Source organism: Callospermophilus lateralis, chromosome 2 (genome assembly GCF_048772815.1).
Source record: "Callospermophilus lateralis isolate mCalLat2 chromosome 2, mCalLat2.hap1, whole genome shotgun sequence".
NCBI classification, from domain to species: Eukaryota; Metazoa; Chordata; class Mammalia; order Rodentia; family Sciuridae; genus Callospermophilus; species Callospermophilus lateralis.
Window position 1 is genome coordinate 201593159 of NC_135306.1, and position 72089 is coordinate 201665247.

Genomic DNA, 72089 nt, shown 5'->3' on the forward strand with positions numbered 1-72089 from the left:
GCTATAGAAGTCATTTGAGAAGCCAGGAGACAGGACAGTCACAAGTTCAAAGCCACCTTTAGCAAGGCCCTGAGCAACCTAGAAAGAGCTTGTCTCACAATAAAAAAATAAAAAGGGATGGGCATATGTCTCAGTGGTTAAGCACTCCTGGGTTCAATCCCCGGTAAAAAAAAAAGAAAAAGAGGCAGGAGAAGGAGGAAGAGGAGGAGAAGGAGGAAGAGGAGGAGGAGTGGGAGGAATAAGAGAATTTGAGACTTGAGGCTTGGCAGGGTGTGAACCATCACACCAGCTGATTACATTATCTTACAGACATTTCATTATCTTGCTCCAAAATTGATCTTGTCGTAATCTCTTAATTTTTATTCCTTTTTTTCTCCATGTGTTTGTGGCTTTCCTTCCTTACCCTCCAATGGAAGGAGGAAGGTGAATCCCAGTTATAGCTGAGGATCTTCCCTTTCCTGGATCACTGGAGTCTTCAGAATGCTATTCCATCTTTAAACCCAGGAAAGCACTCTGATCCTTAGGATGCTAAAATGACTCTGGCCTGTGCCTTGTACAAATGAGAAGAATCATCCGAGGGTATGTTTTCCCACGTGGGGGAAGATGCTGGATAAATCAACTATATTAAGAGGAGACAGCAGGACCTTTAGAATCTCACTGCAAGTCACCCCACCCTTGGAGGTGAGGAAGCAGATACTATTCCTCCCTGGCAGGCCTCCAACAGCTGATAGTTATTTGTCCCTAAGATACAAGTGTCTTCTTTTTAAACAGCTACTAATTCCAGACTTCATGAATTTCTCATGGCTTCTTAATGACCAAACGCAGAAACTCCCAGGATTGACATTGTACCATGTGCAATGCTTCCCCTGACTTCTCAGCTGCAGCCCTGTTATTTTCCCCCACAAGGATGACTCCGTATGGATATCTGAGCAAATCATGGCTTTTCTGCTCCGGCTACAGAGAGCACTTATGTCACGCAGACTTCATGTCATCCATCCTCCCCATGCAGGGTGGATCTCACCACCTACGCAGAATTCAAGGCGATTTCCCACTCTTGATTCCCTTGGCTGGAGCCCCATGCCCTTCCCAGGGGTCCCTTCACGGGCTGACAGTTCCTCAAATGCAGGACAGTCAGTTCTAGCTCTCATTCTCCTTGTGAAGATCTGAAAATTGACTGTTACTGTAACCCAGATACTTTCTTTCTGTCGTCGTTTTGCCGCCACAAATCCTCTCAATGCCCAGATGGGTTTAGTGGGCCATTTGCCAGAGAGATCTTTGCATCATTTTAGTAATTGAAGCCTTAAACAGGAATGGGATTATAAGAGGATGCATTTCTGAAACTGGATTTTGAACCTCAAGGTGGCACCTTTCGTGCAGCACCTGGGATCTCTGATCACAACACATCGCCACTCACTGTTGGAGCAGGGGACACAGGTTCCACTCCTGGAAGCCATGTGCAAAGGGGAAAAAGCAGAACGAGTTTCACACCTTTTTTGCTTTAGCCCAAAAAGTTTGACCAGAGCTTCTTTATTGATTTTATTTATCTTTTTATTTTGAGAAAAATTAAAAAAAAAAAAATTTTGACTTTGCTACACTGCACCATTATGGCCATGTTCCCTGAGCCTCTCTCTTCATATTTCAGACCACAGAGCAGGAGAGATGAGATAGAGGGCCACATAGCTGACAAAACCGAGAGACAGAAACTGAGCAGAGACTCGGGGTTGGCCTTTGTAGGCAGGGGAAGGAGGGCAGCTGCGAGCGCGTTGAGGTTTTTCAGAAGGTAAAGGAAGACAGGATGAAGCTGCCTCCCCAGGAGAGGAACGAGGCTGAGCGTGGCCCATGTTCCAGGGACCACGGGAACAAAGCACAGCGCTGAGTGCTCTACACACGTGATTATTAATTTCTGGAAATTCCATGGAAAGAATGTGTTGCCTAAATCTACTGAGACACAGAAAGACTAAGGGTTTCCTCCAAGATTAGGCAGTCCATTTAACCCAGAGATGGAAAACTTCATCCAGATACCAAATCCTTATCTTGCAGATGGTCAGCCTCTTCCTTACTGACGTGAGAGGGAAAAACTCTGAACGGGTTTAAGAGGGTTGGACTTGTTCCCTCCTATAAACAGAATAAACCTGGACATCTTTCCCTTCTGTGCCATAACTGCCTTCCACAAAATTATGTTCCTCTGTCTTTACAAACTCTAAGAAGATCAGCGTTTCTGTGTACAGAGGCCAACGGCAAAAGGAGGTTTAGAGAAAGTGACATTTGCTTAGAAAGCAAAAAAACTGCCCTTTGCCACCACATGCTTATGAGCATCACAGTTTCTGTCAATCAAAGCAAGTGAACACAATGAAAATCTGGATATTAAGTGCATAACCCAAGGTGGCATCAAGAACAGGGTGGCATGAGGTTGATCTGTGTTCCTCCTCCTCTGAAAACTCCAAAAATAACAAAACTGAAATTTAAACAACAGCACCAAATACTTGACTTTTATGTATTTTACAAAAATCAGGTGACATTAGATATTTCAACTACACCTTACGGGTATCTGTGGCATCATAGAAACTAGGTGTTTGGTTTTCACCCTGATAGCTCTGACAATGTAACTATTACCCTGAAAGATTTACATCCCCAAATGGAGGCCTTGTCCTCACCAGCCTTGTCATGGAAACAGCTTCTTGGCTCTTGCACCTCCTGGTGGGAAAATTGCCCATCTCTGTTGTCATGGTCACTGTCGTTGATTTTGTATGAATCTCATTTCAGTTCTCACATCTTCTTGTTTGTCTCATAGAAGCACCCACCTCCAGATGACGTTACCACCTGTTCTTTCTACCAGACTTTGCCACAAACCTCTCAATTGACCCAAAACAGCCAGAGTGGTCATTGCCCATTTCCCCTTACAGCAGTAGGGTTCCCTAAATTAGAAGGGGGCATGAGACAGGGACAAAGGACAGGTAGCACTTAACAAAAGGAAACAGGGAGAGAGCATTCCCCATCACCAATCCTTTGGCACAAAATACTTCAAGAGCCCTCCGAGGTTCGGAGGCTATTGATAATAAACTTGAAGCCTAAGTTGAATGCCTGAGAGGCTACTGTCATGGGCTTGAGTGATCAGATACGGAGTCTTCATGTCAGACAACAATTACAATGCCATGTCCCTTGTCAGCTTATTTGTGTAACACGGTTCCACATGTGAAGGACAAGAGTCGGGACACCTGAGGAATTTTTAGGAAGCAGGTTTATTGACTGCAGGGTTCAGAGAGGGTTATCGTCTAAACTTCTCTAAACAAAGATTTTGGGAATTCTTTGAAGTTTATACTCAATGGGGGTGGGTTAGAAATTCCCAAGACAAGCGCCTTCTGTCCCATCCTCTAGGCCAGATACAGGTTCCACAAGTTTCTACCGAGAACACAGAGATAATATCTTCTTGTATAATGAGCTTGCAGACAACTCTGTCACACCTTTGATGGACAAACCTGGCATTTACAAGAAAGAAGCTTCAAACTCTTGCCCACATTTCATGCAGGTGATGGAATTGGGGTCCCTCTATGTGGAGTGGGCTGACTACGGAATAAAAGATAAGAAAGAGAAAACGGTGAAAAACCCCACAATACACGGGAAGTAATTTTAAGAAAGTGGGGGTAGGAAGGCTCTCTGATCTTAGGGGTCGAGCTTTCCACACTGGAAAGAGAGCAATGGAGCCGACACTTGCTTTATTTATAGGGGGGAACATCAAAGGTTTTCCATGGAATGTTGTTTGCCAAATAAGGTAGGAGGTGGGCTGTCCAGTTCCCAATGGGTTATGCCCAACTCCAGAGCTAGAGAGTGCCTCACTAGCAGAGGAAAGACAGAGATCTCATGTGTGGGCGTTCTGATGCTCATGGGAATCTGGGATAGTTCCCAAGGAAAAAAACTAAGTCTTGAGGTGCTATACCGAGTAAAGACCCCTCAAGTAGCTCATGGTTGACTCCCCACATCAAACCACAAGACATCCTGCTGATCTGACAAGAGGAGAAGTATAATTATGGCAAGGGTCTTGTGAGTGGGGGTCTCTGGCCTGCTTTAATACAATAGCTCCCAATGGGATTGGGAAAAGATAAAGATGCATCTATTAGGAATTTGGAATTACAACATAGTTTAGATCTCTTGCAACTCCACCATTATATCCAAGTTATGCAGGAAAGCTGGATTCCCATGTTCTCTTGCCAATTTAGCAGAAAAGCTGTTAGATGACCCGAATGGTTTCAATCCTTGAAATATGCTAAAACATACACTGCATTGAGGCTGTAAGACTTATTTCCTTAGTCTTGATTCTGTGTTGTTTTCTCAACGGTTAGCTACAGGCTCATCTGATCTCAGTTTAAGCACTTTAGAATAGACATCCATGAGTTGCATTTAAAAAATATAAAAGAGGGAGATATGGAGATCAATGACTTGGATCATGGTCTTTGAATTCCTTGGGGGCTGTGGCTGTGCTTTGCCCTGGGAACTTTCTGTGCAAAGGTGCAGAATGAGATTGCCCAGGAGCTATGGTAATGTCCTGCCTGAGGAAGTTCTGTGCAGAAGCTAATTTGGCTTCTTTTGTATAAATACCAAGGAGTAGAATCACTGAGTCCAGTGGTGGTGCCTTCCTAGTCCATATATATATATACACACGCATATAGACACACACACACACACACACACACACACACACACACATATATATATATATATTATTTATTTATTTATTTATTTTTATGTGGTGCTGAGGATCGAACTCTGGGCCTCACACATGCTAGGTGAGTGCTCTACCACTGAGCCACAACTCCAGCCCCCATTCCTTGTCTTTTGAGCAATCTCCATTCTGATTTCTACAGAAGTTACGCCAATTGGCAATCCTACCAACAGAGTATAAGTGTTTCTTTCTACATTCTAACCAACTTTTATTATTATTTATATTCTTCATGATCATCACCTTAGCTGGGGTGAGATGAAATCTCAATGTTGCATTTTGTGTCTCCTACACATTCCCTACATTAATCCTCCATCACAGTGTAACTGGCAAAGATCTCAGAGAGTCTTTTATTGTTTTAATCACCAATGCCAAGCATGGGGACTGGCATGAAATAAGAAGTATGTGACAAGTATTTCTTAAATTGCACAGAGTTTAACCTCAGAGTGGCATGACCTGTGTGGAATCTGGAATTTCTGTTGAACATTCACCTTGTACCAGCAGACATTGTTGGGTGTGGGGCTCAAGTTCCATTCCTGGAACACGTGCTCAAAGTGACAGAACTGAAGTGAGCTTCACTCCCTTTTGCTTTAGTTAAAAAGAGGGCTCTGCCTCGCCATGGCCTGTGTCTATACAGGGTGTCTTTTCCAGTTAGGAGCCCATGATGCGGGAGAGAAGAAATCAAGGTCAACAGAGCTGATGAGTCTAAGAGACAGAACAGAGAGTACATTAAAGACTGGCCATTGAGGCAGGGAATGAAGGGGAATGATACGGTCCAATTGGTGTTTGGGGTTTCTGTTTCTGTTTTGTTTTGGAAGGTAAAGGAAGAATAGAAGGGTGAAGCTGGAGAGGAGGTGATAGTGACTCAAGGTTGCTTTGGCTGGAGAGGAACAAGACTCCTGAATAGTTCATGTTGAAGGGACCATCTGAACACTGCACAGGGCTGAGTGTTTTGCACATGTTATTAGGTGGTTCCTAGGACTGTCGTATAAAGAGCGTGTCATCTACATTTACTGAGATGTCCATGGACTGGTGGTGCCTCCAAGGTACAGTCCATGTAATCCAGACCTCAAAACCCTGATTTTCCTGGATGGTCTAGCTGCTCTTCTCAACTGACTTGGGAGGACGTTGGGGCATCCAACCAGTGGTGACCTACAGGTAAACAAATTCTGCACTGGATTGTGTAGAAGTGGACTGATTTCCTCCTCTAAATAAAACTGGAAGAGCTGTTCCTGCTGGGGCTACAACTTCATTCCTGGAATTACCTTCCTCTATCTCACCAAAAATTTAAGAAGATTCGTATCCTATGCACACAAGAAAATATCAAGGGGAGATTTAGAAGGAGCGACATTTTTAAAAAGGGGTATAAACTATCTTTTGCCACCATAAGCCAACCCAGCCTGCCCTGATCACAGTTATCTGTCAGTCAGGGAATGTCAACATAAGACATGTCATCTGAGACAGCATCAGTCACACAGAAGGAACATGAGGTTCATCTCTGTTGATATTTCTTTGATGACTCTAAAAATCACAGAAATTAAATCTAAAAAACCCACAGAAGGACAAAGCAGTCAACTAGAGTGTGGTGGAAAAATCAGCTGCCAACATTTGATTATCAGTGTTGAAGTTGTCCAGCCTGATGAGAGCAGGTAGAAGGAGAGCCATAAAGAAGAAAGTGTAGAATGCAAAGTCCAGTCGTGTGCTGGCGGAAAATTTCGGTCATAGGCAGCAGTTGTTGCAGAAAGGAAGAAACGAGGATTAGCACAGTTGGAAAATGATTGAAGCTGCAAACCAGATTAGGTGTGAATTGAAACACCAACCAGATGTGGACAGCAATCTCAATTCCCCTGTGCTTCCTCAATAGGTGGCTTTCCACATAGCACATTTATTGTCCCCTTCAGGGCAAAGGACTGTTAGGGTGAAAGGACTCTATAGTAAGTAAATGGTATTGAGGACCTCAAGTGATTCTTAGCCTATCAGTTTTCTGGACCATCTTATTGATTCTGAGGTTATTTGGCCTGTGTTTCTCAGCACTCTTTACAGAATTTTTTAAAAGTTTCATTCATCTTCTTGTGGGCACCAAAGTGTACCCCTTTTGTCTCTTGAATAAACATGAAATTATCTGTGGATTTATTATCCCAAGTGTCTCCTGTTTTTGCAGAAGACTCAACTCGCCCTCCCTGGGAGGGTCCCTTAACTGTTGTGGCTTGATGTTCTCAGGTCTCTGGTTCACAGCATGAGGTAGACTTATCATGAGCTGCATGTCCCCCAAGCGAGGCCCAGCAACCTGGGGGATGTGGGTGGGTCACGAAGAGCTGATAGCACTGTGTGGCACTTCTCCTTGTCAATCCATTTAAGATCATTCCTCTGGAAAATGGTATTCTCATAAATTGATGGTGGGCTTGTAAGTTCATACAACCACTCTGCAAAGCAGTATAGAGATTCCTTAGAAAACTTGGAACAGAAGCACCAATTTGACCCATATATATATATTATTTATTTATTTATTTTTATGTGGTGCTGAGGATCGAACTCTGGGCCTCACACATGCTAGGTGAGTGCTCTACCACTGAGCCACAACTCCAGCCCCCATTCCTTGTCTTTTGAGCAATCTCCATACTGATTTCTACAGAAGTTACACCAATTGGCAATCCTACCAACAGAGTATAAGTGTTTCTTTCTACATTCTAACCAACTTTTATTATTATTTGTATTCTTCATGATCATCACCTTAGCTAGGGTGAGATGAAATCTCAATGTTGCATTTTGTGTCTCCTACACATTCCCTACATGAATCCTCCATCACAGTGTAACTGGCAAAGATCTCAGAGAGTCTCTTGAATAAACATGCATATAGCCAAAGGACTTAAAATCAGCACACTACAGTGACACAGCCACATCAATGTTTATAGCAGCTCAATTCACAATAGCTAAACTATGGAACCAACCTATGTGTCCTTCAACAGATGAATGGATAAAGCAAGTGTGGTATACATACACAATGAAATATACTCAACCATAGAAAAGAATGAAATTATGATATTTGCTGGTAAATGGATGGAACTGGAGACTATCATGCTATGTGAAATAAGCCATACCAAATAAACCAAAGGCTGAATGTTCTCTCTGATATGCAGATGCTGACACACAATTGGGGGTTGGGGAGGGAAGAATAGAAGTTCACTGGATTAGACAAAGTGCAATGAAGAGAAGGGGGGAATGGGAATAGGGAAGACAATAGAATGAATCAGACATAACTTTCCTATGTTCATATATGAATAACAACCACAAAACTCCACACCGTGTACAACCACAAGAATGAGATTCTAATTAGAATAAGGTCTACTCCATGTATGCATAATATGTCAAAAAACACTCTACTATTACGTATATCTAAAAAGAACAAATATAAAAGTGAAAAGAGGAAATTCTTCCTAAGGTAGAACAGATGCAGTGGAAGAGTTATATTTTTTTTTTTCATTTTTCTGCATTCAACTCTGAGAGTTCCTGCCATATGAATGAACAGGTGGGAAAAGAACTACCCTGATGTCACAGTGCACTTGATACTTTGAATTCCTCTGAGCTGTAGGCTAAAAATGACAGTTATCTTCAGCACGAAGTTGCTCAGTGATACATCAATGCTGCCCGGCTGACTTCCATATGGCAATCTTGTATTTAGCTAGCCGGATGAACTCTTATCTGTCTTAATCATCTTCTAAATTGTCTTAAATTTCTCAGACAACTGAGTAAATATCTAGAAATTATAACCAGATCATTCATTTGTTATTTTTATTATGGATATTCCTCTCTGATGAGAATATTATGAATATTTCTCTTCATTGAAGAAGTATTTATTTCAGTTGAAAAAGAATAATTATATATATTTATGGTGTAGTAGGTAATGCTTGATCTGTGTTTACACTATGGAATGATTAAATCAGGCTGATTAACAAATCCTCTATCTTACATTTTGATGATCATTTTGCAGTGAGAATATTAAAAGTCACTCTTTTAGGCTTTTTAATATATACAATGTGTTATCATTCATTCAATCAGCACTGTGTGCCATGGATCACTCCCATTTAACAGAAAATTTATTTTCCTGTGCTTATTGATTTCCCGCCTATTTGTTCTTTAAGATAAACTTTTTTTAAAAAATGCAGAATAATGTGAGGCTTCTGGCAATATGCAGTCTGAACTGACTGCTGACTTTTTTTGGGGGGGGGGGTACTGGGGATTGAACCCTGGCCCTGGGGTGCTTCATCACTGAGACACATTGCTATCACTTTTCAGTTCTTATTTTGAAATATTCAAATCACAGGGAAACAACTCATTAAGTTGCTTAGGGCTTGGCAAAGTTGCTGAGGCTTACCTGGAACTTGTGATCCTCCTGCCTCAGCCTCCCAATTTGCTGGGATTACAGGTATGCACCAGCATGCCCAGATAAAACAGGCTATTTTTAAAAGCAGACATAAGTTCACAGAAAAAATAAGCAGAAAATACAGTGTATCTTTATCAATCCTACTGCACACACCCAGAGCCTCCCCTGGTACCAACACCCCACCTCAAAGGAGCACACTGACCACAAGGATGAGCCTGTGTTGAAACATCGCTATCACCATGGTCCATAGTGTCCGTTAGGGCTCACGGGACACTGCACATTCTGTGGGTTTGGCCAATCATGAGACACTTACCCACCTTGCTAGGATCCTACACAGAGGTCTCACTTCTAAATACCCTCCATGTGCTGCCCATTCATCTCTCCTTCCCGGGTAACCTGGCGAGCACTCATCTTTTACTGTCCCCATACTTCAGCTGTCTCCAGGGTGGTACAGTGTTGAAGTTATACAGTGTGTGGCCACTTGAGATCTATCTCTTTCCCTTAGTCATTGGCACTTAAGTGTTCTCCATGTGTTTTCATAGCTTGAGCGCTCACCTACTTTTACCAGTGGGTCCAATTTCATCACCTGATTGCACATTTTATTCATTCACCTAATGAGCACATTCTGGTTGCTTCCAAGTCTTGGCAGTTTCAACTAAAACTTTGCAAACATCCTTGTGTAGGTTTTGAGTGGACATCCGCGCTGAAGTCATTTGTCAAATGCCAAGGAGTGTGCTTTCTGGATTGCATGGCAAAAAATGTGAACTTTGCAAGGAACTGCCAAACTGCCTTCCACTGTGGCTGTGCCATTATGATTTCCCACCTGCCTTAAATGAGTCTTTCTGTGGCTCTGAATCCTCTACACCATGTGGTGCAGTCAGTACTTGATCTATTTTTAAAAATAAAAAAACAAAAAGGAAAATGAGAGGGTCAATAAAGAACGAGGGTGGGCAGTCAGTGGCCAGAAGAGTTCATGCAGAACAGAACCTGAAACAGGACCAGCTCCACAGACCCCAGTGCCCCCAGCTCTGGGCCATCTCACAAGTCATCACTAGCAGAGGTTCTGATTGAGCACATGACATCAGAGCCTAAGCCACATCTCTGGCTTCCACACTGTGCAGTTTGAGGGATGTTATTACTGTCTGTGAGTCAGGTGCCTCCCCTCTAAAATGGACAATGTAAAGGCCGTGTATATATATATATATATATATATATATATATATATATATATATATATATATATCTTACAATATCTGTACAAGGGTCATTGATGAAAAAAAAAGATGTAACACAATGCCGGACACTCTACTAATGGGACCAGTTGCAACCTTGTTTATTGACACAAAGTTTTACAATCCATAAACCTGTGCTAAAGAAGACAGCAGTTTGTTTCCAGATATAATCAGTTAAGTTTTATTTGTATTGACTTCATCTAAATGTTTCTTTTTTAAGAGTACAAATTAGAAATAGTCTAGAGATGTATTTTAATAAACCTCAGTGAATTTCACCTTCATGTGCACCTATAAAGTATCAACTTAAAAAACTAAAAGTTAAAAAAGAATAAAGAATGAGATACTAATGAACAAATATACTGATAACTGTGCCTCTCCTCAGGTAGAGTTTCTCAGCAGCCTATACAGAGACTCTGCACGAAGCCCTCCATATTACTTATATCTGTAGGATTCCACTCTGTGAGGAATTTTCCAGAACCTTGAAACTACTGTTTACAATTGACAATGTTCCTGTGTTTTCCCCTTTCACAGGGTTTTGATCCAGTGTGCCTTTTCACCTGTGGGTTAGGTGAAGTCACTTTCTATATTTCCGGTTGCCCTCCAGTGTGATTCTTTTGTGTTTGTGAAAGGACCTGAGAAGACTGAAGTTTTGTCACAATGCTTGTGCACCTGGGCTGGGCTTCAGGTGTGAATTTTTTTCCTTTTTTTTTTCCCTCTGGATTTTTTGGATGCTTTACATTTATACAAAATAGTGGAATCATTGTTACATCCTCGTAGGTTAACTCCACACAACAGTACAATTTAGTGTCTCCTCCCCTCCTCCCTCCCTTCCCTTCCCTTCCACCCCTCCCTCCCTCTGGTATTCTTCATCTACAGGTCTCCCTTCTTTATTTCATGAGATTCCACCCACAGTTTTTTCTTTCTGGCTTCCACATGTCAGAGGAAACATATGACCATTGAATGTCTTAGTTTGGATACTTCCCTTAACATAATGTCCTCAAGTTCTGTCCATTTTCCTGCGTATGCCAAACTACAGTCTTCAATATGCCTGAAAAAGCTCCATTGTGTGTGTGTTTGTGTGTGTGTGTGAGTGTGTGTGTGTGTGTGTGTGTGTGTGTGTGTATGCTGTAGTTTCTATATTTAATCATCTGTTGGTGGACACCTAGGTTGGTTCCATAATTGAGCCATTGTGAATCATGCTGATATAAACATGGCTATGCATATATCACTAGAGCATGCTGAGTTTAATTCTTTGGAGTAAATACCAAGAAGCGGTATCAATGTTATGAACTCTTATAAGTATTTGAATGTATTGGAAAGAATTACATTGTTCCCCATGTTCCTTATATACCTAGTTACTTTCCAGAGTGGATTTTTTTCTTGTTTTAAGTCACTGGGACTGCAGCAGGGTCTCCCACATTGCTTACATATAGCATTTCTTTCCACCGTGAGTTCACTGATTTTTTTCCAAAACCACCATATGAAAATTCAGAATATCAGGGGCTGGGGTTGTGGTTGAGGCTGGGGTTGTAGCTCAGCGATAGAGCACTCGCCTAGCACATGCAGGGGCCCTGGGTTTGATCCTCAGCACCACATAAAAATAAATAATAGGACTGTGTCCAGCTACAACTAAAAAAATTTTTAGAAATTAAAAATTAAAAAAAAGAAAGTTCAGAATATCAACCTTTCTGACACAAAAGTCGCTTCATTCTGCTTAAAAGCACTGGTTCTGGACCCATGCACTGAAAACAGAAGGGAAAAATAAAGTTGGTCCCAAGAAAAGATTTCTCATTCATAAAAGAATTTGAGAAAAAGGGTAATTGATTTCAGCTTGAATTTGTTCCCAGTGGGTACAGGAATCTGACTGAAGGTTTCTCTGTGTCGATGACCATAGTTCTGTTCTCAGAGGTCCTCTACCACTTGCCTTCTTAGCTTTATCCAGGCATTTATTTTATTCGTCTTGTTCTGGTCTTAGTGACCAGGTTCCTCTAGAACTTTCTTTTCACATTCCTCTCCTCCAGGCTGAGGTTTACAGCCACCTCTGTGAAGGCCTGGATTCCATTTATACTTCCAGGTCCCCCAGTGTCCTGCTAGGCTCCCCAAGTCAACGGAGTTCAGAGGACAGCAGAGCCTGGGCCAGATGAGGCTGTTCTCAGAGAGACGCTCGGGGTTATTGGACGACGTGATCTCATTGTGTATCCCGGGCTTCCCTGCCCCTCCCTGGACGTTACCCCTCGGCTTCCTGTTTCTACGTGTTGGAGCGCTACAGCTGCCTCTCCTATGTGCAATCAACCTGTGCTTTCCTCACTGTGACTGGCTTATTGCGCTTTGCAAAATGTCTCAGGACTCATTCCTATTGCAGTCTGTGACAGGAATACTCTCTTTCCTGAGGCCGAAGAATATCGCACACAGTGTGTTGCCCTTCATCTGTTAGTGGACACAGAGGTCGCTCTCCATCTTTCTCACTGTGAACTGTACTTTTGTGAACATGAGTCTGCATGTACCCCTTCAAGGTCTGTTTTTAATTCCTCGGGATGTACATCTAGAAGTGGACTTACCTGGCCACGTGGTAATTCTGTTGTTCATCTTGAAGGGACGTCCACGCCCTCTCTCTTAAGAGCTGCCATAGTTTATGTTTGCACAGCAATGCACACGTTTTCTCTCTTCAAGTTCCCAACGTGGAATTCCATTTCTTGGATGGAAGCCATGTTCCTAGATGTGAATGGTTCCTGGATGTTAGACCTGAAGCCCAGTCAGAAAACACGGAAACAGGTCACCTCACCCATCCATGCTGCCGTCACTGCCTGCAGACCCAAATGGAGGCTGTCCTTCCCCCGACCCGTCCAGTTCTCTGCACACAGAGCCTTCCCTATTCGTCCACTTACTGAGGTCTTCCCAGTGCGCCTGGCCACCTGGTGTGTCCCTCAACAGCAGTGTGGCCGTGCTGTCATGCCTGCCCTCACACTCTCCTTCCTCCCTCTCAGGCAGGTGTCCCGTATGTGGATGTTGTGTGGACGTTGGTGGCTCCCATGTGATCTGCTGCACCTGATGTCACTCCCAAAGCTGGGCTCAGCATCTCACTGCCTCCAGGTTGGGCCCTGTTCTCGTGGCCGTGGCGTGGGAGGGTGAGCCCTTGGGAGGCCCTACTGCTCCGACCTTGAGACAGGTGTGGTCCTTGCAGTGTGTGTGTGTCCAATTAAAAAGCAGCTTTGGACTCTCTTTATTTTTCAGAAGGCTTCGTGCACTAGGAACTTGGTGCTGCAGTGGTGGAGGGAAGTCATCCTCTTCCCCCACGACAGGAACAGAAACGACCGCGGATTTCTCTGACAGTTGTCACCCTGCTGCGTCCATCCCCCCTCAGGTGCACAAAGGGGAGCCTGGCCCAGGAAGCCTGCAGCCTTCAACACTGACATGAGCCCTCAGCAAGCCGAGCTGGGCTGAGCCAGGGAGCATTGGACTCTGCCCTTGGCGCTGTGCATCCTGCGTCCAGAGGGAGCGCACCAGCTCACTGAGGGCTCCTAGAAGAACTGCAACCTCTGCGACGGGTACAGAGCTGAGGTCTACATTGCCAGTAGAGCCGACAAAATGGGACAGTGACGGAGGGCTTGGAGTCACCCACAACCCTCACAGATGAGGAGATTTTCTGTCAGCAAGGCACAACCCACAGCAGTGAAGAAATGTTCACAGTAGGGAAACTCCAAACCAAACCAGGTGAGTCCCTGAGCGGTTTTAGGAACTGGAGGAACAATAAACACATGCAAAGAATCTTCTCTGAGTGGTCACTGTCCTCCCTCCTGGAATCCACTGCTGAGACCAGTCCTGGGCCTGGTGGACACTGGGGAGAGCTCCTCCCAGCTCAGCCACCCTAAGGCAGATGTGCCCACCTAAACCCACGTCCACGTGTCCACGGTCTCCGAACACCAAAAGGCTTTCCTCTCCCCTTGCAGCAGAGACGTGGGGTGTACCCTGTTTCTTTTTAATTCTGGAAATCTGTGAGGCCTTGGGTTTTCCATCAATGTGAACTCAAAAATAGTGGCCACCTAAGACATGTTTGAGAAAGAGGATGAGAAAACCTTAGATATATTTACTGCATTGAACAGGTGTCACATCCACGTAAATGTTTAACTCACTCTCATGCATACCTACGTGTGCACATATGCTTAACCATCACGTCGACCCTATGATACAGGTATTATCATTATCTCAATTTTACAGCTATGAAAACTGTATTTACATAAAGAGACTAATTTTTCTAAGACAAAATAAGCCATAGTCATGGATCTTTTCCCAAAGAGCCTGGGCCTCCCCATGTTACAGTTCATCCCTTGGTGTCTGGGCAGCTGGGGTGCCAAAGTGCCCACATTATTTTTGTGCAGGATGTAAGTGGAACTTGAGAACATGTCACTGTGTCACCAATAACACAGCTCATACAATCTCCTTACTACTAAAGGGCTTCTCGGTGGTTCTCAGATGAGCTCCCCAACAGAACCATGAGGAATGTTTTAAATAATACAGTTGTTTAGGCTTCAGCCCAGAACCACTGAACAAAAATCTCCAGAGAGGGGACCCTGGGAAATCAATCACTTCAAAAACTCCCTGGGGATTTTATTGTACCTCTGAAACCGGAATCTTCCATCCTGAGCTGTGACTCCTCTGTAATGTACCATCACACAAACAGCTCATTTCTAATGAGAGAAAATACTTCCCACACACAGGGAGCAGGATGAAATGCTGAAGTAGCAGGTGGGGACTGTGTGGTTGTGGCTGGGGCCTCCCTCACCTTCCATTGGAACTGAGATTGGCCCAGGCAGCGACACTCAGGTTGCAATGACCAGGAACCCTTGAGGTAGGCAGCAGTGGGCACCCTCTGGGTACATCTGTCTCTCCGTTGCCATCTTCTTCCCCAGGAGAAGCCATGAACAGAGAAGCTCTCCACACCCCACACATTCACCTGGCTCCCGACTCCCAGGAGCTTTGTGGGAGAAAACAGCTGGGGGGTGTCATCTTCCTCTCAGCCCCACAGTGAAGTAAAGGTGCCTCACTGTCACAGGAGGCTTGCTGTTGATGCCGGGAACACTGGAAACCTGGCTCTGTGGGTAACTGAACCCCAAAGTAAATGTTGCCTGCAGAGAGAGGCCCCCTGGAGAACGGGTGGAGCAGATGTCTCCCCCAGGGAGATGCATGAAAGGAGGGATGTGCTCAGCCATGTTTGGGGTGCCTAGGTGGTAAAAATGTGGGGTGGCAGGGGCAGAGAGAGAGGAAAGGTCTTGTTCAGATGTGACCAATGTGTGACTGAAACGAGTCTGTCCCCCTTAGACACGGAGAGGACTTCCACACAAATTCTTCTTAGGCACCTGCTCTCCTGTGGCCAGAGCCCACACTCCCAGCTTCCCAGGTGCCTGTGACCGCCCTCCTGCCACAGCACCCCTGCTCTTCTGAGGCAAGACAGACACAACTTCAAAGGCTGAGAAGCAAATTGAAGTCCCGGGAGTCCTTCCTAGAGGCACCTATTGACCATATGGGGGGCAGGGCAGCATCCCCAAAGGGCCGCTGTCTCGGGCTCTTTCCCACTTGGAATGGGGAAGTGGGGGATTGACACTGAGGGAGGGTATCAGCTCTCACAGGAAACAGGGCTCTGAGCCAGGCCTCTGACCTGCCACATACTCCTGTGGGCGGAACCAGGAGGCTGACTGTACTAATAGCCTGGTCTCCAGGGCTCCTCCACTCTGCAGGCTCCGGGTGAATGCAAATCCCTCCTCCTTCCCTGAAGCTCAGAAAGCATCATGAGGCTGTCTGTGCCTCCTGCTGGTCACTCTGGCCCTTGGCTGCCCTGAAGGTGAGTATCCATTGTGATGAGACTCCACCAGGCCCTGGCAAGCACCCATCCATCGCGCCGACCAAGGGGGCCGCCATCTTTATTTTACTGGAGCAGAATAGTTTCCGTACAAACCCCTAATGATTTTCAAGGCTTTTAAGAGATATTAATTGGCTGAAGCCATCCTTAAAACTAACTACTTCTGAGTTAAGTCCTTTATTTCAGATATTACAAGGAAATCCTTCTCCAACCTCTTCACGTCAGCTAACCTTAGAAGCTAAAACAGCTTTAAAAAGAGTTGGAAATGCCATTAAAAATGCACAGCTTACTAGAGTTGATCCTAAAGAAATAGTGTATTTATTAATATTTCCAACTGAGCATACCCCAACAGGAGCCTTATGGCAAAGATTAGGAGTTATTGAGTGGATTTATTTATCCCACTCCCCTCAAAAAACATTAATTCCTTTTCATGACTTTATAGCTCAATTAGTAATTAAAGGTAGAACTAGGATTTTACAATTAATTGGATCTGAGCCTGATATCATAATTATTCAATTTTCTGTTCAACAGATTAATTGGCTTTTTCAAACTTCTAATTTATGGCAGATAGCTTTTGCTGATTTTCCTGGTCAGATAGATAGCCATTACCCTCATGATAAGATTATCCAATTTGCATCATTAACGTCACTTATTTTTCCAAAGATTGTATGTGCTCGTCCTATAGATGAAGCTTTATCGATGTTCACTGATGGTTCAAGCTCAGGTAAAGCAGGTTTTATAGTCATGTTCACACAGAGGTAATTCAAACTTCTTATACTTCTGCCCAAAGAGCAGAGCTTCAAGCTCTGATTTGTGCCTTAAATTACTTTTCAAATGAGCCTATTAATATTTATTCTGACAGTTTATATGCAGTCGGAGTTACCAAAAATATTGAAACTTCAGTTATTGGGTATACTTCATCACAAGAGTTATCTGAATTATTTCATAATTTATAAAAGGCAGTGCTAATGCGAAAGTACCCATGTTTCATAGGACACATACGAGCTCATACTAATCTTCCAGGACCCTTAGTTTCAGGTAATGACAGAATTGATAAATTAGTAGCTTTTTGTCAATAGATGTCTTCATATGACTGTGCACTAGCTTCCCATTCCTTACATCATCAAAATGCTTCTAGATTATGTAAAAAATTTAATATTACCAGAGAACAAGCTCGTCAAATTGTAAGCCAATGCCCTAAGTGTGTTATTCACACTCCATCTCCACCATCAGGGGTAAATGCCCGTGGATTAAAACCAAATCAAATATGGCAAATGGATGTAACTCATATTCCTCAATTTGGTAAGCAATGTTGTGTGCATGTCATAGTGGACACTTATTCCAGATTTATTTTTGCCACAGCACGTACTAAGGAAAATACTCAACATGTAATTTCTCATTGCCTAGCAGCTTTTTCTGTGTTAGGGTGCCCTATGCAGATTAAAACAGATAATGCTCCAGCTTATGTAAGCTCTTCTTTTCAACAATTTTGCCAAGAGTTTCAAATTAATCATAAAACAGGAATTCCTTATAACCCCCAAGGTCAAGCCATTGTGGAACGAGCTCATTTATCTATTAAGCTTCAATTACAAAAATTAAAAAGGGGGGATAGGCTTATGACTCCCCAAAATAGCCTCAATCATGCCTTGTTTGTTTTAAATTTTTTAAACTGTGACGCAGAAGTCACACTGCTGCTGAGAGGCAAACGTCTCCCTCAGTAACAGGCCCTTTAGGCAGAGTTTTGTGGAAAGATTTACAGACCGGTCAGTGGAAAGGCCCAGACCCAGTGATTATGTGGGGCAGAGGTCATGCTTGTATCTTTCCAGAAGGTGCTTTTCATCCTATCTGGGTTCCTGAACGCGCAATCAGACATGGAAGAGATAGAACCCAGATTCAAGCGACTGAAGATAGACCCGGAGGAGCCCCCATCCAAAAGGAAGAGACATCGGAAAAAGATGAAGAAAAACCAGATTGACCCAGCCAAAAAGCTGATTTCATGGGAAGACGTGAAGAAGCTAACAACCCAGGCTTCCCGAATACTTCGACTCCTAGGAAAGAACAGGACCCCAGTGATGATGGTAGCGACAGTAATTGTCCTGCTGGGCTGTCAGATAAAGGGGAATCAGATAGACACTTATTGGACATATTTCCCAAATCCACCCCTGGTACACCCAGCTGTGTGGACTGGAGAATCTATTCCAGTATTTACTAAGGACTCATTCATGATGGGAGGATTTACAGATACTCATATTACTCCCAATCATGTGACTAGATTTAATTATTCTGGCTATAATGCCCAATTACCCTTGTGTTGGTTCCATGATAAACATGCTGGCTGACTGAAAATATCATTCGAGGAAAAGACAGCGATTGGTAGACCTAAACTGACTAATTATTCTATTTATGAAGACTTAAAACCTTATACTAGATCAGTAATTAAGATGGGACTTTCCCATAACAAACCAGTCATTTCTGCAAAACCTCCACGGATACCCCACTGTCCAAAGAGTTCTACAATTGAGATTGGCACCTTTCCTAGATGGATGCATTGTGTAAATACTTTTCCTGTAAAACACAAGGTGTCTAAAGATAGTGGGTATATTTTAGACTGGTCTCCAAAAATTGATAAGAGACAATTACGAAGAAATTCTGCTATGACACCTGCAGAATTTGTTAGTAATATTTTGACTTATAGTGAAGGTGGTATTCAAAAGGATGTTTGGCGTTTAATTACTGCCTCAGAATTCTTACATTTTACAGACAAACCCTTACCAAATTTGTTGGCAAGAACTGTAAGGAGGGATCTTGCTATGGCTTACGAGCCTGTGTCCAATCTCCTTATGTTTTAATTATTGGAAATGTAAAAGTTAAATGGATAGATGACAGATATATTGTTACTTGTAACAAATGTAACCTAACCAATTGTATTACTAGGTATAATGGAGGAAAAGGAGTGCTGATACTTCATCAGCCCTCTTTTGTTTTATTACCTGCTAATATTTCAGAGCCATGGTATGCTGATACTGGTTTACAAGTCTTGCAGCAAATTCATGCACAGCTAGCAAGACCCAAATATGCTATTGGAATTATAATTGTTGGTGTTTTGGCGCTAGTCTCTTTTATTGCCTCCACTGTTTCTGCATCTCTGACATTGTCTCAAAATATTCAGCATGCAAAACTTCTTAATAATCTAGCTCAAAATACTTCCAAGGCTCTGCGTAATCAAGTAAATATTGATGAAAGGATTGAGACTAAATTAAACACCTTAGAGGCGACTGTTATAGACATAGGTAATGAACTTTCAGCCTTAAAATTTAAAGAAAGGCTTAAATGCCATGCTAATTATAAGTATGTGTGTGTTACAGCTGCCAAGTACAATGCTTCTCTCTGGGATTGGGAGAAGGTTAAAAACCATTTGTTAGGTATTTGGCAAAAATAGTAATAATAGCTTGAATATTCTGGAACTTCATCACCATATCCAAGACATTCAAAATAATAGAGCTGATTTTTCGGATCCTTCTTCTTTGGCTAACCAAATATTGAAGGAGTTAAATGGATTTAACCCTGGAAATATACTTAAACATTCGGCCTGGTACATTATTGGATTATTCTCTTTGCTGTTAATTCTCTTTTGTGTTATAATTATAGGATGGCGAGGCTTCAGAACAAGAATACAGAAACTCCAAAGAGTAAACCATCGCCTCATTTTTAAGAAAAGAAAGGGGGAATATGTGGGGATCCATTCTCACACGTGACTAGGCAACTCCCGGTTTGGGTGTGAGGCGCTTTGGCTAAACTGTGTCCGAGCTTTCCCGACCCTCTCCTGGTGCGAGAGCCTGTCCGTGTGGGGGTGTGACTGACCACTGACCCAGGGGCCAATCATTGACCCTGACCTTGGAGTGCTGCCCCACCCCAACCTTCATTGGATGGAATTCTCCCCTGAATTTCTTGTTCCCCAATAAAAGGCTACTCCCTGGCGTGCTCTCTCTCTCTCTCTCCTGCTAGCCCTGAGTAATCCCTGCTGCCCTACTGGGTGATTCAAAGTGTGAGCCAGAGGGGGAGCCGTCTCAGACCTGGTCATAGAAAAAGGTAACTGAGTCTGTGTGTTTATTTCGATCTCACTAGCTAACTTTTATGCCAAGAACCTCTTTAATGAAACCAGTGCTCTGGTCGCATGGTGGACACTAGGTAAAGCTATTTGGGCAAAGCAGAGGGAGCGCCCATCAGGTCACCGATGGTTCCTTGTAGAACTGCGACAAGGGGCCTGGTAGGAGCTGAAACAGACTAACATCCAAACTTCTTCCTGTGTTTTCAAATTAGACCTAAATTGTACAAGGTTCACTTTGTCAAATTTTCAACATCTGTTGAAATGTGCTGTCTCACAGAGGGTCATCCTGGAGCCTGGCAGGTGCCTCCTGAGCACAGGTGGTTTCAAAGGTCTTGGGGGTATGTGGAATCCAGGTCAGAAAAACGGGTTCCTCCAGTTCTTCCAACATTCCTGTAGGGTTGGAAAGAGCTCTACTCCCTCTAGTCATGCTCTCTAAGGATCCGGACATCCCTGCAGAACAAATGGTTAATTGCAGGTTTGTGTACCAGCTTCTAATGTTAAAATGAATTTATCATCTTAATTTCAGCTTTCTAGCATGAGCTATGTCCAATAAGATAATCAAATTTCTTCAACTTAATCTCAAAATATCACCTCTCCACATATTAGCAAATTTACTTGCTCTTCTCCAAATTCAGTCTCATTTCCTTCATCTCTTGTAAGAATCTGACTCTGCTCCTCACTTCAAAATGGATCATCCAAGAAACTCTCCATCTGCAAAACCCAAGAATAATAAGTTTCCACGTGACTGTCTAGAAAAGTGAATTTCAGTGGTGCACGCTTATAACTCAGCAGCTCAGGAGGCCGAGGGGAGAGGATCACATGTTCAAGGTCAGCCTCAGCAACCTAGCAAGGCCTAAAGAAATTTAGTGAGACCCTGTCTCAAAATTGAAAAGGAAAAAAAGGGCTTTGAATGTTGCTCAGTGATTAAGCACCTCTAAGCTCAATTCCTGGTGCCAAAAAAAGGAAGGAAGGAAGAAAGGAAAAAAGGAAGGAAGGAAGGAAGGAGAAAGAAAGAGAAAGAAAGAAAGAAAGAAAGAAAGAAAGAAAGAAAGAAAGAAAGAAAGAAAGAAAGAAAGAAAGAAAACATGAAAAGGGAGTTTCAGAAAATTAGGACAACATTGGAGAGAAGTGGATGTGCCTTAAAGAAATAAACAACAACAAAAATACCTTATAAAACAGGATGATTCAACCAAGAAATTGGTGGGTCAGTCCCAGCGCTGCTCTTGCTGTGTGTGGTCTTAGGTCTTCCACCGTCATCAGCTCCTTTACGGGATGGAAACATAAAGTCCTGGGGATCCTCTGCAGCAAGCCTCCGGGAGTCCTGAGACAACACCCATCTCCTTGTCTAAATTTTATTGTTTCTCTCTCATGTTCCAGCCCATGCAGTGCCGTGCCTAAGCCTCGTTGGTGAGATCAAAGCCTTCTTGTTTGGCCCTAAACGTTCATACCAAGACTTCACTGCAAATTCAGTTCATCTCCAGAAGTTGTGGCTTCCAGGTTAAAAGGGAAGGAATGTGTGCGGATCAGCTATCCTTGGAAATAAGGATCCGGACATCCTTGGAAATGGAGTGCTAATTGAGTCACCACTGATAATGTCACTCTCCTTTATTCCTAATGGCTTTTAATCCGCCACGCAGCCTGATTTACAGGAGGCCGGTGTGGAGGGTGCGCATCTACCTTGCTGATCTCCTCTTGATACAACGACCTGGACCACAGGGAGGAAGCTACCAGCACAACCAATGCACAAACTCAGCTGCACACAGCCCTCTGCGCAGTTCCCTGCCCTCAGGACGCCTCCTCTGATGTCCTAAGAAGGAGGAACCAGGCCCCACAGGGGAGTTTCCAAGCCACACTGCTGCCTCCTGCCTTAGCTCTCCTGAGGGTGAGCTCCACTCAGCCCGTGGGTCGCAGTCACTGTGCAATGTCATGTGGAGTTTTGGGGTGTTTAAAGCAGGCAGATGGGAGGAAGGGAGCCGGAGCTGGCCTCTGCTAGAGCTCAGTGGCAGAGGCTGAGTTTCTGTGCTCGCTTTGCAGATCAGCCATCTGGCAGTCTGGAGTCTCATGACAGTGGTGCTGCCCTGAGTCCCCACCCAGCCCCTTTCCTGGGTCTCAGCCAGGGGCCCACATTGGACAGGAAGGTAGAGATCAAAGTCCTGAGACAGCAAAGAAAATAATTCCTGGGCTGCTTTTCTCCAGGCTTCCCCATACTCTTCCATCAAGTCCTGAGCCACATTCCTGGGCCAGCTCGGAGTTTATTTGCTGACTGTGGAAAGGTCGTTCCTCAATGTGCAGACGTTGCTGTGACTCCACTGGACTGCACACCTAGTTTCCCAAACAATCTCTTCTTGTTGCCTCGGAGCTTCTGGTGGTTTTGTTGATGACATATTGTCTCCAGGAGTGGCACGGCTGACTTCACATCTCTTTTCCCCCTCTTTTTGTTCAATTTCAGGGAGGAATTGTGGTGGAATATCTTCATGAGGCATACAATATATTTCTTCCTGGGTGCGCTGACTTTCAAGGATACTCTGATTGTCACTGCAAAATGAAAGGTTTCGGCACTTGCTTAAAGAAGTCACCTGCCCTGTGCTTCTCTGCCACACTCGGGGCTCTTGCATTGAGGGCGTGTTAATAAGGAATCTGCCTGTAAGTATCAGATTCCATCCATGGACCAATGGCTGCCTGAGCACCGGGTCACACAAAAGAAGACATTTGTCAGGAATTATCCTGCATCACCTTGAAGAATTCCTAGTCCTGTGGTCACAAGAAAGGATTATGATTAAGGGTCATAAACAATGTACTCCTATCATCAATGTGCTCAGTAGATGATCTCAGTTTTCTTGTGGACAAACCTTATCAATGTCTGCATAGGTTCCTCTCAAAATATGTCTTCTCGTGCAATCCATCATAAAACCTGAGACAATGACAATCTTCTGAAACCAAAGCTCTTGTGTTTTCATGAGCTCCATCCATAAAAGTAGGCCATCGACGGTTCTTCAGTTTTCCCCCAAAATAGCTCAATTCTTTAATTCAGAAATTAGGAAATTCAAACATTATCATAACCCAAGATATACATTGTTGCAAAATTAATGTTCATCTTTATTTCCATCCCTATACTTCCAGACTTAACCTCCCAGATAACCAACATGTTTCTTATAGAGTTTAGGCCTAGGAAAAGAGTAGAAAGGGAGAAAGAGGAGGCTCCTCATTGACTCCTACTATTAGTTTACAGATCTAGGTTCTCTGGGCCTGACAGTTGATTGGTTTCCTGTGAATTTTTTTTGAGAGTTTCCAAAAGCCCAAATTACTAAGATGCCACATCTTCATATGCATGACCAGTAATGAAAGTAAAAGAAGAGGCTTCAAGAAACAGATATGCCAACTAGAAACAACATGGAAAGAGTTCAAAGAAAAATTGAAACAGTGCCAAAGAAGTACTAGAAAATAAAACCTGTAAGTGAACAGAAGCAATGATAAATGGTGAGCCCATTATGTTCCATAAGTAGAATTGCAAATTGAAGGAAACTATGGAGGAAACAAATCACCAAGAAAATAATACAAGAAAACTTCCCAGTTAAACCATATGAGACTGAAAATCCACAGAACCTCACTCTGCCCACCTCTAATTGTTGGATGATATTTGGAACATCAGTATAAATGAAAAGCCTTCCAGGACAAAAAACACTAACTCATGTGCAAAGACAGGGAATAAAAATGAAATTATCCTGAAGCAGTCAGAGACACCCATGAATAAAAGGACCCTTTAGGTTTAAAGAATATAACTTCTCAGGGGAAATGAGGTACCCTAGTCTTGGGGGATGGGTAGTTGCAGACCAACCAGAAAATTAGGAGTCAAAAAGTGAACCAAAGCTATGGAAGTAGAATAACACACCAGCAGAAGTGAGGCAGAGCCACCCTCCCAACCAAGACCATGAGTCAGGAGAAAAATCAAGAGGATGAAGCCAGACCAATGAGCAACTAAAACATCCCACTGAGACGAATCAAGAGTCTGCCCTAGTCTGCAAAATGTCAGAGACTTTCTTAGATGGTAAGGGGCCAATTCCAAGTGGCGAGGGGCTAAATCGTCCACAGAACAATCACTGAATAACCCTCACTTCCCTGTGCATTGTTAGTAGAGTGGAGACTCAAGATAGCATGAGACAAACATTGCAAGAAGAGGCATGATGGAGAAGAGGGACGGTGCACTTAGAATCCCACCTAAGGGAGGTGACACCAAGAGGCTGAGGTGCTACTTTCCCTGGCTCTGCCATGGAACCTGCCCCTGTGTCCTTTGCTTGATCCAGCCTGACACCTGCAGTCCAGGCTGCGTTCTCTTTGTGCTCCAGCAGAGCCCCAGTGAAGCCTCTTGAGTGCTTCAATTTTGGGGGATCCAGGTTTCATTTCTACCAACTCTGAAAATGGGAGGTCGACATAGTATGTGACCAGCATTTGCCTCCCCTTCTGATTGGTGTGACATTGTTGGTCACCTTGTGATCTGGTTGCCTAGATAACCATAGACAGTAGCCCTGATCTTTAGGGTGCAAGCGACTGTCTTTGTGCATGGGCGTGCCTTCCTACATCCCCAGGGGTGGAGCTACACTCACCTGTTCCTTTGTAACATTATCCTTGCCCTGTTTGGGATAGAATGTTCCATGAAGACGCCCTTTGTGTGTCTCCTTCTCTTATTCTGCCCTTGGGTGTGGCCTACCCAGGTGTCAGTCAACCTACTGACTGCCGCAGTCTGGCTGGGCACAAATCACGAGCCACTCACAGCTTTGTAGATTCAAACAGCAATTCTTTATTCCCGATCTCACACCGGCCTTCTACAAACACGTTCTGGGGAAATCCACGTTCTCTGCCCAAATCCACACCTCCACTGGGCTTCTATCTCCCAAAAATACTGTCTGAATCCCGTGAGAACTCAAGAGGAACTCAGGCAGCAGGATACGCCCTATTCCCAGCAGGAATAACCTTCCTAAACCGGGAACGCCCTAAATCCAGATTGTCCTAAACCGGGAACGCCCTAAACCCGGATTCGCCCTGGTCCTAGAGCAAGGTCACCTTACATGCAATGTCACTGCAAAATGTCCTATTTCCACGAGTCCTTCCACTAAGCAACATGGGGTATGCTGGCAAGGAAATTGTCATTCCTACTTGGCTAATGGCTCCCAGCAGCTGACGGTGGACATCATGAAGATAGACTCAGCCCCCTGAAACCTGACCTCTTGACTCATTTGAATGGCTTCTCCTCAACAAAAGGAGTCAGCACACACTCTCGCTCTCTCTTCCTGCGGACCCCTAAGGTCAGAGGAGCCGTCACAGAACCCCCCCACTGCCGAGATAAAAAGTATCTCTGTCTCTTATGTGGTTATTTTGCGCAGCCCAGTTCCCCTGGAGTGACCCCTGAGTGTTTTAGTCGTGTCCAACATGACAAATGGCGTCCCTGGGTAGACGAAAAGGTCTGAGTGTTTAAGTTGCCAGAAATGCGACATCTGAATCCAAGTGCCTGAGGTTGGTGACAATCCCAGGCTGAAGGCAAAGCATCAACATGAAATCCTCAGGACATTTTCAACCTAGGCACAAGTAGAGATCTATTTTGGGGCTACAAATAAAGATAGATGTATTTTCAGACAGGCAGGTCCTCAGAAACCCTCTCCTGTGAACTTGGTTTTCAGAAGAGCTGAAAAGTTGTGCCCCAACAGTCAGGAGTAGAACAAGGAAGAGACACACATGGGACTCAGGGGCACTGGGTTGCCACAGGAATTGATAGACGACTCTGTGGAGAACGGTACTTCAAACTACTGGGAATCAGTAAACGTCAGGAGGCCCAGAGGAGCACGTTGAAGCCCTGGTAGGAGGGGAAGGAAGCAGGGTTTTCATTTTAGGAACTATTTTTTTCTTTTCAAAAAAATGCAATGGTATCACCTTTTAAGGAGTGAGATTGTCAAAAGATAGGAATTTGGAAGACAGCAAAAGATTGAAAGTGGAGTGGGAGCAAGATGGTCCCTGAGAGAGTTACCTTGCCCCCACAGAGACCACCATTTCAATAGCAGTTCACACACCAGACCATCTTCACAAGAGCTGGGGGTCCAGGTGAGAAACCACAGTGTATGGTTTTAGAATGACAACAAGAAAGACACAGGGAAGCTGGCAGTGACGACAGAGCAGCTCATGCTTGCCCCCCACCCAGCACTATGCTCTCAGCTGGGAGAGCCACACCTCCCACCTGGGGAAGGGAGAGACAATGAGGTCTCGGCCTGAGACGTCAAACCTACCCTCAAGCCCCCCAGGTGAAGCCCCGGGCTGGGAAGGACTCTACAACTCTGCCCCTGGGCCAGCTCTTGTTCCATACACGTCTTCCAATGGCATCAAGGACAAGACATCTGCAAATGTGAGATCACTGCAGGAACACACGGGCTTCAAAAAGAAACCGAAATTACTGATTCAGTGGAGAAGACACTTGTGTCGACCTGAAGAAGCACCCAACGCCACGTGTGTACGTAAATAAGGTCTTAACCACACGCTGTGGGAATCAGCAAGCTGAGCAGAGTCCGGGTTCGAGGAAGAAGTCCGGAAACATTAGCCAAGGGCTCCGTCCACCACAGTTCTGCTGCCACGTCAGGCCCCATCATATGACAAAGGTGAGGTGTGGAGGAAAGGGAGAGTGAGGCCTGCTTGGCTGGTTTCCAACGACCTCCTCTCCTCACCTCCCAAATCCCCCTCCCCTACTGACCCCAAGTCCTCATCCAGGAAAGTGCCAACTGTTGGTGCCCAGGATACCACAGTGCGCTCTAGTTAGGTGTTGGATCTCTGCCTTCACTAAAGCTTCAAATTAAATCAGCTCCTCTTCTCAAAGAGTTAGTAAAGAAGCCAAAGGTGTCATAAAATCAGTGACCTCTTCATAAAATGTTAAACTCTGCTCAAGGACATTAATTGTAAAATAAGTTAAGAAGCACCTACTATGTGGTGTTGCCATGGGAAGGGAAGACCTGCACACATCATGCCCTCCAGGAGCAGGAACAATGGAGAGAGTGATCAGTGACCACTAGAGATGTCAGGAGAGACATCGACTGTGAGCAGGGAGAGTCCTGGAGATGCAGAGGCAAGACAGGGCCCAAGACTGGGGCTGTCCCATGTGGCTGAGGGAAGGGATAAGGTGCTTAACACAGAGGGACTCAGGCAGGAAGAGGGTCGTCCACAGGCAGCCAAGACCTGGAGCAGAAAACTGTGGCTCACACAGAAGTCCACATGGAAGGAACAGGCAAGGCCACAGGAGGCCACTAGTCCATGCAGGGCCCATCCCCGAGGGTCAAGCTGAGAAGCTGAGCCTGTCTCTGCATCCTGAGCTCCCGGCTTCTTACCTTGTCCTGCCACTAGCTGTGCCCTTCAGGCAGGAGTCTTTATCTCTGTTTTCCTTTTCCTGTAGATGGGGTGAAAAGATCCGCACATCTTCTAAGCAGGGGACTGACCACACATCCAATTGCTGAGGAAAGTCCTGGTTTATATTGTTGTCCCTGGTACTCTCCATTTAATGCTTTTTATTTTCACCCTCAAAGGACTCCACATTTTACAATAAATATTAAGGCTGAACTACTGATAGGATAGTTGAGGTAAAGAATAAAGAGGTTTCCAACAGTGCCTGTCTAATAAATCACATACAATTATTGGTCATTCATTATATCAGAATATAATAAGAATAATTATAATTCATGGTAATAATTCACTTATGAGACAAAGAGAATACATCTTGAAGGTTTTCACTGCAAAAATATGTGTGGTGATGAATGTGATAATTAGCTTGAATTAATCATCTTTGCATTCACATACAAACACACTCAATTCTTTTGTCTATTATCCACAAAAAACTTTTTTTTTTTTCCCTGAAAATTAGAGCTAGTTTCCGGGAAGATTAACAAGGCAATAATATGTTAAATATGTTTGGAGGGAAATAAATTGTAAATCATATCAATAAAACTTGTGAAAAAAGAAAGATCAAATAAATATCCAGTAAACATGGATCAGTATTTTATTTTCCAATGTAAAAGTTTTAGCTTGTATCACAATATGGTTGTTCCATGCTGGCCGTTTGGTGGAATGTACAGCAGAAGCAGGGTGTGCAGTGGTCTCTAAGGTCCTGGTGGTCATTGGAAGTTGAGCATCAATACTTTTTTTTTCTTTCTTTCTGTCTGTGCTGGGGTTTGAACCCAGGATCTCCATATGAATATCCTACTGCTGAGCTCCCCCAGCCACATTTCCTATTTAAGTAACAATGACTCACAGCTGACACTTACCTAGGGCCCACCCCAGGCACGACTGTTGGAGGAAAAAAAGAAACACTGTTGCAAAGCCACCTGGCCTCCAAGGGAAGGAAGGGGCTGCTCACCTGGCAGCAGGCTCCACACAGGGCTCTGAGCAGAGGTGCAGCTCTCAGACCCGCCTCCCAGGTCCTTGCAGGTGCCTGGGAATGTCCAACTGGGGAGGCGGAAAGGCCCTGGAGTGGGAGTCTCCCCCTCCCCGTCCCTCTTTCCTGCCCCTCTGAGCACACCCTCCTCAGCCTCACCTTCAGAGTTCCTCCAGCTCACCCACCTGTTCTCTGATCCTCTGATCAAGAAGTTTCCCCATTTAGAAGAAAGTCCCCTGTGTCCTCTGACTGCAGCCTCTCTCTGTGGCTCTCTGCCCCTCCCCCATCCCATCCAGCCCTCTAGTTTCTTTAAAGTGAGCCCCCTCTGGCCTCTCGGAGGCACATTGGCACAGAGGCACAGAGGCACCGAGCGACAGGGTTTTCCTGCCATCATTGAGGGAGCATTAGAAATGAACCACTAGGTGTGCAGGCACCTTCCTTCCTGTGTGTCTGTGTGAGTGTGTGATGGGGGTTCTTTCTTGATTCCAAGGGACTCCATGGGGAGGCTACACTCTCTCCTTTCTTGAACCCCATTCCAGAAAGGAGAAGTCAGGCTTCTGATCTTCCTGGGTTTCAGTCTCTCTGTGGGAATTTCACGCTTCCCTTCACCAGCGCGCTCTGTATGTCCTCGCACACTCCCACACAGGGGAGCTGAGTCTTCTGGCACATTTGTGGCACTTGCTGCAACGTGGTGGGGTACTGGGACGTGGGCTGGACACTGAGCAAAACAGCTGAAATCCCAGTAGCAGGTTGGAGCCTATCAAGGGCGGCCCTTGGTTCAGGAAAGAACTCGCTGACTTAAACAGTGACTTCTCATGGTCAATCAAGATGTCTGCAAGACCAGGGCCTCTGCCGAAACTTCGAAGGCAGCTCCCCACCCCACTTCTGGACTTGATGTATTATCAAAGAGGAAGGAATTTGCCTTCTGGAATGCCCGAGGTTCATTTTCTTCCAGCTCTGTTAATGACAGAAGAAAAAAGAAAAAAAAAAGGAATGGGCAATATTTTGTATCCAAATAGTATGTAATCAGAAATAAGCGACACAGGGCAGAGGTCATAGCTCAGGGGTAGAGCACTTTCCTAGCACATGCGAAGCACTGGGTTTAGTTGTCAGCACCACATAAAAATAAGTAAATAACATAAAGTCATTGTGTCCATCTACAATAAAAAAAAAAAAAAAACGAAAGAATGAAGCAATGCTGAAAAAGCAATTTAATATTTCCCTATTTTTCAAAAAACTTCTTTTACTGGCTTTTTATGCAACTGCACTAGTCACTAAGAAATATGGCTACCAAAAAAAATTGATACTTAATAAAGTAATAAAAATCTTTCAAATGCCAGAAACCGCTCATCTGTCCATATCTGAGTCTTCAAAAGCCAGAGAGTGGGTCAAATTTCACCCTTTCTCACCACATAGTTTGTGTCTCTGTAAGGATGCCAGCTCACTGGGGATAGAATCTGTGGGTGATTGACCTCTGCGCCAGGCTCACCACGGCAAGGAATCAACATTGGTCAGACGAACGGGGGACACGGAAGGATGGTGGACATCTCCAGTTCTGAACTTCATTTGGAGGCCTGAGGCAAAGTCATTTTTTTGAAAGAGAAGAAGTCAGACTAGCAGCACAGTGTTCTAAACTCATTTCCCCTGTAAACACTGATTTACCAATGATTTTTTTTTTTTTTTTTTTTTTTTTTTTATGTCTCATTACAGGAATATCAGGCCAGAGGCCTGACTCTGGAAATTCAGTAAATCAGATCTGGCCTCTTGCTTCAAAAGCGCATGGTGAAAAGTATGAACATAGTTGGAACAGTTCAGCTATCTATGCTAGGGCAAAGGGACCCATGCCCTTAACCCGTACTTCCAGGAAGTGACAGTGACCTTAAGGTTATATAGTAAGGGAATGAGGGGAAGGTGCCGAGGGTTTGCCACCTGCGTGCTTTTCACAGCTGCCAAGCTGGTGTGCTGATCAGGTGTGGTCTGTCCCTCACAGTCTCAGGATTGGTCAGGTCAGGACTGTCATGTAAAAAAGTTCAAGGTGTTTGTCAGCATGGACCTTGTTCCTGAGGTCCAAGATAAAGATGGATGCAAAATGCCAAGTCTTTGCCCGCATTTAGCTACCCATTGAACATTTGCAGGAAAAACGAAGACTCTCAGTTCTTGTTACAGCTGTTACTGCTGATTGCTGAGAGAATGATCACCATCGATGTCCAAATAAAGCCTGGGAGTGAAAGAACACACAATCGCTTGAGTGTGTGGGCCTGGTGTGGGGTATTTTTAGGATGAATGAAGTCTCTGATGGGGCCTCTGGCTCAGCAGATGACAAGGCAGGTCCAGGACAAGTGGGGCGCCAGGAGGAGCCCCATCAAGCCCAAGGCAAGATAACAATGTCCCATTGCCTGTCAAAGTCTTTGGCTTGACTTTGGATTGAAGGACTCCAGCCTTGCGCAACTGGCCCAGAATACGTACAGAAAGCACAGGATTCTGCTTCCTGCCACCGCCTAAGCCAGTTTTGTCCCTTGGCACAGTATGCCTCAGCTGAATGGTGAAAAGAGCAATGTCACAAGTAATCCACCCAGCAAATAAAGCATTCATGGGTAATTAAAAATGGGCTCATCTTCTGGCATTTCCATTCATTTCTTCTACTTCTTTTTAAAAAACACGAGCCAGTTTCTATTTCCTTTGTTAACAATCCTCTTCGCTTTGCCCTTAATTGAACTGGATTGGACTTTGAAGCATTAGAGGTTACCTTGTCTTTCTCTTGATTCCAAGACACCCGTCTCCTTGCCTTTTTTGACCTGGATAAGTACCATGTTCCCTCAGGCCTCTGAAGTTGCTTTTCCTCTGACTAGGTCAGTCCCCAAGGGCTGACTTCAGATGTTGTGTCCACTCAGTCAAGTCTCACCTACAATGGCATCTCCTCCCTCGTGCTGCCCTGAAATGCTTCAAGGACACTGACCCTCATCAGGTCATCCGTAACTTCATTCTGACTTTCTGGTTATGTTTTAACCTTTGCAGCAATGACTACTTTCTCATGTCATTCATTTATTCTTAGGTATATTCATGGTCTTCCTCAGTAGAATCCAGCTCCCAAGTGGAAAGGCCTGGACTAAGTTGTTCCTACAAATGAATCTATAGCACATAGCTCAAGGTCATGGGGAGGCTCAAAGGAGCATGCACTACACAACGGACGGATATATGATGGGATGCATGGATGATCAGATGTAAAATCCACCTAGAGGGGAACCATTCAGTCATGAATATCTTGTTCTAGTCCAAGGGATGGATGCTTTACCTAGAGCATTCTTACAAAACCTCAGCACGGTATCATCTCTCCCGTTTTACAAAAGAGAAAAAGGAAGCTCAGAGAGACCAGCACTGTAACCAACAGAAGGCACATCAGGGCGTGGATCCAAAAGCACAAATGCAGGAGACCCAATCCCATCATCACCTGCCACCCAGCACTGTCTGCCTGACAATCTATTGGCTCGCAACACCTTTGACTCAATAGAAGAAAAATCCTAAATCTCCAAGAAGGAAAAATAAATTAATTCATAGATTTGTAATAGAGTAAATTTGTGGAGTTGAATTGGCGAAGTGATTCCTGTAATCAATTAAACGGAAACCTTGCACGAAGACTTCCCTAATATGAGGTCCTCTCTCAACCTTAAAGCAGCTTTCAAAAAGAGAATGTCTAGGGGTAAGGCAGGCTGTCCCCCAGAGGGTGACTGCAGCGTTGCACCGACCCTTGCATAGAGGGGATGAACCTCTTGCACCCTGGAGAAGACAGAAGAGAAAAAGTGGAAGAGGCAGAGATTAGGAAGAGGTAACGAGGAAGACAAATGAGAACAGGAACAGAAGGCACACTAGATATCAGTTCAGAGATGACAGGAGCTCACACTGTTGGTTTTCTTCTTTGTAAAACACAATCAGAAACCTTTTACCTAAGGCCATGTGTCAATGCAGTCACAAAATTCTAGGTCTAAAACTCACTGGCTTCTTGGATAATAGGGAAATAAAACTACCCCCATCTGGGACTCTCTAATTAGCAGAGGAAAGACTTATGGAAATTTCACTATTTACCACTTCTAAAGCCCCCAAAGAGAAAAGGGTCACAAATGTGGACAAATTCAATAGCAGGACACTGTTGGCCCTTGCCAAGGAAACAACACAGGAACCACTGGAGCAGGAGTTGGTGGAGGAGACCCACACACCAAGTCAGAGGTCACCTGGGTGCAGGGATGAAACATAAAGCCACCCTTACCCAGCCATGTGAGGGTGTGCCAAGTTCAGGATTTAGGAGGGACAGCCAAGGAGTTAGTCAGTGGCTGGCAACTCACTCTGGTTGTACTTCCAAATCTGAGTCCTGGTCCCAGATGGATGCAGGTTAGATCACATTGAAAGGTACCCTCCTGGGAGAAAAGAACCCTGAGGTGACCTAGAGTGGCAGGGACTTGATCACCACCTGCGAAGAAGAAGATCACATGCTCCCTCCCTCCTGGATAAACGTTTTCGTGTAGGACAGATATAATGGTGAGCCAGGGCCCAGGAATTGGTCCTGATCTTTAAAGTCAGGCCTGATGCTGGCCTTAACTACCAACTCCTCTGCTTCCCTTTGTAAACACAGTGATGAGGCCTGTAATGTAATCAGGGGGATGTTTGCTTAAGGAGTTGAACTGTGTGCCCACAGCCAACCACTCTATTATGTGTAATTATTTATTAAATAATTACTTAGAATTATTTATTCTCCATGTCAGTCATACAAGGAGAACAAGGGTCATGTCCTCAGGAGCAAGAAAAGGGACAATTGGTCAGGGATGAGGGCTCTGTGTTGGAGGAGAGCGGCTCGTGGAGAGCCAGGGGTCCTGGGAACCAGGATGGCCCTCGAGATGCAGAGGCAAGGTAGGGCACAGACGTGGGCTGTCCTCCCTGTGGCTGTGGCAATGAATGAGGTGCTTCAACCCTGAGTGACTGAGGCAGCAGAGGGGAGCCCACAGGCAGCAGAGGCCTCAAGCAGGAAACTGTGGGGCTTGCAGGGAAATTAACCCAGGGTTCCTGGGATGCAGCTGTGGAGTCAGGGCCTCAGGGGAACACCTGAGCTGTGCTGGGGTGTCCCTGAGGGCCAAGGGAAGCAGGAAAATAGAACCAAGAGCCTTCTCTGAAGCTCACAGTTCAGGATTCACATCCTGGTTGTGCTCATTACTAATCAAGCCCTGAAATTTTACTAAATGTCTTTGTGCATCATTCTCTGAAGCTGAGAGAAAATAACGCATCCACCTCCTTTAGGCAGGTGGGGACATCCAGATTGCTCAGGATGGTCCAGGCTCCTCTTCAGTCCTGGCATCCCATCCATTTTGTGCCTCTGTTCAACTCCTAAAATGCCCAGGTTGGGGAATAAGGTCCATGGCTCCCACACAGAGGGTTGCCATGGTAAAGGTCAAGGAGACTTAGGAGAGGGCCTGCCGTCCAGGAAGTGCCGTATACTGCGTACATCCACTCTTCAACATCTTCGATCGTTGTCATATAATTACACGTCACATTGGGGTTTTGAACATCTGCAGTACTGTAGCCACCCCAGCTGTGTGATACAAGCAGGACCACGCATACAAGTTATAAAGCTGTTCTCCCTTCAAAGAAGAAGATAAAGCAAACAAAGATCCGCGTGTGAAAAGAAAGGAGATGAAGTGAAGGGGCACCCCCTTTCTCCACAGAAAAGCCCTCTTCACCGTGGCTGACTTTAAGACTGTCAGCAGAAGAGTCCAATGTAGATAAACTTCCTATTTTCATGTCACCCTGTTTACTTGGCCACTGGCCAGGAAGATACCAGCACTCCAGGTGCTGGACACCCCCTTACTAGTTTTCACAAACGTATCCAGTAAAGTACTTTGAAGAAATGTGCAAACAAGGCCTCTGGCCTTGGGCTGAGCTTCACAGACATGTCTACATTTTTAAGACAAGTTTCAAATGGGCCCATGGTAACAGCTGGCAGGGGGAGGAAAGAAAGGGGAGAAGAAGCTCCCCCCTTCTCAGGTGTTGTCCTTGAAGGGTTAACTTGCCCAGAACAGTGAAAAAAAAAATGCTTTTATGTGAACGTTTGCAGACTGTGAACTTCTGAGCCCCTCCCCTTACACGCTGGGTATAAAACTCTGAAACTCCCTGAACTCGGGGTTCGAGGGATTAATTGAATACAGCAAAAGCTGAGCCCTCTGAACCTGGCTGCAGCCAAGTAAAGCTGTTTCCTGCTATCTTCGGTGCCTTGCCTCGTTTGTCCCTACAACAGAAGGAGTAGGAAAAGGGATGGAGAAATACAGGGTGAACAAATAAGGTTGACGATGTAAGATTGCTTGTTGTATTTTGCTTATCATTTAGAAAACATCCTCCTCCCTCTTGCCTGTGGCCACGTGTCGTCACTGCAGTCTCAAGATTGCCTTGGTTCCAAAGCCATCGGAGCCTGGCTGCTTCCCCTTGGCACAGGCTGTGGATCCCTGGTCCAATCCCCGGTGGATCCTGTCCCTCCCTCCCTCATTCTTGGGAGGAACTAAGGCAGCTCCCTGGGGAATAAAGAGAGCAGCTGTGGCCACTCAGCCCACAGTGAACTCCTTGATCCTGCCCCCCCTCGGGAACAGCCACCAGGAGCCACCTCGCCATGAAGCTGCTCGCAGTCCTCCTGCTGGCTGCCCTCCCCCTTTACTGCTCTGCAGGTGAGCTCTGTGCAGGGAGGGCTGCCTGTGGGCCGGGGGGAGCCAGGGCCCTGGGGAGGAGTCCTGGTCCCCAGGTCATCCCTAGTACAAAAGGTCTGGGTTTCATGGCCCTAAAATTCAACATTACTCCAGACAACCAAAGAGGCAGCTCCCTCCAGGCCTTTATCCCCGCTTTACGGCCTCGTGTGTCAGGACCAATCCAGCTGTCCCACTTAGGTCCCAGCGACAGTGAAGACAAGTGAAAGCCTCAGGGATGAATATTCCAATTAGACATTTCGGAGGGACAAAGGGAAGATGATTCATGGCCCCATGGCATTAGACCCGGTGGGTTCCCGGAAAGAGGCATCACGTATCATCTTAAATATGGAAGGAAAAGGCAGCCCTGTGGGAGGGCAGGCTCAGGCACGGGACCCCGCACCAGGCAACCTGGAGCTACACTGCAGACCTGTGCAGGGCTAGCCTCGCCCTTCCGGGGGCCCTGTAGCTCCCAGTTGCCCCAGAATGTGGTGGGCCCACATACGCTTTGTATGTAGTGTGTTTTTCCAGTTTCCAGCCTTGTTGATGAGGTCTACCTTGTTCCCAAAGTGGGGGCATAATGGGGAAGAGGTGCTATAGCTAAAGAAACTAAAGAATTGCAGAGCCCAGGGCACCAGCAGCTCAGGTGGAGGCAAGTGCTAAGCTTCCCCCCCACACACACAGGTTGGGCACGTGAGATCGCTTCATGTACAAGTTGTTTTTTATGTTGCTTATTGATGCAGAGTGGAGATAGAGTGAACACGGTAATGGCAAGTATTTTAAACCCAACAATTCTAGGACTCTTGAAAAACCTATTAGTGTCGCGTGGCATGATGTTGAATTCAGAAAGAGCTCTCTGTGCAGTAAGTGCTACACACTGGACTTTCTCCCCTTTGAAGGACTGAGAACCATGTTGGCACAGGGTTTGCCTTCTCCAGGGTTCCTGAGGGGAGGGCCTGTAGGGAACCTCAGAGCCTGTAGGGAACTCCCTGTCCTAGCATTGGGAGCTCTGGACTGTTCCCCATGAGCTCTCTGAGTCCACGTATCTCCTGGGATGTTCATGGATGACGGACATCCCAGGTACTCCCCCTCATGGGGTCACCGCCAGTCGTGAGCCAAGTTCTGATGTTTTCTTCCCAGGCGCTGGCTGCCAACTTCTCAAGGACGTTATTGCAAAGGCCATTAATTCTCAAGTATCTCTAGAAGAATACAAGGCTGATCTCCAGGAGTTTTTGCACAGTGAGGCAGACAGAAAGGCCGTGGGGCAATTCAAACAATGTTTTCTCAACCAATCCAGTGAAACTCTGGGCAACGTTCAACTGATGATGGTAAGTTGGGGTTCTAGGTTTGTGAAATCACTGACTGGGAACAGCAGTCTCTGATCTTGTGATTTTAATAATATCAAAGCTGTTGGCGCAGTGCTTTTTAAAAAAATACTATGTATTTAAGGGGTGTTAATGAATCTTTGATCTTCAAGAAAACCATTCAAAATCTGAAAGATAATTTACCAACTTTCTTTGACAATCGTCAGGGACTGATAACTAGAAAATGCAAAAACAACCTCAGAGATTGCTTATGTACCTTTCAGTTACTCAAGATACACACACACACACACACACACACACACACACACACATTTTCTAAAAAAGAAAAAAATCTGGTTCTTAGAATGCCCTCACCTTTGCGAGTGATCTACAAATTCAGGTTCCCTCTTGCAAAAGAGCAAATAGTGAAAAAACAATGAGTTCATAAGCATTGTTGGAGGATTCCAGAACATTTGAGTAATAGTTTATATTCCTACTCTTAATTATTTAAAATGCACTTCTACGCAACCAAATTTGTTAGCATCGGTGTGTGAAAATCTTGAAACTTTTTATTTAGCAGCTGAGAAAAACTAGTATAAATCCCAGGTACGAGACACCATGGGGGATGGATTGTTTAAAACAAGAATCAATGACATAAACAATGAGTGTTTCTTTCTAATGACAAACTCCTGATGCTTTTTAGCATTTATTTCATGTATCAACATTCTCTTTGAAGCATTGTATGGTAGAGAACGTAGGAATATATCAAAAGACAGAGGGCAGGCTGAATACCAAGTGCGTTTGAGGGTAGTGGGATTGCTTTTCATCTAAGCCCTGTTAGGTGAATCATTCACGCTCTGGAGCTCCAGCATTTCATGGAGCACCAAAGGAACAGTGGAGGTCCTCAGCTTCTTTTCAGTAGTTCTCACTTCTCAGACCAGAGGGAAACTCAAAAAGTCACCCAAGTTACCTGAGCAGAGATTTTAACAGTTCAGTGTGGAAGAGTGGTGTGCACACAGATCAAATTGTGTCCGCAACAATAATACCTGTGGCACATTTAGTGGAAAGTTGTTTCCAAGAACAATGTTCAATACGCCTCTTGGAGAAATGATTCAGAAATAGCAGCAGTTCTTTGGTATCAATCAGAGTCTCCTGAACAATAGAGCACACGAACAGGTACTCTCGTCTTGCTTCCTGGATTTAATGAAAGGCTTGATGGTTCTTGAGAAACTAAGGTAAATAACAAGTAGATGTTTCGGTTTTGAGTATTTGACTTTGCAGGACAGAGTTGAAAAGCTAATTGAAGTCCCTGCCTTTTTTTTTTTTTTTTTCCAGGAATCAATATATGGCAGTAAATACTGCAGAGCTTTCTAAGTTTCCTCCAGTCCTTTGGCTCAGAGAACTACTGAAGACGGTGATAAAGCGACGACCGATGCTCTTCTATTCTTTCCTATTTTCATCCCTGTACCTGTGACGGCAAGACACTCATTGAAATCTTAAATGCAATTTCATTTCAATAAACTTTCCTGCAAATATAAAGCTTCTTTTTGTTCTCACTTAACATGGGAGGTTTTCTGGCTGAGTGGAGCGGGGCGCATACTAGGATAGAGACTCAATTGGAGTGGGTTGTGTTCCATGCTTTTGTGATTACGTCAGTGTGTATCGGGTGCTGTATATAACTAAATAGAATACATTTTTAAAATATGAAGTTTTCCAAAGAAACACTCTGCACACATACACCCGAGCACTCTCAGGTACGCACACACACACACTCATACACAATTTATTCATACACGATTCATGAAGATCCCCTGTCTGTGGGTTGAGGCCTCTGAAAGTGCTTTGTTCCTTACTGTCTGCCCAAGTATGGGTGCTGTCCCTGGGGAAGGGCTTTTCCTGCCCTCTCACTGACAGAGGACAGGCAGATAGGAACGGTTAGGATACGAGATCAAGGGAATGCGTCTATAAAATATGGGCGTGATAAAAAGAATGCACAAGACTCTTCTCTGCAAAAAAGCCAAGAGAAAAAAGTGTAATTCCTAAAAATTTTGTGACACGACCCAGAAAAATACCGTCTGACCCTTTTCTATATACTTAAGGAATTTTAAATATACTTCTAAGGAACCAGGTTTAGGAAACCTTGGGCCTTTTCACTGAGTTCTCATTAAACAGGGTGGACCCCGGTTATGCAACAGCATGGACGATGGAGTGAGTGTTCAACACAAAAAACTCAAGGGTACGGCAATGACCATTTTATCTAATGACCAGGACAGACAGGCTGCTCGATTCTGAGCTCAGCTCCTGCTCAGACTCCCGCATCCACCACTGTCCTCACGTCCACCTGGAGCCCTGCTTCTCATGGCTTATGGTTCAGGAAAGAGGAGGACAGGAAAGGCTCCGTGGAGAGGGTGCTCCTCCTCCCCCACAGAGCTCAGGAGCAGCCCCAGGAAGAGGAGGGGCCAGCTGCGGGGGAAGAGATGGAGGCCTGGGTCCAGGCAGGAAAGCAACGTTCTGCCTCCACTTTAACCCATGTGCATGGATTTAGGCAAATGCTGCATCTGGTGGAGGTAGAAGTGGCACCTGGATTCAGCCGCTTTTCCCAGAATAAGGGAATAGGCTGCCAGTCGCCTGGGAAGGTCACTGTCACCAAGGTGTTTTCAGGTTCCTGCTGAGGACATCCTGAGAAATGAAACGAAGTGTGAGCTCCCGCAGGTCAGCAGTTTCCAATAATGTGTGCTCCAGACACCCAACGCAATAAAAATAGAATCTAGAGGGCTCTTTACTTGTGCATATACCGGAGACCATAGTATCCAGGGGTTGTGGCCAGGTGGTGGGTGAGTTCTGGCTAATGGAACTCAGGGAGGTGACAAACATCATGTCCAGATGTGGCCCATAGAAGCTCCTTCCTCTCTGCCGCCTCTTTCTTTGGACATCTCATGCAGCGTTTCCCCGGTCCTCAGGCACTCAGTGTCAGGAGCCACTCATGACAGGATGCTGGGATCCTGAGTGGCTTCGTGGGCCAGGACCATAGCAGGACTGAGGGCCAGGAGGGGCCTGCTTCAGCTCAGGGTCATGGTCACAATTATACAAGACAGAACTACATTTTCTCCAGGGGGGAGAACATTATCGCTGATGTTATTTAGAAAATCCAGCCCATGGTTACAAGAGAAAGCAGATGTGTTTTATCAATATTTTGATGTACAGTCTCCCCAGGGCACGCCCCTATTCCCTACACCCTGGGGAACCAGTTCCCCTGGCCCCCTGGAAACTCCGGGGCGTCTTGTGTCCATCACCTCTGAGGGAAAAGCTATGCTGGACTGAGATGTGATAATAATGAGTCCCGAGCATGGAAACCACTGAGATCATATAAGAATAGGTAGAAAGAAGACATTCCTGTGTGCTGAGGACAAGAGCAGCGATTCAGAAAGTCCCCAGGCAACTGACCCTGATTTCCTGCTTTCCCTGTCTCTGAGCAGATTTAGTGAAAAGCACACAATTCAACACCTCAAAGTTGTTTGAAACATCTTTACTTGCATTTTAACACATGGAAATGTGCAGTGCACAGTAGGTTTTTGTGGGAGGCCATCCTCGCACGTGATTTGAGTTACCTCCCTGGCTGGGTGAGAGGCGCTTAGACACAGCTTTCCCCACCCTTCTCCAGGTCCGAGGGCGTGTCTGTGCAGAGGCGTGTCTGGCCACTGTCCCGAAGACCCAATCGTCGCCCCTGACCTTGGGATGCTGCCCCCCTTAATCTTCATTAGATGGATTTTCCCCAGAATTTTTTTGTTCCCCAATAAAAGCCCACTCCCTGGCATGTTTCTCTCTCTCTCTCTCTCTCTCTCTCTCTCTCTCTCTCTCTCTCTCTCTCGCTAGTCTCTTCTGTAAACCTCGCCACCTCATTAGGTGGCTTGAGGCTGGAGCTGGGAAGAGCCGTCCTGGAGTTAGTTTTAAAGGTAATTAGAATCCTGTCTCTTTAATTTAAAACTCCCTAGTGTTTTCTCACGACTCGAACCTTCTTTCATGAAGCCAGCGCGGGTCGCGGGCTAGAGGTTTTCTTAAACCCCTTTTTACTCTCCTTCATATCTCTTCCTTCCTTGGTCTTTCCTCCAATGTCCCTTTGGAAAGGCTGTAGGTACTCTGACCTTGGAAATAGACAGGGAAGCCTTCCCTGGTGAGCAAACTCCTGGTGGGGAACTGGTGCCCTGATTCCCATGAGTGGGAGGAGAGGCGCTTAAGACAACTAGGCGGATGCACCACCTGGTTTACACAGTGACATCCTCTGAAGGAGAGAGGCTCTGTGTTTGCACTAACCTGGACCTTATCTCAGCTAGCACTCAGGGTGAAGGGAATACTGGTCAAAGTGTCGTCACTGGTGGTGGGTGATATGTAACCTTTTGGGTTAATAAAGACGATGGCAGAGAGGGGTGAGCATTCTTTTGTCTGCCATCCTTCTGTCTGTTTACACCTTCCCTGTCTGTCCTTTGTGCACCTCCTCCACAAGTCTCCCCGCACAGGTGTTCCTTTACAAAAGGCCTTCTTGGGATACTTTCATATCAACTTTTACCTCCTATCACCCCTTCTTGCCTCTTGTGAATACTGAACATTGAGTGTGAGAACTATGAAGAGGAAAGTTATCCGTGTTATCCAGACATATGCACGTACACAAATGTGCATAATATGTCTCCATATACATTAAAAACTTTCATAATTCTTGGTCTTCAGAACCCCTGATGTTCTTAAAAGTCATTGAAGAATCAATCTGCTTTTGTTTACATCCGTTATATCTATCAATATGTAGCACATTCCAAATTAAAATGGAAAAATGAGTAAATATTCCTTTAAGCATAAGAATAATAAATTTATGCTTTGAATAAAATTGCATAAATTGTAAAAATAGTTATATAGTCATAAACAACAACACAATGTAATGAATTTATGCTTTGAATAAAATTGCATCTATTTGTAAAAATAGTTATATAGTCATAAACAACAACACAATGTGTGTTAAGTGTACAATTGTTTAGATTTTTCAAGCCTCATTTATATGAACCTCACTAATACACAGTTAGATTCTCATATATGATTCTTGGTTGACATATTGTTGTGTCTCACATCCTCTGGAAACTTTGCAAAGTACTTACAAGACAATGAAAGGGACCTGGCAAAATAAAGTGATTGTTTTACTTTGTATTGATGTATAATAATTATGCAGAAAGGTGGGTTTGTAGTGACATATGCACACATGCACATAACATCCCTTCATCCACTTCTTTTCCCTGTACCTCCTCATTTGATTAAAAAGTACTATCTCTGTAAAAGCATCTTGGGGACATCCAGCAGTCTCTGAACTCTGCGTTGACAACCACAGAATTACATAGATTTAAATGAATAAAGAAGAAAATTTCTCCTCTGCAACCAAGTAAGGTCACACATTAACCATAAACATGGAATTTCAGGAACAAAAGTTCATGTAATATCAAAAACTACCAATACCATCATCTTGGAAAATAGTTATTTATTCTGAACAGCACTCACCCCACCCCTCCACCACCAGCCCACAGACCAAGCCCCCAGGCCTCCACTATCTAAGGAGCAGGTTCCCCCAGCTGGATTTCAGGTGGCTGGGCTTTCCCCTGCCTGTCAAGTTCACCTTGTGTGGCTCCCAGCATGCAGCCTAGTCAGGACTTAGGTTGCTTTGACCTTGCACAAAGTTGCTAAGGGCTGGCTCTTCACTCCAGCCTGGATGCTTTCCTTATTTCTCTTCATGCCAAGCCCTGAATGCTCATGTGGTGGCATTTTTCATGCTCTATAATCTTTTAAGCAAAGTTCTACACAAGCCCCTGTGTACATCTAGATCCAAAGCATTGTTATTTACTTATATTCAATTCAATGGAGGTAAATCAATCTCTTTACGCATCTGCCTTCTCCACAAGATTGAAGACTGTTGGCTGCATGGATGGGCTTTTTTTTTCTTTTCATCTTTTCAAATTTAACTCTGACCAAAGGCCCCCAGAAAGAGTATTTCTGGAAAATAATGTAATTTTGCAACTAAACTAAATTTTGCAACTAAACTAATTTTGCAACTAAAATGTAGTCTCCATTCACTGAGCCCGACAATGTAGAACATGGAATCTCTCTGAATGTTTGCCATATGCTATAGGTCCCTGGAGGAGAGCTTACTGCCATCCCCAGGAGCACAGCCCCTATGGGTTTCCTGGAGTTCAACTGCCCCGTTCCTCCCTTCTTGTTAAAAGAGGGCTCTGCATTATCCTGCCAGGTGCACATAACAGCTATCTCTCTGGATTTCATTCTTGTGGAGCAAAATACAAAAAATTGAGAGGCCCACAGGATGGGAAAATAAACAAACATGAGACTGAATCTGAGCAGGAATCCATAAGGGTTCATGAACCAAGGGCACAGGAGAGGGTATATGAGACGATGGTGTTGGTGTGAAAGAAAAAGGAGCAACTATGAGATGAAAATAGAGAGGGAGGGAAAAGGCACAAGCACGCCCTAATTGGAAGAAATGAGAGGGCCTGGATTTGTGCATCATGATAAAGGAATCATCTGAACAAGGCAGAGTGTCCACTGCTCTACACATTTGCTGTTGTGGAGAAAATGTAGTCTCCATTCACTGAGCCTGACAAACACCCATTACGCTTCCACAGCTAACACAATTCATAGAACCTAGAAATGAACAATGGTGAGCAGACCCTAAATCCTTGACACTACTGACTGGCCTCTCTGCCTCTCTGCTGTGGTCAGGACACGTGACTAGCTATGTCGTCTGGACAAATTCTGACCTGGCTAGTGGGAGGTGGCACTATTTTTCTTCCTTAAATGATACTGCTCCTTCTTTTCCAGTTTATTTTCCAACAGTCTTCCTTGATTATAATCCTGTTGTCACCATTTCCAAAACTTAGAAGATTCAAATTTATCAGTACAGTAGCCAATGTCAACAGGCTATCTTGAAATAAATTTTAAAAAAAAATAACTGTCTCAATATCACAAACCTGGGATCAGTGATCCATGCACATGGCTGCAATGAACATCTATCGAACTCGTTGCCTGAGATTATGTGAAGAACACAGAATGAAAATGAGGTTAATCTCTGTCCATCTAGTTCAGAAATCCCCCAAAATCAAATGAAAATGAAATCAAAATGGCAACCAAAAGACACAGAAATATACTCAATCAGGTCCTTTAAACCAGAAAGTAACAATTTGTTAGAAGTATTCAGATCTTGGCAGATACAGAATGAGCAGGATGAAATCTAAAAGAAATAAGAATGGAGAAAAATTGAGTCCTGGAGAAAAAGAGATTCAGATGAGGACTTTTTCTAGAAAAAAAGTGGAAACGCAATTTAGAGCGGGTCTCAGATAGGTATTGGAGGTGGAAATGGGAAAAACGTGAGGTTAAATACACAATCAGACATGCACAACCAACTTATCCCAGATCTTCTGTCTTTGCCCCAAATGTGGCTTCTCCTTACTGCGGACTGATGGGGAAGAAATTAAACAACTGGTTATCTTTAGGTGCATTAAGTCATAAGGTCAGGCAACCAGGCTGACAGGGAAAACCCACTCTGGAAAAAGAACCTATGGGGTGAGAGGAAATCTCAGTGTAGTTTCCGTTGCATTTCCCTCATTGCTATTGAGATTTCATCTCACTCCAGTCAGATGGCGGTTATCAAGAAAACAAGTAATGACAAATGTCGGCAAGGACGTGGCGGGAAATGGTGCACTCCTACATTGTGCGACTGAAAATTAGTACAGCCAATCTGGAAAGCAGTACGGAGAGTCCTCAAAAACCTAGGAACGATGAATAGGAAAGAACAAATCCTATCGGGAAGTACATCTATAATACATCAATAAAAAAAATGTGGGGAAAAAAAACAAGGAATGGAACATGTGATCAGCAATCCCACTCTCTGGCATGTATCCAACAGTACTAAAACCAGCAAACCATAGTGATACAGTCACATCAGTGTTGACAGCAGCACAATTCGCCACAGCCAAGTCAGGGAACCAGCCCAGATGTCCATCAAGAGACAAACGGATAGAGATCACGTGGTATATAACGCAAGGGAGTTTTATTCAATCATAAAAAAGAATGAAACGATGTCACTTGATGGTCAGCGGATGGAACTAGAGGACATCATGCTAAATGAACTAAGTTAGACTCAGGAAGTCAGGGGACAAAGGTTCTCTTTTATATGCAGAAGCCAGAGCTAAATAGGGGCAAAATGAGAAAATGGTAGAGGTAGGGCATTGAGGGGAAGCAGAGAGTGGAGGGAAAGAGGAAGGACTGCAAATGAATCAGAGCAAATTATATTCCATGCTTATATCATTACGTCAAAGTGAACCTAAATGTTGTGTACAACTATAATGAATTTTTAGATTTTTAAAACAAATTTAAAGCAGCTTAAAAAAAAAAAAAAGCATTTTGTTAATTGTAGGTGGACACAATACCTTTATTATTATTTATTTCTTTTTATGTGGTGCTGAGGATTGAACCCAGTGCCTCACCTGTGCTAGGTGAGCACTCTAACCCTGGACCACAACCCCAGCCCCTAAAGCAGCTTTTAAAAAGAACACATGGGCCCTATCTGGCACCCAGTGGGTATAATCTAAACAGGTTTTTTTTTTATTATTTTTATTTTTTAGCCAATTGGAAATTAATTTTCTGACCTACAGAGAGTCGATAGTTGTGCTCTTTGTTTCCCACAACATGATACCAAAAATACCTAACTATGTCTATAAATGAAGCAGCTATCCACACAGGATTGATAGGGAAATACCATGCACCAGTGAGGCTGCAATAAGAGACATTCCTTGAAGGAATGACCCCGGAACTCCAGGGCGTTCTGCAGGCCTGTGATCCCAGGGGTTAGGGGACTGATGCCAAGACAGCGTATTTGTGGTATGAGATGGAATGAGATTAACAAAGGCAACACAAATGGTTCCTATTGTCCTCATCACTGAAAGGACTTTGGAGGAAGAGAGATCTCTTCTCTTGCCAATTATGTAATTAAGGAAGAGAACTAGTCTGAGGGATCCTAAGTCTCACCTCAGGAGTTTTCTGGTCCATTTCAAAAGGCCTCGGGTTATTTGTTCTGCTCCTCCTTGCAGTTCTTCCAGATCTCGGGAGAATTAAGGTGCCCTTTGCTCCCTAGGATAACAGTGGAAGAATCTGCCTGTTTTCATCTGGCTGACCTGTGCCTGTATTTTGCAGAAGACTCAGCCTCCCCAGGTGGGAGCTTCCCCTGATGTTTGGGGCTTGCCCTCTCCTGGTCTTTGGTTCACAGCCTGGGGCGGGTTGACAGCCAGCTGCTGCCTTCTTACACAGCCACCTCCTGCTGTGGGGTGGCCCAGACAGGTTGATTGGGCCTGCCAGGCAGTGCTGCCTGTGAGTCCCTAGGGGGACAGGTGTCCTGACAGGAGCCTGCTGCTGCTCTGGAAGCCATGACTCCAGCTGCTTAGCACTAAGGATACAAGGAGAGTCCTTGGCTTCAAGGATTTTCTGCATGCTGCATAATAACTCAAAGCCGCTGGAACACTACCCGGATGTCTCATGAGTCAAGGATGATTTCATGTCAGAATCCGCACTGGTGTGAATACAGCCTGCACATCGTTGTGATATTGGGAGGACTTTGGGGCATTTCGGAAGTGTCCTTGTAATTTCTTCTTCCGTGTTTCTTCACCAGTGTTAACACATTACACTCTGGGACTGGCATAGAATATATGGTTGGATTTCACTTTCAAAGCTGGGGTACTGACTGGAAAATTGGTTCTTCGTCCTACTCTTTGATGAGAGGAACCGAACCAAGTTGTTTTTATTACTAAAGCAAGTGGTGTTCGATGTCAACAGTAAATGTAACAGTGGACAGGTGGCTCTTCTACTCTGCAGATCATCACAATGTTCCTAAGAGTTCCAAATTATTTCCAAACCCAGAGACATGAAAATATGTGCTCAACATGAATTAAATCACATTCTGCTGTCATATATAGCAAATTAGAATAAGTTAAAAAAAAAAAAAAGATTGAGTCTTACCAATAGAGGAGGAGCAGGCCCTCTGGAGAGTATGCATGTAATAGCTGGGGCATGAGAGTGACAGCAGTTGTCATAGGACATCAATTAGCAGATGGATGGGGGTCACCAAAACCTAGGTTTTCCCCACATTTTAGTGGGACTGGCATTAGGAACAGCACAAATAGGGAAGAGCACACAATAAGAAGCTGTTGTCTTGGATAATTCAACAGCAAACCAAGCATTTCTGATTTTTCATTCCTTCTTTTTCTTGGGGTATGACATACAAAAGGTATTGAAATACTACAGTATCATACGTTCATGGTAAGATTTGGTGCATGAGGTGAAGGAAACTCTCAGGTTTGCAAAGACCTTCCCATAGTAAGGACTCACTCTGCAAATCAGAGCTTCCAGCAAGAACTCTGAATGTGCATTCTGTCTGCTCGGGTGTGGCAGGTGGTCGTGTGGACGTGAGTGACCACATTGGCTCATTTACTGCCCTGGAAAACTTGGCAAGATTCTCACAGGTTCAGCAGAGAACATGAAAGAATCAATACAACCTATCCTGAAGTTGGCAAGTTAAGATACTTGTTTGATGTGAGCAGCAGTGAGGATGGGTACAGATTTCAATAGAGACCCAAACTATGGGATTCACGTTTGGATCATGATGAATATATACACAAGGCAGTTACAAATGAATCCCTTCATGAGCCAAATGTAACCTTTTAAATTCTTATAGATCCATGGATTACATTGTTTATTGCTGAAGTAATTTAATTTTTTTCATCATCTATTACCTTTGATGACACCGTGTACCTGAATTCCCTTTTCATATCCCAAACACCAGCCAAGAATGAGAACAAGCCTGGGCCAGAGTGTCAAGATCCACCTAGTCTGAAGGACACTGGCTTTCTCTTCTACACACTGGGGACGAGGGCAGAAAGATGTTCTCTTAGAAAGCCGCTTTTTGCATGTACAAGGGACAGTTGCTCTTTGAGATTCTGGTGATATGAGCAAACTAAGCAAGGTAAACTGATGCTACGGTTCTTGCAGCTTGATACATGAAACCCATATCTCAGGAGCGACTGTGCAGAGGACACCTGTCATTCGTCCTTGCAAGGAAACACAGGAAAAAACACTGAGGGAGAGGAGTCACTCCCTGGCAAAGCACCTGGAGGGGTGGAGGGGCTATTTGTCCAGCAATGGCCCCTGGACTCTCCTTGAGCAGCAGTGCTCTCCTGTGAGCTTCCCAGTGTACCACAGGTTTCACTCTCCATCAAAGAGAGGCGCTCTCTTTGGCCTCTCAGAATCTACCCCACTGCCCTGCACAGCTGGGCTGCAGACATGACCCATCTTGTGGATGTTAACTCTGAAAATACTTAACACATGAATGGACCACCACGAGGGGTTTTCTGTGCTCTTTTGTTTAATTTGAGGCAAAGTCTTGCTAAGTTGCCTCGGCTGGCCTCAAACTCCTTAACTCAAACAATCCCCCCCCATCTGGGATTACAGGTGCATGCCACTGCTCCCACCTGGAGAGCATGGGTTTTGTTGTAGTGACCTCGATCACTTCTTTGAATGTCTCTCAGCTAAATACTACAAATGACATTGCTAGGGGCCACTGGAAAGTCTTCTCAATGATTTCTCGTTTGTTGCTCAATTGCCGCAGTCTCTGGCACGAGCCACCACACAGCTTGTAGATTCAAACAGCAATTCTTTATTCCCGATCTCACACTGGCCTTCTACAAACACGTTCTGGGGGAATCCACGTTCTCTGCCCAAATCCACACCTCCACTGGGCTTCTGTCTCCCAAAATATATTGTCTGACCCTAAGAACTCAAGAGGAACTCAGCAGCAGGATACACCCTATTCTAAAGGGGGAACACCCTAATCTCCTATTATGCTAAACCACCCTATTCTAAAGGGGGAACACCCTAATCTCCTATTATGCTCAACCGGGGACACCCTAAACACGGATCCGCCCTGGTCCTTGAGCAAGGTCACCTTTCAGGAGTCCTTCCACTAGACAGCATGGGAGTAGCTGGCAAGGAAATTGTCATACCTATTTGGCTGATGGCTCCCAGCAATGTATTCCTTAGGCTCTATGAAAAGCAGTGATGGAGAAAATAATTGTTGGAGAAAATCTTTGAGTACCACAAAATAACGCTTACATTGAAAGAAGTCTAGAGGTTCGCATGTTCAGAGTCAATCTGCTGCGTTACCATGCACACTGAGCATGGGCAGGCTTCTTGTCTTTGATCAACTAAAATAAAAATGATATGAAAGAAGAGGTAGCTGTGAAGATCAGGGCAACCCCAAGATATGTTAATGGTAACAGTCTGTATGGCCATTCGGAAGTTGGATGGATCCTTCAAAGGTTCTCATCCAGAGGGACAAGGTTGCAGGTTGGAAGTCAATGCCACAGAGTCCTTGTTGTGTTCTCTCTGTCAGAGTGACATGTGTGAGCCACACATCCTGCTGAGGACAGAAATGCAGAGACTCTGTGTGCCTCAGGGATCAATAATGCCTATGGAACCCACCACCCACTTGCTCCTAAGTTTCCATATCCATTATGAAAACCATACTAAAGGTCCCTTCTCTTTGACCATAAAATGATAAATTAAGGCATTGAAAATAAATTATTTTATTTGGAACCACAGCCAAATTCAGAAACTTGCTCTTTTAGCCTTTAGGATTAACAAATATTCCTTGTTGACAAATGAGATTTAGTTGGGAATCTTTTATTTTGTTTGCCTTCTTTCTACTGCTTCCTTTGTTACCTAAGTGTAACTGACATTTTCTGCCAGACACTGGGCTCAGTGCTTTTCCTCTATTAATTCATTATGACTTACATGGATCCTAGGAGGTGGGCATTATTATCATCAGCCTTATTTCAAAGAAGAGAAAACTGAGCTTGTGAGGCTAAGTGACAAGCTGAAGACCCACCAGCAGAAAACGCCACTGAGTTCTAACCCCCGTGGTCTGGCAGCAGGGCTGGGCACTTCTCCCCTCATCCCACAGTGAATATGTTCTCCCATGGAAAGACTCAGGGGCAAGTCAGAAGTCAAAACAAAGCGCACCCAGCCCTGCTAGAACTCCGACAGGACCTATGTTGAATGTGGTGAACACTTTGAAAAAATGGTCTTTTTCAAGAACGTCATATACTAGAGATCAAGAGCCTCTTTCACTTGGTGTCTTTCAATTAGTAACATGCTTTTTCAGAGTAATCTGTACCTTTGAATAACTCACATCTTTTAGCACTGGATAAACTCACCTTGCCTACCTGAGCCATGGAGGATTGCTCCATTCACCGTGTGCAAACGATGCCGGCTGCATTCACTTTGGGGCGATCAGGAATAAAGCAACTTGTAGACTGGTGTATTGTATTTATACAGTTGGGTCCTCAAAAATCCACGCAGCCATCCTGTGTCTTCAGATCCACTTGTTTAATCCACTTCAATATCATGCCCTTTTCCAAGGGAAGGATGACCCAGTGACACCGTGTTTGCCGTTTTCTATTAGTCTTGTAATTTTTCTCATCTTTTCTTTCCTCGTCTTTTTCCATGTGTTTTGATGACTTTCTGTATTGATATGCACTGATTCTGTTCTTTCTTTTGGGGGACACCCTTAGGGTTCTTGATGTGTTGGTAGTTACCATGGGGCTTGTGTAAGACGTAAAGTTTATTCTAAGACAATAAAAAATAAGTGAAATTGCATGCAAACCCTCCACTTCCTGCTATCCTTGCCACCACTGAGGCTAATTCGTGTTGCCTTGTAGCATATACATAGTCAAATTCATTTTTAATTCTTTAACTTTTCCATAAGAAGGAAAAGAAATTTTCTAGCCCCTGTTCCAGGACTACTGTCTTCTGTATTTGCCGATGAACTCATCACAGCAAACTCTCTTCTTTCTCATCAATCACGTGACCCTTTGGTATCCATTTGATTTATATGAACGCACTCCTTTAGCCCTTCTTGTAAGGCAGGCAGAGTGGTGTTCATGAGTGGATGGACGATCGCAGCTTCTCTTTCTCTGGGAATTGACCGACTCTCCTTTATGCCGGATCATCAGTTTTGCTACATGGACAATTCTTAGTGCACAGTTTTCCTTGTTCTTTCAGCACATGGAATATGACCTCCAACCCCTTCTGCCGACAAATCCACTCATTGTCTTATGGAGATTCCCTTTTATATGTCATTTTGTGCCTCTTTGAAAATTCTCTTCAGACACTTTAAGGTGTGTGTGTGTGTGTCTGAGTGTGTGTGTATGTGTGAAGGTGGTGAGAGAATGGGATCCAAGAAAGAGGATAGGTTTGTTTTTGTTGATCCAAGATGCAAATAAAACCCACCTGTTGGGGGGGGTTCGAAGCAGGTGGTTTTATCATCTGCTCTCCCATAGCCCCAGGGCAACCCTCACCTACGTGCCTCCAGAATTGTTCTCCTTTTGTCAGAACCCACTGTGCCTGGAAATGAGACACATCCGTAAAAACCCAAAGCTCAGAAGTGAACTGAAACTGCAGGAATCATTTTCTAGTGGAACTGGAAGGTCACCTGCAGGACAGGCCGAGTTGCCTCAGGGCTGTCCCCCTGGGACGCGCTCCACTCAGGATGCAGGGAGGAGGCTTGGGGATTGACACTGGGGGATGGGTTTCCTCAGGAAGGAGGGCCACAAGCCAGACATCACGATCTGCCAAGGGCCTCTGTGGGCAGGGCCAGTTACGCTCACCAGGCACAAATAGCCCTGGGCTCACTGGCCCTCCAGCCTCCTGAGGTGGAATTCAGATCCCTCATCCTTGTTAAAGCTCAAGGCAAGTAAGGCACCATGAGGCTGTCTGTGTCCCTCCTGCTGGTCACTCTGACCCTTGGCTTCTTTGAGGGTGAGTATCACTTGTGATCAGCCCAGAACCAGCCTCTGGTAAGTTCCTTTCTCTGAACACTAATAAATACATTTGGGGTGAGATGGTGGTAAGGAAGAGAGCAGAATTTGAAACTTCCTCATGAGCCTTGAACTAGACCCCCAATTGTGAACCCCCAATTGTGAACTAACCCCTGAGATGGCAGCGCTACTTGGATCGATTTCCTAACACTTCAGTTGTTAACAAGGAAATCACTGAAGGCGGGTTTCAGGAATTGTGCTGCGTGTACTCTCACCGCTGGACTCGGGCGTGTGTTCCAGAAGCAACATGATGCGATGGAATGTGGTCTCTGCCCCTGACCTTCAATCCTAGGCCAAGTGCTCAACCTCCCTGAGCTGCTTCTTATCGCTGGTGCTTCAAGTCACCAGTGAGGACCTTGAGAAGCCTGTTAGATCAAGCACATCGACAGCTGAGCTGCAGATGCGCACCCAGCATCTGGGCTCACCAGAGGTTCTCCTCCTGGGGCGTGTAGGTGCCAAGTGAACCCACGACTTCCGGTCCCTTCATTTAGACTACTCATAGAGTGTGACAGCTGGAGAGGTGACTGGCAGGCTCCCTGTCCAAGAAGAGCCACTGTTCTCTGAAACTGAAAAAGAAACCTTCAAATGGGCCCTGAGAATAAGCAGCCCTACATGGTCCCATCCACTAACTGGGAGTCCTACCCGCACTGGTAATGGAACCCGAAAAACCCTTTGCACTAAGATTTCTGTGTTTGCAGGGGTCATTCTAGCCATTCTACCAACACTACTCTTGGACGTATGCCTTGCCCTCAAGAACAAACTCTATCTTGCTGATTCTCCCTTTCCTTTTCCGGACCTCTTCTGTTTCTCTGTGCTATGTCTGACCCAACCCTGTCCGAATTCTCCTCATAATGTGATGTCATCCTATTGGGGTGAGATCAGAGCCTGATTGGGGACCTGTTTACAGTAGATGCCAAAATCTTGGGGGAGCAGAGCCTGGTGGCTGTGGCCTGGATCCCAGCTGCTCAGTCGCTGCAGCAGGAGGATTGTGAAAGTGAGGGAGGCCTGGGTGACACAGGGAGACCCCATCTGAAGGAAAAAGTGATCCAGAATGGAAACATGGCTCCTCCAGGTCTCCGTCCATGCCGCAGTCTCTCGGCTGGGCACAAATCACGAGTCTCCACACAGCTTGTAGATTCAAACAGCAATTCTTTTATTCCCGAACTCACACCGGCCGTCTACAAACACGCTCTGGGGGAATCCACGTTCTCTGCTCAAATCCACTTCTCTCAAATCCCCTACTCTGCCAAAATCCACTCTCTCCCAAATCCACCCGCATGGGCTTCTGTCTCCCAAAATATACTGTCTGACCCTAAGCACTCAAGAGGAACTCAGCAGCAGGATACGCCCTATTCCAAAAGAGGAACACCCTAATCTCCTATTATACTAAACCGCCCTATTCTAAAGGGGGAACACCCTAAACACGGATCCTGCCCTGGTCCTTGAGCAAGGTCACCTTTCAGAAGTCCTTCCACTAGACAGCATGGGAGTAAGCTGGCAAGGAATTTGTCATACCTACTTGGCTGATGGCTCCCAGCACGTCCAGTTCCCAGTGACACCAGGTTTCCTTCTCTCACATCTCTAAGGATCTGGACACACTGCAGGAAGGAGTCAGCCACCGTCTCCTCTGTAAGCTCCCATGTGTGTTAAAAGCACATCATCTAATGTACCTTCAGATTTGTAGCTGTGACTGCATGCAATGGAATAATCCGTGTCTTCCAACTTAATCTCAAACACAACCTCTCCCACATTTCCACAATCTGACTTGTTCTTTTCCAGATTTACCTGTCTGTTGCCTGCTAGGATTCTGATTCTAATGTTCACTTCACACTGGATACCCAAAGGCTCTCCTCTCCAATGTCCAAGACTAATGAGGTGCTACTCACCCCCAGACAAAACGCACTTCCTTCAAATCTAGTGTGGGAATTTCAGTGAACCAGAGAAGTTTTAGAATGTAGTTGATGTGCTTTAAAAACAGACAGAAAAATGATCGGGAAATCTGGCTCTGTCCCTTGCTGAGTAATCTTGAGGAAGTCACCAGCTGGAGGGCCTGACCATGTCATTGGCACTCTCACGGGATGGGAACCTAAACCCTGCCATGCTGTCTAGTGTCAAGGGGGCCTCGGGCAAACACTCAACTCTCATCAATTTAATTCTATTTTTATTCTCTTGCTCCAGCAAATGCAGTGCCGTGTCCAGAACTTCTTAAAGAATGCACAGAATTTATAATTGCTCCTGAAGAATTGTACAAGGTAGAGCTTTCCAAATTCGATGCACCTCCGGAAGCTGTTGAGGCAAGACTGAAAGTGAAGGAATGCGTAGATAGGATATCCTGGACAACTAAAGCACAACTTATAAAAATCATGGTAATTTCTTCCTCTTTGATACACAGTGATTCTCATCAACCTACACAGGCAGAAGAAAGGTTAGCCTGCTGCTCTATGGGAAATGCTGCAGGGGTCACCCAGCTAGCCTGTCACCTCTTAATGGGATAACCCAGAGCCACAGGGAAGACAGTAACAGCACAGCTGCTGCATGAAACTCAGCTGCACAGAGCGGCCTGGCAGTTCCCTCTGACTCTGGGTGCTCCCTGCATTTCACCATCCCTTCGTGTCCTAACAAGGAGGCCACTTGAGCCCCAGGCAGGGAAGTTTCAAGGCCAAGCCCAGCAGCCTGTCTGCTGGAGCTCTCCCCAGGGTGAGATCCCCCCCCAGGTGTCACAATCCCCATGGAATGCCCTTTGGTGTGTGGCTGGGGTGTGTACAGCAGGCAGGTGGGAAGGACTGGGAGCCAGGCTGGTGTCTGCTGCGGGAGCCCCGAGGTGGAGGAGTGGATATCGTTGCCAGCTTGGCCAGCTCTGCCAGGGAGGCTGTTCTCCTGACAGCAGCCTGGCACCCAGTCCTTCCCGGGACCTGGGCGGCCCTGGGCCCACATCGGAGGGGAAAGCAGAGTCCACAGTCCTGAGGTGGCAGAGAAATACCTGCTTGGCTGGTCTTTCCCACACTTCCCTTCTGTCCGCCACAGAGCCACCTTCCTGGGTCCCCTCTAAATGTCCACCTGGCTTTGGAAAGGTCCCTCCCCAATGTGCCTAGTTTCCTGTGACTCCACAACCTGTGCCCAAGCACTCTCTCTTTTGCCTCTTGGTTTTGTTGGCCAAACCCCAGGGACTTCTCGGAATGTCCTCTCCGTGAGCAGCCGGTTGTGTTCAGCTTTCCTCTTTCCTCCCTTTTGTTCTACTTCAGGGAGAAATCACCACAAAGTGTTTTTCTTGAGACGGGAGATGCATTTGTTCCCGGTTCTGCTGCTCTCCCAGGATACTCGCATCTCTGCTGCCACATGGAAAGGTTTCAACGTCTTGCCGTAATAAACTGCTTGCCCTGCACTTCTCTGCTTGTCTTGTTACTGCCCTGTGCTCCTGCGTCTTGCGTTGAGGCATTTACTGAGGAATCTGCTTTTCTTTGTTGGGTAATAATCAACTGCAGACGCAATGACTGCTGAGTAGCTGGTGTCACAAAAGAAGGACATGTGGTCAGGAATCATTGTGTATCACCTTGAAGAATTCCTTCTCCTGTGGCCTGAGTGCAAGTTGTCTCTGAGACAACGTATCCCTATCACCTTGTGCCCAGGAGATGAGAATAATCTTCTCCTGGCACAGGCTGTCAACCTCTGTGTAGTCCACTCTCCACAAATACCTGCCCCGTTCTATCCGTCATGAAACCCATGTTGATCATGATCTTTCTTCTGCAACCAAAGCCCTGGGGTTGTCATGAGCTTGATAACGTAGACCTTCAACGATGGCCTCCTCTTCATGAGACCATGTGTTCATGAGTCAGAGGTCAACGCCTCGATTCAGCAACTAGGATATTCAAGCTCTAAACATCCCATTACGATTTCAAAATTAATGGTCTTACTTTCTCTCCACACACTCCACCCCTCATCTCCCAGCTCACCAGCCCTAAGGTCTTGCTGAGTTAGGGCCTGGGAAACGCGGAGGGAGAAGGGGTACGGAAGCTCTTCACCCACTCCCTCAGCTAAGCGACTGGGCCAGGTCCTCTGGGTCTGAGGGGTGCCTGGTCTCAATGGACTGTTTACAAACTGGTTCAGAAAGACCTCATGACTAAGATGTCACATTGTTTACCAGTAATCAAAGAAAGAAACCGTTCTAGAGAATCAAAATGTGATAACTGGAAACAATGTGAAAAGGGTTGGGAGGAAAATTGGAATAGTGCCGTGGAAGAAGGATCTGTGTCGTGGAAAAGGTGAGCAATGAAGCAAGAGAGTGAACAGAAGGAGTGGTGGGTGGTGAGCCCACTATGTCCAATGAAGGGAAGGGAAACTGAGGCGTACTGTGGAGGAAGAGAGTCACCCAAAATACTACAAAGAAGTTTCCCAGGGTTTAAGCATATGGGCTTGAGAAATCCACAGAAACCCACTCCTTCTGCCCACCTATAACACTTAGGTATCTGCAACATCAATGTATCGAAAACGTCTTCCTGAAGGAATCGGAAGTCATGTGCAAGGTCCGCAATCCCAGGAGCTCGGAGCCTGAGGCAGGTGGGTTGCAATTTAGCGAGGCCCTGCGCAACTCAATGGCACCCTGTCTCTATGCGAAATATGAAAAAGAGCTGTGGATGTGGCTCAGTGCTTAAGTGCCCCTGGGTTCAATCCCTGGTACCAAAAATTAAAAAATGAAATCACCCTGAGACAATCAGGGAATCCTCAGAAAACAGGACCCCTTAGCAATCAGAGATAAACCTCTCAGGAAACAAGGGAGCCAAGCTAGCTCTGGTCTCACGAAAACCAGAAAATGAGGTGTTAAAAAGCGAACCAGTCTTCCAGGCTGTGGGAGTAAGGAACATGCCAGGAGCCTGGAGGCAGAGAGGTCGGCTCAGCCTTCAGAGGTCATGTGGTCAGCAGAAATGCTAAGAGGCTGGAGCCAGGAAAACAGTGCCACTGAAAGAGCCCCCTGTCTGTCCATCCAAGATGACAGGGGCAAACCCCAGGCAGTGAGGGGCAACAGCAGGGACGGAAGAGTCACTGAAGCCAGCACTCTTACCTGCACCTGGCCAGCTCTGACACATCCCCACACTCACTGCATGGAACAGGCTGAAAGCAACTGGAGGCAAGGCTCGATGCCCCTTTGGAGATGCTAACTGGATGCTAACGGGGGAATTTACGGACCTAGAGAGTCAACTGAATCATGATCTGGCCATGTATGAGCAGATCACTGCGTGTGCCAAAAGGGCATAGCAAGAAATACCTTCCGGGGTCAATCGACTTTGGATTTTAGTCAAATTAAACAGGGATCAAAGGAGTCTGCTGGGTTTCTATTCTCGTGACTAAAAGGCTCAGGGGTCACTCCAGTTGAACTGGGCTAACTGGGCTGCGCAAAATAACCACACAAGAGACACAAATACCTTTTTCTTTGGGGTCGCTGTGACGGCTTCTCTGACCTTAAGGGTCCGCAGGAAGAGAGAGAGCGAGAGCACGCGCTGACCCCTTTTATTGAGGGAAGCTATTCAAATGAGGCAAGGGGTCAGGTTTCAGGGGGCTGAGTATCTTCATGAGGTCCACTGTCAGCAGGTTGACTGACACCTGGGTAGGCCACACCCAAGGGCACAGTAAGAGAAGGGGACCCACACAAGGCACTTCCATGGAAGATTCTATCCTAAACAGGGCAAGGGGTTATATTACAAAGGAACAGGTGAGCGTAGCTTCACCCACGGGGCTGTAGCAAGACATACCCATGCAGGAGACACTGACTTTAGCACCCAAGAAGGGTGGGGAAAGCTCTGCCATATTTCTGTGCCTGAGCGCCCCATCACCCAGCCGGGGAGTGTGACCCAGTCACGTGCAAGATTGGTCTCCCACAAGGGTCATTTTCCGATTGCATGGAGCATCTGTACCAGGCAGCGAGTGAACAGATCAATTAGAGACGCAAATGCCTCGGAGTTCCTAGTCAAGCAGCTAGCATTGGAGAACGCCGATAAAGTTTGCCCGAGATCCTTTGACCCCATCGGAAAAAGGGGACAGTTTCTGAGTTTATTGGCCTTTGTGCGGATGTTGGTCCTGCACAATTACAAGGTTTTACACTCGCCGCTCTAAACAGGCACTCCAGCCTTGGTCTCAGATGCCATGCTCATGGGTGGTGTTTCAATTGTGGTAGAACTGGGCATTTGGCCTGGGACTTCGGGCCTCTGTGCATTATACAGAGACCTCTCCCAGTTCACACAGACGGTGCTACCCGAGAGATGACAGCATGGCGTGGGAAGACTGGGACAGATATGGCGGCAGGCCCCTGTAGACAGATCTAGGCAGCCCTTATAGACAGATCTTCCATACTTGAACCAGCACCAGCTGGAAAACTATGCCCTGTACTTGTACTTGTACTTTGACCTACAATACCACCTGCCATGTCAAAGGTCTGGGATGCACCCTAAGATTCACAGATCCCTCTGGCCATGAGACTCAGGTTTGGCCCAGCCTAGTGTCAGCCAGGGAGACCCAGGGAGTACTTCCACACTCCTTCCCCAATCTTGGGTGAGACACAGAAGCCAGAGTCTGCAAGGTAGTAGGTAGGGTTGAAAGTGAACACAGGACATTACCTTGGAATTCACTGCTGGGCTGTTAAAACTACCACTGGAAAAATCCTAATAGCCACTGTCTCCAGGCCTATACTCATGGACAGAGCCTGAGGACCCTCCCAGTGCCAGATGGAGACCCATAGCAGCATTGAGCATAATCCTATTCCATCTAGCCCCACTCTGGCTTGTTGTGGTGGTCGTGGGCAACGAGGCCATACCAGCTGTGTGGGCATTGCCCCCAGCCCTGTGCTGCACTGGTTTCAGTGGGACGTGGACAAAGGGTGTGGGCAGCATTGCATTGTTGGAGTCCAGAGTATTGTCAGCCGAACCTTTCCCAGTCAGCAAACCAGGTGGAATGATTGTCCACGTGGGGGAAGAAAAGGGACTTGGTCCCCAATCATTGCATAGTGGCCTGGGGCTAGACCCTGCATGGTGAGACTCTGAGCAGGTCAAAATCCCACAGTACCTGACCACAGGCCAGAGACCCAGGGTTACATAGAAAGCATCTCCACACTAATGTCCGTCTGAGGAAGTGAAGTGGGGAGTAAAATCTCCCCAGTTGGGCATTACTGCATTAGCAGTGACATGTCCTTTTTATTATGTTTTTATTAGTGCATTCTCATAGTGGGGTTTATAGTGACATATAAATATTTGCACATAACTTGATTCACACCAATTCATTCCCCAGTACTTTTCCTTTCCTTCCGCTCTTCCCTGCCCCTGTTCCCCTTCTTCTACCCTTCTGATAGTCCTTCTACTTATTTAAATATATCTTTCATTGATAAATTATAATTATGCATAAAAGTGAGAATTATAGTGGTTTATTCATAAAAGAATAAAGCATATTTTATTGATTTTATTCCCAGTTCTTCCCACTTTCCCACTTTCCCCCCTTACCTTTGATGCCCTTCCTCTACTCTTCTCATTTCTATTTTTGTGAGATCCCCTTTTTCATTCCTTTATATCCTCTAACTTGTGTATATGGGAGAAAACACTTGACCCTTGACTTTCTGAGTCTGGCTTATTTCACTTAGGATGGTGTTCTCTAATTCCATCCATTAACCGGTAAGTTTCATAATCTCATTCTTCTTTACGACTCAGGAGAACTCCATTTTCTTTATCCATACATCTGTTGATGGACACATCCTGGCTCCTAACTTGGCTATTGGGAATTGAACTGCCATAAATTTTGGAATGCATGTATCACTATGGAATGCTGAATTCAGTTCTTTTCAATAAATAACAACAAGTAGAACAAGTGGGCCTTATGGTGGTTCCAGCCCCAGTCTTTTGAGGAATCTCCCCCCTGATTTCCATAGTTGTGCTAATTTTGCAGTCATATCAATAATGTATAAATGTACATTTCTCCCTTTATCTTTGACAGCATTTTAAATTTATATTCCTGATGGTTGTCATTTGAACTGGGGTGAGCAGAAATTTCAATGCAATTTTAATTCAAATTTTCTTGAATGCTAAGGATGTTAAACACTTTTCCCGAAATTTGTTGCATTTTGCATTTCTTTTTTCATTTCAGAAATGAATTTTTAGTTCATTTGCTGATCTATCAATTGCATTATTTGTGGGTTTGTGGGTGCATGATTTGTAGTTTATTTGTTTGTTTGTTTTGGTTTTAAGCATTTTGAGTTACTTATTGATTCTGATTATTAGTTCTTGGTCAGAAGAATAACTGCCAAAGATTTTCTCCCCTAATATAGGATCCTTTTTATCACTTTTGTTTCCTTTTCTGGGCAGAAGTTTTTTAATGTAATGCCAACCCACTATTGATTCTTGGTTTTATTTATTGCCCTGTAGGAGTCTTATCAAGGAAATCAGTTCTCGTGCATACATGTTGGACTTTTACCCTTATTTTCTTTCATCACCTGCAGTGTTTCTGGTCTAATTCCCAGGTCTACCATCCAGTTTGAGTTGACTATTTGTGTAGGGTGATAATATAAAGTTTCCCCAGCATTATTTGTTTTAAAAGGCTAAGAGCAGAGACAGGGAGCTGTTTCGGAACGAGGCTTTGTGCTGGTGGGCCTCGACTAGTTTGAACTATAAAGCAGAGTTCATTCCCTCTCCCTTCACCAGTGGGAGGGGTATCTCTCCTTGCTGCACGGTCAAAACGGGGGGTAGGTGGACCAAGCCCCTCTTTCTTGCTGCCGTCCTCAATGTGCCTTTTGCTGATATTACACTGAAACAGGCACCGTGGTGTCTCGCTTGCGCTCGTAGCTCTAGTGATGCAGCGTGGTGTGTGAACAGCTGGTGTCTCTGTGGGAAGGCCACTGTGGAGAATCTACCCAGGTGCCATCTGGCTCCACCCTCTCCTTACTCCTTTCATTGCTGTCTTCCAAATCCATTTGACAAATTTAACTTCTGAAAGGCAAGAGAGTTGCATTTTTTAAAATAAGAAGAGTGTCAAAAAGCGTCCACTGAAGAGCGCGCCTTCTTTACCTTCCCATCCCGACCGCCTAGTCCCAGCTCACCTTCAACTGAACCAAACCAAAAATTGTGCGGTGTCGGTAATGCAGGCTTCCTGAAGCACCCTCTAAAGGGTGCATTGAGAGCAGCACCTGTAAGACCAGAGGACCTGGCCTCCTCACCAACAGTGTAAGGCAATGAAGAGCTTCCTCCTTCCCTTCTCCTCCTCTTTTTCTAGAACCAACTCAATAAGACCTAACGGTTGGTGAGATGGGAGATGAAAGGTGGAAGCACATGGATGGTAGAAAGTAAAACCATTCACTTGAAACCTTAATGGGATTGACTGGAACTTGAACACTCTAATTTCTGAATTGAGAAGTTGAGCTTTTTTCATGAAAACCGGAGAGACTTTGAAGGTCTTCTTTTGTCAAGCTCCTGACAACACCAGGGCTTCGGTTACAGAATAAAGATTGTTATCATCAGAGGTTTTATGATGGATCAAATGGGTGAGGTATTTGTGGGGGAAAATACAAAATACAGTGACAGTGGCTGGTAAAACTCTTTTAACTATTATAGAAAAGTTGGAGATTTAAAGTAAAGTTGATAACATATATGTTAAGAGAAAAACAACATAATTAAGTGTAAACAGGGGCAAAAATATCAAAGAGTGTGTGCATGGAAATTGTAGAGTTTTGTATATAATTTAACTTATTATTAGCTTAAAAATGGTGTTATTTTTATGCAACATGTGCCATAATTTCATAATTTTATGCCATCATTTCATTCTTCTTTATAGCTGAGTAATACTCCATTATGTATACATACCACATTTTCTTTACCCATTCATCTGTTGAGGGGCATCAATGTTGGCTCCATAGCTCGGCTATTATGAATTGTGCTGCTAGAAACATTGATTTAGCTGTTTCACTGTAGTTTGCTGATTTTAAGTCCTTTGGATATATACTGAGGAGTGGGATACGGTTGTTCATATGGTGGTTCCATTCCTAGTTTTTTGAGGAATCTCCATACTGCTTTTCAGAGTAGTTATGCTAATTTGCAGGCCCACCAACAATGTATGAGTGTACCTTTTTTCCCACATCCTAGCCAACATTTATTGTTACTTGTATTCTTGATAACTGCCATTCTGACTGGAGTGAGTTGAAATCTCAGTGTAGTTTTAATTTGCATTTCTCTAAATTCTAGAGATGTTGAATCTTTTTTCATATATTTGTTGACAGATCATATTTCTACTTTTAAGAAGGGCCTATTTAGATCTTCTGCCCATTTGTTGATTGGGTTATTTTTTTTGTGGTGGGGGGCGGGGGTAAGTTTTTTGACCTCTTTGTATTTCCTGGATATTAGCCCTGTCTGAGAAGCCAGTGGCAAAGATTTTCTCCCTTTCTAGAGATTCTCTCTTTATGCTCTTGTTTCCTTTGCTGTGAGGAAGATTTTTAATTTGATATCATACATTCATTGATTTTTATTTTATTTCTTGCACTTTAGGAGTGCTGTTAAGGAAGTCAGTTCCTGAGCCAACATGTTGGAATGTTGGGCCTACGTTTTCTTCTAGTAGGTTAAGATTTTCTGATCTAATTCCTAGGTCTTTGATCTACTTTGAGTTGAGTTTTGTGCAGGGTGAGAGATAGGGGTTAAATTTCATTCTATTACATATGGATTTCCAGTTTTCCCAGCACAATTTGTTAAAGAGGCTATCTTTTTTTTTTTTTTTTTTTTGTACCAAGAACTGAGCTCAGGGGCATTCAATCCCTGAGCCACATCCCAGCCCTATTTTGTATTTATTTAGAGACAGGGTCTCACTCAGTTGCTTACTGCCTCTCTGTTGCTGAGGCTGGCTTTGAACCTGCATCCTCCTGTCTCAACCTCCCGAGCTACTGGGATTACAGGCATGCACCACCTTGCCCAGAAAGAGGCTATCTTTTTTTTGAGTGAACTTTTTAAAAAGATCCAGTTCTCTGCAGTCTAGAAGCAGGTTTATTCATAATTTCCAAAACCCAAAAGAAATTAACATATCTGAAGAGACTGTATTATTTCACCATATGACATTCTGCAAAAGGAAAATTGTGGGAAGCCACTCTGAATGACCCTCACCTTCCATCCTGAAGCAGAGAGGCTCTGACCAGTTCCTACATTTCATAGTGACTTGGGCCTTGTCCAGGTTCAGGAAGTTGAAGGTGTGTCTTCAGATCTACGCTCACCTGTTCCTTTGTAATACTACCCCTTTGCCCTGTTTGGGATAGAATGTTCCATGGAAACGCCCTTGGTGTGTCCCCTTCTCTTGCTGTGCCTTTGGGTGTGGCCTTCCTAGATGTCAGTCGACCTGCTGACAGCAGACATCACGAAGCTAGACTCAGCCCCCGAAACCTGACTCCTTGCCCCATTTGAATGGCTGCTCCTCAATAAAAGTGGTCAGCACATCCACTCTCTCCCTTTCTGTGGACCCTTAAGGTCAGGGAGCTGTCCCAGGACCCCAAAGAAAAAGGTGTCTCTTGTGTGATTATTTTGTGCAGCCCAGTTCACCTGGAGTGACCCCAAGAGTTTTAGTCATGAGGAACGCGAGAGAAAATAATATATGTACATGTATGAATATATCACAGTGAATTTCACCTTCATATCTAATAAAGCATTGGTGTGTACACACAGAGACACACACACATATATACACACATTATGATTATGTCAAAATAAACCCCCAGGGGCTGGGGTGGAAGCCAGTGATAGAGCCCTTGCCTAGCACCTGTGAGGTTCTGGGTTCGATCCTCAGTACCACATAAAAATAAATAAATAAAATAAAGGTACTGTGTCCATCTACAACTAAAAATGTTAACCTCAATATTATGTATGCCTGTAATGAACTAATAAAAATAAATGTGTGAATTTTTTTAAATTATCCCCAATATATGTATAACTATAATGCACTAATAAATGAGAAAAAAGGTAGGGGGGTGCCAGAGGCCAGGGAGAGGGCAAGATGAACAAGCACGGAGAATTTCTACAGAAATGCAGTTATTCTATATAATAGTATCATAATAAATAAAATGTATTAAACATTTTTCCAAATCCTTGAAATGTAAAAGATTGAGTGAACTCTAATGATAAATCATGAGCTTCATGTGACATTAATATGTCACTGCAGGTGCACTCAGGCGCACATCTCCCTGGTGCAAGGTGTTAGACTAGAGAAGGTGTTGCACCTGTGCAGACGCAGATACAGGGGAATTCTCTGCATTTCTGTTCAAATTTGCTCTGAGACTAAAGCCGCTATTTTCAAGCATCTATATTTTCAAAGTCCTGAATGTGATGTTAAAAATACTCTCCTCAAAAGAAAGAAGAAATTCATATGAAAATATGAAGAAAAAAAATAAGTCACCATTTATACATGATCAACTATCATAAGTCTGGGATTATTGACTGAAAATAGTATAATAATAAATAAAATATACTAAACATTTAATTATTCTTAATAGGGTCTGAAAACCCTATTAAGGTTGAAAAGACATCATTGGGTTCATTAAAGACAAACTCAGCATCTCAGAATTGACTGATTTCCTATAAACCAACCATAACCACTACATAGCATGTTGAAAAAGGCGATACCATTGTCAACAGTAGCAATAGCAGCACCAAAAAATAAGTTGAAGTATACCTAAGTGTAAATATGCAAACTTTTGAAATAGAAACGTGTTTAAGTTTCCTCTGGACATAAGAGGGAATTGTGGAGCACATATATACACACATTATGATTATGTCAAAATAATTGACTAAGTCCTTAGGGACATATCCGAAAAATTTTAAAGGTCAAAGTTTCTCAAAGTGCTCTCCACATTCAACGCAGCTCCCATCAGAATTCTAGCAGGGCTGTGTGTGCTTCCTTTTGACTTCTGACTTGCCCCTGAGTCTTTCCATGGGAGAACATATTCACTGTGGGATGAGGGGAGAAGTGCCCAGCTCTGCCGCCAGACCACGGGGGTTAGAACTCAGTGGCGTTTTCTGCTGGTGGGTCTTCAGCTTGTCACTTAGCCTCACAAGCTCAGTTTTCTCTTCTTTGAAATAAGGCTGATGATAATAACGCCCACCTCCTGGGATCCGTGTAAGTCAGAATGAGTTAATAAAAAAATAAATAAATAAAAATAAAGATATAGTGTAAAAAAAAAATGCCTAATGAACTCTGTCCTCAGGTAGATGTGTAATTTTTTTAATATTGAAAGTCTTGGGCAAGGCTGTTGGACCAATCTGCTTCATATGCACAGGTGTCTACGCCGCATCACTGAAGAATTCCAGAAGAGTGACTCCAGAACTCCACGGACTGAGGTGCCTCCAAATTTGTGAGGGACCCAAGTGCACAGAAACCAAAAAGCACAAGCATCTACAACATCTGGTGAGCCCTACAGCCCTTGAAAGTCACCTGTCTAGACCTCGAGTCCTGACTCACCTTCCTGCTGCCAGGCCATGGCCCCTCCATGCGCCAGGCTCCTGGGTGGGACCTGTTTGGATCACCAGAGATCCGTCCGCTTCTTCCTTTCTTTCCAGAACAAGAGCCCGATGACACACTCTGGTTGAGGCGCTTGGGCTGATTTCACCGAATTCTTACAACCACCTTGAGAGGAACTATTAATCCTCCTTTCAAAGATGAAGGAGATTGGGAGAAATTTTGTGATCAACTATCTTCCACAGTGCAAGTCGCTGGGGCCAGGGCCCCCGCCTAAAGCAGCAGACGTGTCCCGAGGCAGATCTCGGCTGGCAGCCATCTGAACAGCTCCCGTGCACCCTGGCTGCCTCACCCAACTGACAATTCTTCCAGCATCTGCACTTGACCTCACCAGGTTGGATTGGTCACTCCCACTTTTCTGTACGAAAACTGAGTTCCATAAAGCTTCTGCCTACCCTCTTCTTACTATGCATTCTGACACTTAACACAACTACAGCAATTAAAAAAAAAAAAAAGGACTTTGAACGTAACTTAAGACTGGGAGAGGACTGAGGATGTAGCTCAGTGCCTTAGCATGGGAAAGGCCCTGAGTTTGATCCCCAGTGCAAAAAAAAAAAAAAAAATTAAAAATTAAAAATAAATAAAAAAGATCTGGGGAAAAGGCATGCATGATTTAGGAATCCGTTCACTCAAAAAAAATGAACTATGACAAGGTCATTATGCCATGCATGGTGTTACTGTTTGGATCTGGAATGTCTCCCAGAGCCTCTGTTGAAAGCCCTGTTCCTACTGCAGTAGGATTCAGACGTAGACCTTTAGGAAATGATTGGATTATGAGGGCTCTACCCTCCATTTGCTGAATTAATCCACTTCCATTTACTGGATTAATCCACAGACAGCTGAATGAATTAGAGAAAATAAGATGGGCCGGGGGAGCTCAATGTCAAGTCCACTCTAGGCCACCTGGACTTCCCCATGATGTGGCTCTGCTCCCTGCCTGAGGCTGGAGTACAGGGGTAACAATTAAAGAAACCACCCATCATTCTAAAATCATTAAATCTGAATAAAAAACTGGTTGAATATTCTCTGATTCCACATGTGTTTCTTGACAGAGGGGAAGACTACTTAATTGAAAATTTTATTACCCCTCCCTTTCAAATAAATGGCTGAATTATGGTCTAAGCTTCAATTTTGTGACTTGAATTCATCTAATCTTAGCATGTTCCTCTCCTTACTTTCTTTAATTTCATTTCATCTTCACATTTTTTTGGGGGGGAGCACTGGGGATTGAACTCAGAGGTACTCAACCACTGAGCCACATCGCCAGCCCTATTTTGTATTTTATTTAGAGACAGGGTCTCAATGATTTGCTTAGCTCCTTGATTTTTCTGAGGCTGGCTTTGAGCTCATAATCCTCCTGCCTCAGCCTCCTGAGTCGCTGAAATCACAGGTGTGTGCTACCACATCTGGTGACATACTATTTTTACAAGTTGTATTTAGACATAATTCCCATATTACCATATAATTCACTCATTTAAAACATGCAATTAGTCCATTCATAGATATGGGCAAGCATCCCACAGTCAATTTTAGAACATTTTCATCACCAGAGAGAAACTTGTACCTCCTACCTATCAAATCCCCAGCTCTAAGAAACCACTAATCTACTTTCTGTCTGTGTAGACTTGCCTATTTTGAACATTTCATATAAGTGCATCATATACTATCCCATTTTTTGTGAATAGCTTCCTTCACTTACCATACTGTTTGCAAGGTTCATCTGTGTTGACATGAATCAATACTTCATTTCTTTCTTTTTTTTTAAGAGAGAGAGAGAAGAGAGAGAAAGAGAATTTATTTAATCTTTATTTTTCAGTTTTCGGTGGACACAACATCTTTATTTTATTTTTATGTGGTGCTGAGGATTGAACCCAGCACCCCACACATGCCAGGCGAGCACATTACCGCTTGAGCCACATCCCCAGCCCCAACTTCATTTCTTTTTATAGCCAAATAATATTCCATTGTATGGATATACCACATTTTGTGTATTCATTCATCAGTTATGGACTTTTGGGTTGTTTCCATCTTTTGGCTATTATGAACAATGCTGCTATAAAAATTCACATACATGTTTTTATATGGCCATGTTTTAGTATCTTTCGAGTATATACCTAGGAGTGGAGTCATATAGTTACACTATAATTAACCTTTAGGCTGTCAGACTATTTTTCAAAACAGTGCAAAATTTCACATTCCCATCATCAGTGTACAAGGGTTTCAGTTTTTCCACGTCCTTCTCAACACTTGTAAGTATCTGGCTTTATTATTGTAGCTATCCTAGGATATGAAGTGCCATCTTACACTTTGATTTGCATTTTCCTAATGACTGACGATGTTGAAATCATTTCATGTGCTTATTGGCCATTTGTATATCTTGTTTGAAGAAACGTTATTGTTCGGGTTCTTTGCCCATTTTTTAAGTGGATTATTTTTTATTAATAAATTGTAAGTATTTTTATATATTTTAGATGCAAGCCTCTTATGAAATATATAATTTTCATATCTTTTCAATTTCCTTTTTTTTAACCCAGGTCCTAGTAAAATATAAAGCAAAAAAACTTATGCTGGCATTATTGTTATTCATATAATTTTATTAAACTGTATTTTTGTTGTTCGTTGTAAAGATGTTTTGGTGGGATGTTTCAGAAGCCCTGTTTGGTCTTTTATTTATTCTTGTTCTGATGTTTTAAATGCTTTTCGTCTCACAAATCTGCCTACCAGATGAAGTCATGTTTGGAGTGAGGTCCATTCCTCCCTAAGCAGATGGGACCCGAGGTCATCCATGTCCCTAAAGCCTGGACCAGTACCTCTGGCCTCCCGCTCATCACAGCTGGCTCATCAGCAAATCCTGTTTTTGTCTAGATGAGAAGGATCCCTTGGAGCCTGTCTATGTGGGAAGGTGATTGACAACTGAAGTCGACTTAACAGGAGAGATCAGCCTGGGGTTCAGGGGAGAAAAGGAGATTTAAAAAAAAAAAAAACTTTTAAAAATATATTCTTATTTTTAATTGACACATAATAATTGTATGTATTTACAGTGTGACGTTTCAATACATGTATACAATGTATAATAATATTTTTTCGTATCTATCAATCAAGTCAGACATGTCTTGTTTCTTTGCATTGGAAACATTCAAGATCATCTCTCTCAGCTATTTTGAAGTATTTAATGTACTGATGTCAACCACATTTACCGGGCAGTGCCATAGAAGAGTAGTGGCCATTTCTCCCAGCTATTTTGAAGTATTTAATGTACTGATGTCAACCACATTTACCGGGCAGTGCCATAGAAGAGTAGTGGCCATTTCTCCTATCTAACTCACACCTGTGCCCATTAAGGAGATCATTCAGTGAATCTAAGAAACAAATGAACAGCAATGCCCATGAGCACCACCACCACGCGTGGCTGTGCGCCGATGCACGTGTGAACTTGTGTGCGGCTCAGAAGCTGGAGGTTCTTTCATGGTCCTTTCCATGGTTCCTTCAGTCCTCTAAAAAGATCTTGTAAAAGACATAACCACCCAACCAGATGGAGACAAAACCTGCTGCAGGCAAGATGAGAAATACAAGAGCTCTGAGGATCTAAAGGGAGAGGCTGCTTTTCCCTGGAGGCGAATTGGGGTTTGTACAGAGAGAAGGACTGTCCGGCTTGGAGCATCAGAAAAGGACATTTTAGGGAGTTTGTGGGAGAGAGGGGAATTTGCCCACAAGTGAAAGAGCTCATCATGGAAGGTGGAACCATGCCCAAGGAGGTCTTGGGAAGGTGCTGTTTCTCTGGGCCTCTGTGGTCAATGGATTCCAGGGAGCCTGCATCAGCTGGGCATGGCTGCCTTCCTGAGCAAGATATTCTGGAAAGGCTGTAATAATTCACTGTCGTCTTATTTTTAATTGTCGTCTTATTTTTAATTCCTAGCATCTCTAAAGACTCTCAGCCTCTCAGCATGTCCTACTCCAGCTGACCATTTAGTAAAACATACCTCCTTTCTGATAAATTAGAACTCCTAACAGTCTTGGTGGATGCGTCCTTGGTTCCCTAAGGCAGTTTGACTTCGCTGGCTCTGAAAGAGGTGATCAAACTATCCACAACAATGTTAAATTCTTTCAGATGTGAAGGCAGAGTGGCCCTCGGCCCATAGTTTGCAACCCCTGGTCCAATTCACAAAAGGTAGACTCACTAAGTTTTCACTAACCTTCATTTCTATGGCATTTTACCTGTTTCCGAGCGCAGGTCAAAACATGGGTTGAACATTTTCTGTGTTCCAGGCAATGTGTTTAGTTCCTTATGTGCAGTGTTTAAAAGGTCCAGGTTCAGATGTGTAAACTGAGGCTCAGACAGGGCCACTTGGCAAACGTCACGGAGCTCGTAAAGGAGTCAGGATTTAAACCTGGTTCTTCGGCTTCCAAAACCCACATTGCTGCTTTGAGGATATGAAGTAATTCCTTCTCTTCTAAGCTCTGAATCAAGTGAAAAATACGCAAGGGAGGAAACCCTGACCAAAGACAGGTGGATTCCAGACGGAAAGGAACTCTCCCTGGCACAGGCTCAGGGAGCTTTATAAGAACTGCAGACATTGGGCCCTGACAGGGCAGCACCATAGGAAGCAACGAGGAGAAAAACAGCCGATGGGGCAGACCAGCCGACTTCACTGCCCACTCCCACCGCCCCCTTGCGCAGCCAGGTGAGTCAGCCCTCCTTCCGGGACGGGGAGGGCCCCTCTCCTACGCCCAGGTGAAGAGCGGTTCCAACAGCCCAGCTCCGAGCAGCCCAGGCACCATCGTGAACGTCGCAAGTACGTTTACAGCTGCCCCAGAGTAAAAACAACCCAAATCTCCACCGATAGCTGCACGTGCGCGAACACAGACCGGTGCCCAGGATAGAGATTGCCTAGCGAGGAGAGGAAGTTACAGGTGTCCAACTGTGGCCACGGGCAGAGAAGGCTCCCTCCAGTGGCCCACTCGATCGTCGCAAGTCCTCCTCCGGCCGGTGCTGGAGGGAACAGCGCCAGCTGGTGGCCAGACTTCTGGAACTGCATCCCGTACCTTTGAACTGCCGGCTGCTTCATTTCCTCTGGCCCTGGTAAGGACAGTAAGAGATGATGACGTCCTGAAAGAGGCCTTTTCAGCCTGGTCTATAATTCCCAGCTGAAGTCAGGCTTTGTTTGTCCCATCAGAAGCGAGCTGATCAGTTCACAATAGCTAAGCTATGGAACCAACGTAGGTGTCCTTCAACAGATGAGTGAGTAAAGAAAATGTGGTACATGTACACAGTGGAATATTACTCATCCATAAAGAAGAGTGAAATTATGGCATTTGCCAGTAAATGGATAGAACTGGAGACTCTCATGCTGAGTGAAATCAGCCAGTCCCAGAAAACCAAAGGCTGAATGTTCCCTCTGACATACAGATGCTAACACACAATAAGGGGTGGGGAGGGAAGAATATAAATTCATTGGATTAGACAAAGGGGAATGAGGGGAAAAGGTGAGGGGAATAGGAAAGACATGGAATGAATCAGACATAACTTTCCTGTTGGGAGCTGTCCATGGGTTGCCTGTGGGTCACTGCACATGGAAGCCTTGTGGATAGAGATATCTGGTATCTGGAAATGACCAGTGGACACTTTCTCTGGTCCAGTGCCCAGGGACAATGTGAATCTCTAGCCCTCTCTGCCATGGCCCCCACAGCACCAGAGATGGTGTGACCTGCCAAGATGTCAACCAACCTGCCGACTGCAAGACATCAGGAAGCAAGACTCCACCCTTGAGACCTTACCCCTGCCTTTGATGTACCCCCTTAAATAAACCACTGGAGCCAATTTTCCTTTGTCTAGTTCCAGAACCCATATGGTCTAGATCTCTCAGGGGCTTCGTCTTTTGTAAATATAGTTCTGAGTATTTGTGTTTTGTTATTCACTAGTTATTTGAGATTGGGTGGCTTACACCCTTCTGGGCAGGAAGAAGAACCCCCAGTGAGATGCTGCCATCGACCCCCTATGTTCATTTCCTGTGCTCATATATGAATATGAATACATGACCAGTGAAACTCCACATCATGTACAACCTCAAGAATGGGAAGTTACACTTCATGTATGTCTATATCAAAATACATTCTACTCTCATGTGCATCTAAAAAGAACCAAAAAACCTTTTTGAAAAAGAAACTAGCTGAGAGTCCACTCCTGCTGTCACCATGTCACCTCCTCATCATTATTAGGGCACAAAAGTTACTGAGAAACTACTTGGGAAAAAACTTGTGCCAAAGAGGTCAGATGAATTCCAGACACAACCTCTGCCCAGGGAGAACCAACAGTCTAAAACGGAAAAACAAAGATTGAGAAGTTGATAGGTCAAAAGACATCAATATTTGCCAATTCAAAGCAGTTGGTAACAAAGTAATAGAGCAAATAGGATGGATTTTATTTATTTCATCTTAGTTCGTTCAGAAACTGCTAAAGTGAGTTAGGACATTAGAATTCAGGGAATGCTAAGTAATTTAGGGACAGGAAGAGCACAAGACTTGGAGCCAGAAGGACGGCATTCAAGCCCTAGCTTCACTCTCGTGTGACTCTTTACAACCTTCCTACCTGGAATTCGGGGGCACCAGATTCTCTTTCTACAGTCTCAAACCAAACCTTTTAGTATGATATTCAAGATGTTATGAAGGCTGATGTCAAACCATCCCCCAAGACTCACAAGTGGGTGGGGGAAATCAGGAAGTCGGATGTTTATGAAACTCTCTCTGAAACAAGAAATACTTATAAATCCTATGGGGACACTTATTATGAACGTGATAAAGAAAGAGCTCCACTCAGTAGGATCCGGGTTGGGCATCTTGAAACAAATGGATGATGGTCTGGGAGAAAGAGTGTCCCGACACAGGAAAGGCCTGGGGAGAAGCAATGACTGTC

At 44.7% G+C, this 72089-nt stretch overlaps 1 protein-coding gene across 1 annotated transcript; it reads left to right on the forward strand.

The window, feature by feature from the left end:
* The first annotated feature begins 35330 nt into the window (after window positions 1-35330).
* Window positions 35331-51550, forward strand: Scgb2a2 (secretoglobin family 2A member 2). The gene is made up of 3 exons (XM_077108613.1): window positions 35331-35385; window positions 36541-36728; window positions 51497-51550. The coding sequence occupies exons 1-3, from the start codon at window positions 35331-35333 to the stop codon at window positions 51548-51550; spliced, it is 297 nt and encodes a 98-aa protein (XP_076964728.1).
* The last annotated feature ends 20539 nt before the right edge of the window (window positions 51551-72089 follow it).

Coding starts and splice junctions, on each gene's coding strand:
- Scgb2a2 (XM_077108613.1), top strand. CDS start 35,331: ATGAAGCTGCTCGCAGTCCTCCTGCTGGCTGCCCTCCCCCTTTACTGC. Junction 35,386..36,540: donor CCCCCTTTACTGCTCTGCAG/GTGAGCTCTGTG, acceptor TTTTCTTCCCAG/GCGCTGGCTGCCAACTTCTC. Junction 36,729..51,496: donor GCAACGTTCAACTGATGATG/GTAAGTTGGGGT, acceptor CTGGCCCTCCAG/CCTCCTGAGGTGGAATTCAG.